Source organism: Muscardinus avellanarius (assembly GCF_963383645.1).
Source record: "Muscardinus avellanarius genome assembly, chromosome: 2".
Taxonomy (NCBI): domain Eukaryota; kingdom Metazoa; phylum Chordata; class Mammalia; order Rodentia; family Gliridae; genus Muscardinus; species Muscardinus avellanarius.
In genome coordinates, this window is record NC_137787.1 from 2,838,125 (window position 1) to 2,907,688 (window position 69,564).

A 69,564-nucleotide genomic window follows, 5' to 3' on the forward strand; every position below is an offset into this window, starting at 1 on the left:
GGGTGCCATTGGGAGCCAGTGCCTGCCTGTGTGCTCACACAGGGTGGTCTAGCCCCCCCCCCCCGTGTGGCCCTGCAGGGGGCTGAGGCTGTTCAGTGGGCAGCGTGTCCGGGAGGACCTCACCTTCCACGGGTTCTCTCTTCTGGTCTTCCCGTCCCCACTGGCATCTTCCCAGGGGCAGCGTGTGCAGTGTGCCCCTGCCCTGAAGGGCACAGGGGTCAGGGGTCAGGATTCACTGGGTGGGGCCGGGGGAGGAGTGAGACCCTGGTGCCTTCTGCCCTCCCCCATCCTGGGCACTACTGCTTCTGAGCGACAACTAGCAGGAAGCAGAGGCCTGTGCTTGGTGGCAAAGGACGGGGCCCTCGGGAAATCTGGGCTGCTGAAAACTGCCCCCCGCTCCTGCAGTTTTCGAATCCTTAGTGATTCACTTGGGTTCTGTCGGGAAGCGAGTGGGAGGAAGCCAGAGTCCTGGAAGAGCCAAGCAAGCACCGTGCAGAGGAGCGTGGCCCCCGCCAGGTCAGGGCCGGCACCGAGACACCCCCAGGTCTCCTTCAGAGTCGCCAGGCTGGGTCCAGCTGTGGCCCAATGCGGCGTGAGCAGCCCAGCAGGCACCGCGAGGCGAGATGACCAGGACGCTGTGTGTGCGCTCCCTTCTGCTTCTGCTCTGCTTCCCTGAGCACAAGGAAGCTCCAGGGACCTTCTGCTCTGGTGACCTCCCCTGGGCGAAGGCACCGCTGCTGCCCGCCACCCAGCCAGAGTCAGCGGACCCCCCACTCCCGGCCACAGGCAGTCTGGGTTCCTCCGACGCCTTCCTCTAGTCTCCTCAGGCAGGAGTGACAGCAGCCCCGCAGCTCACAGTTTTGCTTGTTTCCTTAGATGTGACCCACCCTGCTGGGCCGTGCCCTCCTCAGACCCTCCTCGAGTGCCCTGCCTGAGTGGGCACCGGCTCCCTGCCAGGGTCCTGCAGGGAACATCACCTTCTGTGCCAGTGACAGCTCACAGTCCCATCTGGGAGCTTAGTCGGTCGCCAGGATTCCTGTGGGAGCCTCATTTCTGGTCTGTCCCTAATTTCAGCCCCGTCCACCCACCCACCTCCAGAGCACTGGAGGAGGAGTATCTGTCGTGCACAGCCGTGGGGGCGTGTCAACCTGCAGGCCGGGTCCTGCGGCTCTGGCGCGCAGGTGCTCGAGTGGCCCCTGTGCAGGGAGGCTCAGCACCTCCTCCACACCCACCTTGGTTCTGCATCTGTGCCCCGGCCTCTGGGGCCTTCACCCACCCGCCTCCCCTCTGCCCCAAGCCTCCGCCCTCAGCTGGTCTAGCTTGCCCCACGCTGATGGCCAGGGTGCTCAACCCGGCTGTGCGGTGTCGGCGGGGGAGACCGTAAAATGCAGATTCCCAGGCCCCGCCTCCTCTGGTGCAGCCGCTGTAGCTCTGTTTCCCCCGAGCTCCCTCCATCGGGTGGTGAGTGGGCATCCTTGTCTGCCTTCTGATGAGGCACTGGCACCTGCTCCTGGGGCCCAGGGTGCCCAGGGCCACTGTCTTCCTATTCACAGCAGGCAGAAGCGTGTGGCGGGCGAAGTAGTAGGTGTGTGATTGGCCCTGCCAGCTGCTGCCTCTTTAGTAAGAAAGATTCACGGGGCCGCGCCCCTCCCGGGCCCCTCGCATGCCATTTCTAACATGTGGCAATTTTCTTCCTTGGCAGCTTCGTTCAGGAGCCCAGCATGAGTGGATATGCAGAATTCTCCCCCAGCCTCGGTGACCCCACCAAGGAGCCCGCGGGGCCCCAGCCCAGTCAGGCCTCGCTCCCGGAGGACGTGGACATGAGCAGTGGCTCGAGCGGGAACGAGAACTGCTCCGTGGGGCAGGACTCGCAAGGCAGCGACTGCGATGACCCTGGGAAGGAGCTGGGCATGCTGGTGGAGCCGGCCGCCAGCCACCAGAGGTGGGCTCCCGGCCGCAAGGCGCCCTGCGCCGAGCTGGCTTCCCCGGCAGCATGGCTTCTGCACTTTTAAGCCAGGACTGCCAGGTCTTTCAGGATTTCTGAAAATCATTTGCCAGGGTCCGTCCTTTTTGGTGACAGCGTCACTGCCGTGTGTGTCTGATGCCGATAGGCTCACAGAGCCGGGAGACGGCGGTCCATAGAGCCCACTCGCTCCCTTTGCGGTCCCACCGCCTCGTGCTCAGCTCCCCTGGTGTCTTGTGTGAAGGTCTTATGTCCCCGCTCAATCTTAACCTGGGTTATTTTGGGGAGGGATGGATTACTCACTGGGGATTGAACCCAGGGGCATTCTAACTGCCAGCTATATGCCCCGCCCTCTTTCTTTCTTTCTTTCTTTCTTTCTTTCTTTCTTTCTTTCTTTCTTTCTTTCTTTCTTCTTATGGTACTGAGGGTGGAACCCAGGGGCTTTTCTACCTCTGGGCTATACTCCCAGCCCTATTTTTTTTTTGGTACTAGGGATGGAACCCAGAGGCTTTCTACCTCCGGGCTATACTACCAGCCCTGTTTTTTATATTTCATTTTGAATCAGGGTCTCACTGAGTTGCTGAGAGCCTCACTAAGTAGCTGAGGCTGGCTTCAAACCTGCGTGATCCTCCTGTCTCAGCCTCCCAAGTGCGGGGATTACAAGCGTGCACCACCACACCTGGCTTTTATTTTATTTTATTATTTTTTTTTATTTTATTTTTTTGCGGGTCTGGGGTGGAACCCAGGGGCATTCGACCTCCAAGCTATACCCCCTGCCCTATTTTTTATTCTTTATTTTGAAACCGGGTCTCACTGAGTTGCGGAGGACCTCACTAAGTAGCTGAGGCTGTCCGAGAACCCGGATCCTTCGGTCTCAGCCTCCCGAATGCTGGGATTGCAAGTGTGCGCCACCACGCCCAGCTCCAGCTTTTATTTTTTATTTTGAAACAGGGTCTTGCTAAGTTGCTGAGGCTGGCCTTAAACCTGTTATCTTCCTGTCTCAGCCTCCCAAGTGCTGGGGTTACAGCATGTGACACCCACCTAGCTTTTGTTTTGTTTTGTTTGCTGTGCTGGAGATAGAACCCAGGGCCGCAGGCATGCTAGGCAAGCTCTCTGCCTCTGAGCCACCCCAGCCCAACTTCATTTTTTTTTTTTTTTTTTGGTGGTATTGGGGTTCCTGAAAGCCCTTCTACCTCCGGGTTACACTCCCAAAACTATTTTTTTTAATATATTTTTATTTGGAAACAGGGTCTCCTAAGCCAGCACGGCTGGCTTTGAACCAGCGCAATCCTCCTGTCTCTGCCTCCCAAGCGCGGGGATTACAAGCGTGCCCACCACGCCCATCCAACTTCATATTTTCTTAAAATTCCCTCCCACAGTGTTACTGTCTTCTCCAGCTGGCTGGGGAGCAGGGCTAGAGCACACAGTCATCTAGTTGTGTTCTCCCTCTGTTTCTTACAGTCCCGGTACCTTCAGCCTGATGATGGTGGAGCCCGAACGCAACCTGTCTTCCAGTGGCTGCAGGTGAGGCCTGCTAGTGCTCCTTGCTTACCCTCTTTAGAGGAGCCAGAGAGACTCGTTCATGGAGGCCAGGTTTGGGGAGCGATGTGGCTTCAGCTCTACTCGAGCCTGCTGCTACACCCTGCCACGACGCAGTCCGTTGGAGGCGCCTGGCTGTACAGACACCAACTGCCCCTCCAGCTTTTCAGAGTTCCCAGTGTGTTTCAGCACCCACAGCTCCTCCTAGGTCTAAGCACACCTTGCCTGCACCCTGAGGAAGTGCACCTGAAGCATTCCTCCCCCCTTTGGTATTTGTAACAAACCATCCTTAGGTGCACAGACATTATTGTGTCACCTCTGGAGCCAAACCTACGCTCCATCCTGGGCACACACACAAACACTTTGCCTCACTGCCTTGGGACCTGGTTTCCCTCACTCTCTGCACCCTCTTCCCTAGGAAGGTCCAGCTCCATCGGCAGGTGCCCAGCTGTCCTGTCTTCCTAGCAGCACTGTACTAGTGCTGCCGCTAAGCACCCACAGTGCCCCTCAGAGAAATACCGGACCTTGCTTCTTCAGATGTCCAGCAGGCTAATGTTCACGGGCCCCTCTCTTGAATCCCACAGTAGCGAGCAGTCCGCCAAAGCGGACACGCACAAGGAGCTGATCAGGACGCTGCGGGAGCTGAAGGTCCACCTCCCTGCAGACAAGAAGGCCAAGGGGAAGGCCGGCACGCTGGCCACCCTCAAGTACGCCCTGAGGAGCGTGAAGCAAGTGAGAGGTACGTCTGCCCCACGCCTGCGCAGACCTGCGGAAGTCAGCCCAGACGCCCGACTATGGCGTAGCGCGTGTGACTTTCAAAAGCCATTCCTGAAACACAGAAGGAAATAATACAAATCTGGTGATTGGTAACCCCCGTTCATTGGATTTCTTCTTCTCCTTCTCCTTCTCCTTCTCCTTCTCCTCCTTCTTCTCCTCCTCCTCCTCCTCCTCCTCCTCCTCCTTCTTCTTCTTCTTCTCTCTCTTTCTCTCTCTCTCTCCCTCTCTCTTTACTTATTTATTTGGACTAGGGATTGAATCCAGGGGCACTCAACCTCTGAGCTACACTGCAGCCCTTTTCTATTTTATATTTTGAAACAGGGTCTCGCTAAGTTGCAGAGGCTGACCTTGAACCTGAAATCCTCCTGTCTCAGCCTCCTGAGTACTAGGATTACAGGCATGCGCCACTATGGCTGGCTCGTTGGAAATTTTGTATTGCACCGGACTTTTAGAGGAGAAAAAATACAGATAGAAAACCAGCATACAAAAGATATTTGTGTACCCCGTAATCCTGTTGTGCTCTGGGCTGGGTCAGGTCGTACTCAGGGGGATCCAGCTCTGCGCTCTGACAGGAGACTTGGTGATTGGAACTGTGACCTCAATCCAGAAGGTGGTCACAGCCAGCTCATGAGCCGCAGCGGGTCCGAATGGACTTGAGCAAAGCATGAAGCGAGCCCTAAGTGCGGAGGCCCGCTTTCACATGATGGGCTCTCGAGAGAGGGGCTGCCACTTGGAACTTTCTGAATTGTGAACTCAGGTGCTGCGTTTCCTGTTTATCTAAGCGTGGGTGAATTCCCGCCCTGGTGGTTCCTCAGTCAGGAAGGAAGGAGGCAGGGCCGAGCGCCACGTGGGCAGCCATGGGGCCTTGCCCCATTTACATATGTTTGGACTCATATCAGAAGACAGAATATGAAGCTAGCCAGGGATAAATAACACTAAGACTCGGATGTGAGATCTCGTGCAGAACTGCCCCGAGCTGCAGTGCAGGCTCTGACACAGACGCTGAAGTGCCATCGACTCGTCGTTAAGCTCAGGTGCTTTGCTGGCCGGTGAGATCCGAGCCCCTTAGGCCTCCAGTAGAGCCTTCAGTTGGCCCCACATTGTACCTTCCAACAGGCAAGCGCCCCACTTGCTGGGTCTCAGGCAGCTGCAGGTGCCTCTGCCCAGGACAGGCAGAGAACACTGTGTGCGGAGGAGGCTGGGCGCCTGCTATTGGACCCCAAGCTTCATGGCCAATAGCCTGTCCCTGGTGATCAGGCCCCAGGCTCCTGACTGGTCATCCCGATGGCCAGCTGTAGGTGTCGGTCAGAGAGGCCCGAGTAGCAGTTAGTTTCTTACTGGGAATAGGGCCGTGAGCATCAGGAGTGTGTATTTCACAACCCATGCACCTGGACACTGTCCTTGTCATCACTGTAGAAGGTGCCAGCTCCTGACCACTGACGAGTTCCTCAATGGCATCGGTCTTGGTTACCAGCTGTAGGGACTAGTGCCTCGCTAGGGAGGTTTGGAAGTGAGGGGCAGATGGCACAGCCCCATGGGGGCCTGTGCGAGGGCCAACCTCTCTGCCTTTGTTTATTGTCACCGTGGCTAGGGGCAGAAGGATCTTGTACATTAAAAACAAGCATGAAGCCTAGCAGGATGGCACGTGCCTGTACGCCCTGTACTTGGGAGGCGGAGACAGGAGAATCGCATGTTTGTGGCCAGCCTCAGAAACCTGGGCCCTCCACAACCTAGCGAGATCCTGCTTCAAAATAAGAAGTGAAGCCGGGCATGGTGGCGCACGCTTGTGATTCCCCGTGCTTGGGAGGCGGAGACAGGAGGATCGCGGGTTCGTGGACAGCCTCAGCTACTTAGTGAGGCCTTCTGCAACCTAGTGAGACCTTGTTTCAAAAACAACGAATAAAAAAATAGGGCTGTGGTGGGTGTACCTCGGAGGTAGAATGCCCCTGGGTTTCATCCCCAGTACCGCAAAAAATAGAAGTGAAGAGCTGGGCGTGGTGGAAGACACTTGTAATCCCAGCATTTGGGAGGCTGAGACAGGAGGACCGTGGTTCGTGGACAGCCTCAGCTACTTAGTGAGGCCCTCTGCAACTTAGACCCTGCTTCAAAATAAAGAATAAAAACTAGGGCTGGGGGTGGAGCTCAGAGGTAGAATGCCCCTGGGTCCAACCCCCTAGCACCAGAAAAAAAAAAATCATGAAAAGTATGGTGGTGCACACTTGTAATCCCAGTAATTGGGATGTTGAAACAGAAGGATCTCAAGCTCAAGACCAGCCTGGGCAACTTAGTGAGGCCCTCCGCAACTTAGCGAGACCTTGTTTCAAAATAAAAAATAACAGGGCACAGAGTGTAGCTCAGAGGTAGAAAACAAGCAAACAAACAAAAACAAACGTGAAGGTAGAGAGCTGAGAGCCACGGTGCGGACCGCAGGGTTGCTTCTGCCAGTCGGTGCTAGCAGCGCAGGCGGTCACTAGGTGTGGGGAGGAGCCCCTTCTCAGGCAGTCTGCATGTTGCCAATGGCGGAGAACTCAGTAGTAAGCAGGTCATCGGTGCCGGCCCTGGGGTCCCCAGAGATGGGCGTAGAAGAGTGTCTCTGCTGGTCTGGCTGGCATTCACATTAAGGGTGGCCTTAGCCTGGAGTACCTCTGCGCCTCCCTAAGCCACTGTCCATTTGCTGTGGTTAATGTCAGAACAGAGTGCTGCTGCTGCCGGTCAGTGCCAGGCAGGCCCGAGACACCCCGCGGGAATGCAGTGCTCCTGGGGCCTGGCCCACCACGGAGGGCACAGACAGCGCATGCCTGTGGGGGCTCCTTTCCAAAGGAGCGGCGGGGGAGAGTCCATCTGTGCGGCCAGCTGTTCTGCCCCCGGCGGAGGTGTGGGTTCAGTGTTTCCTTCTTGTCCTCTGCAGTAACTTCAGAACCTGGGACTCTGCCAAATCACAGTTTCCTATGCTTTCCAGCAGTTTATGTCTTGATTTGAGAGCATACTCAGAAATCTCCCCATTCTGAAGGTGCAGGATTAAGCATGAGATAAGATCCAACCGTGGGTCCAGAGGTCCCCCGCTAGGAAGCGCAGACTCAGCGGGATCCAGGGTCCAGCTGCAGAACGCAGCTGGTTGCATCCATCCCAGCCCACTGTCTGGAGTGGGACCTCCAGGGCCATAAACAGTGATGCCCAGAGGCAGGCCCAGTCACCCCACAGCCTGCCGATGAGCCCTGGTGAGGTGCAACTCAGGCTGCATGGCCTGTGTCTTCAGGTCCCATTTGCAAGACTTCTTTCAAATGTAGCTTCTAAGTCAGGCATGGTGGCGCACACTTGTGATCCCAGCATTTGGGAGGCTGAGACAGGAGGATCCTGGTTCCGGGCCAGCCTCCTTTGCAACTCATTGAGACCCTGTTTTAAAGTAAAGAATAAGGCGTGGTGGCGCACGCTTGGGAGGCGGAGACAGGAGGATCACGGAGGCTCAAAGCCAGCCTCACTGGCTTAGGAAACCCTGTTTCCAAATAAAAATATAAAATGGGTCTGGGAGTGTTGCCTGGAAGTAGAAGGGTTTCCAGGAACCCCAGTACCACCAAAAAATAAATAAATAAATAAAAAAAATAAAAAAATAATAATAATAAAGAAATAAAGAATAAGCTGGGCGTGGTGGCGCATACTTGTAATCCCCGTGCTTGGGAGGCAGAGACAGGATGATTGTGCAGGTTCAAAGTCAGCCTCGCTGGCTTAAGAGACCCTGTTTCCAAATTTTAAAAAATACATAAAATAGGCCTGGGAGTGTAGCCCAGAGGCAGAAGGGTTCCATTTCCAGTACCACCAAAAATAATAATAAATAGCTGGACGTGGTGGTGCATGCTTGTAATCCCTGCTCTTGGGAGGCAGAGACAGGAGGATCACGCAGGTTTGAAGCCAGCCTTGCTGGCTTAAGAGATCCTATTTCCAAATTTAAATAGAGCTCAGGGTATAGCTCAGAAGTAGAATGCTGCTGGGTCCATCCCCACTACTGAAAAAGAAAAAAAAAAGTGGCTTCCTGTGCCTGCTCCTTTTTAAAGCGGTGGATTCTGCCTGGGTAGAAGTGTCCAGTGAGGGTACCCAGAGCCTCAAGTGCAGGGCTGCCACCCTGGTCCCATGTAGAAACATCCATGTTGTACCATGCTTTTAAGGCTTTTGCAAAAATAAGTCTGTTTCCCTCTTATTTAAGATAACGTGGCTGGGCACAGTGGTGCATGTATGTAATTTCAGTACTTGAGAGGCTGATGCAGGAAGATTGCAGAGTCCAGGCCAGCATACAGTAACTTAGCAAGACCCTATTTCAAAATAAAAGGGGTAGGGGTGTAGGTCAGAGGTAGAATGCCCCTGGATTCAATCCACAGTAGTGCAAATAAAAAATAAAAAAATAAAATAATGTATTTAACATTTCTAAAATTCTGTAACCAAGCTGGGCATGTTGGCGCATGCTTATAATCCCAGCATTTGGGAGGCTGAAACAGGAAGATTGTGGTTTGCAGACAGCCTCTGCTACTACTTAGTGAGGCCCTTTGCAACTCAGTGAGACCCTGTTTCAAAATAAAGAATAAAAAATAGAGCTGGGGGTGTAGCTCAGAGGTAGAATGCCTCTGGGTTCCATTCCCAGTACCACACACACACAAAAAATAAATAAATATAACCAAAGTCCTGATGTCTCAGGAAAGCACCCAGGTATCTTCTTGCTTGTGAGCTGTGTGTCCAGGAAGACACCGGCTACGCCCCACCTGTTCATTTAAGAAGAGAGGAGCCCTACCTGTGTAGAGCAGGGATGGCGTGCTGTTAGCCCAGGGGTTGGCTGCTGGACATGAACGCTATTTCTCCTGCAGCAAACGAGGAATATTACCAGCTGCTAATGTCCAGCGAGAGCCAGCCCTGCAGTGTGGACGCGCCCTCCTACACCGTGGAACAGGTTGAAAGTGTCACCTCCGAGCACATTGTGAAGAACGCGGTAAGTGCCCTGGAGTCCTTCCTTGGGCGAGCTGGCCGGCCCGCTGCAGCTGGACTCATGGGAGGAGCGTGTGCGGCTTCAGGAAATGAGTTTGTTCCCCTGAAACGGGAAGGTCCAGCCAGTGAGTGTGGCGCCCAGGCTTCTGTTTTTTTTGTTTTTTTTTTTTTTTAGCGGCACTGAGGATGGAACCCAGGAGCATTCTGCCTCCAAGCTACACCCCCAGCCCTAGTTTTTATACTTTATTTTGAAACAGGGTCTCACTGAGTTGCAAAAGGCCTCACTAAGTAGCTGAGGCAGTCCGTGATCCGCGATCCTCCTTTCTCAGCCTCCTAAATGCTGGGATTACAAGCGTGGGCCACCACGCCGGCAGACTTCTGATTCTTTTCTGGGAGGCTCTGCTGGTCCCTGGCCTATTCCATCCCACAGCTCATGTGTATCAGAGGATCCCCGTTGTGACTGACTGGGCCCCAGGTTTTCTTGTTCTCAGCATGGGGAGACAGGCTTGGCGACTGTCCACTTGACCAGGTGGTGGTGGGAGTTGGGATCAGAGACCCCAAAGTCCACGCTTTCCTAAGTGCCCCTGTGTGTGCGGGATCCGGTTGAGCTAACCTCACCTTGGGCTCCCTAGCCATCCCTGTCTTGTTTCTCTAACTTCAGCCCTGGAAACCCCGGATTTGAGCCCAGGGGTCCAGGTGACTCCCTGGGCAGCCCCAGAACCCTACAATAGAGACAGGCAGGCAGAGGCTTGTGTGACAGACCAGGCGAGCAGAGGAGGGGCTGCCCGGTCACCTCCCTAAGCACCCAGCCTAGATGCTGAGAATTCCAGGAAGATGGGGTGACCAGCACCTGCGGGGAGTCGGGACGCCTGCGTGCTTGTTTCCGACGCCATCATGGTGAACCCTCACGGGAGAAGTGCAGGTGTGCTGGTCAGGGCCAGGGGGCCTGTTCACCAGGGCCATGTTCTTCCTTCCAGGATATGTTTGCTGCGGCCGTGTCCCTGGTTACCGGGAAGATCCTGTACATCTCCAACCAGGTGGCATCCATATTTCACTGTAAGAGAGACGCCTTTCATGACGCCAAGTTCGTGGAGTTCCTGGCGCCACACGACGTCAGCGTGTTCCACAGCTTCACCACCCCCTACAAGCTCCCGTCCTGGAGCGTGTGCGGCGGAGTAGGTGAGGGCCTGCGGCTCGGCCCCTCGGCCTGCACGGGGACAGGGAGGGGCTCCTGACCGGGCGAAGGACCAGCATCGGGCTCCCGTCTCGCCTCCCGCAGGGAGCAGCCACGGGGCTCACCTGAAGGGCTGCCAGGCAGCGCTCTCAGAGGCAGAAGGTGAACAGCTTTCAGAACTTCAGAGTAAAATTAGAAAAAGAAATGTAAATTTCCAAGAGAAGATTCCAGCCAGGCACAGTGGCGTACTACCGTAGTCCCGGTATTTGGGAGGCTGAGACAAAAGAGTCATAGGCTCAAGGCAGTAACTTAGTGCAACCCTGTTTCAAAATTAAAAAGGCACGAAGGCAGGCACAGTGGCTTCTCGAGATTACAAGACACTCTTACAATCCAGCATGCGGGAGGCGGAGACCAGAGGATTGTGGTTCGTGGACAGCCTCAGCTACTTAGCAAGGCCCTTCACAACTCAGTGAGACCCTATTTCAGAGCCAAAAAGACTAAGAAATAGGGCTGGAGGTGTAGCTTGGAGGTACAGTGCCCCTGGGTTCCATCCCCAGTACCACACACACAAAAAAAAGTAAATTAAAAAGGCTTGGGGTTTTAGTCAGAGGTAGAATGTACTCGGTTCAGTTCCCAGTATGGCAAGAAAAAAATAGAAGATTTTAGAGAATGTTGAGTGTTTAGAGCTGAAGTGCTACAGAGCTGGAGCGGGGGGGCGGGGAGCGCGCTGTGTCTTGTGGCTGTAGTGGACAGAGCCATGGGCCCCAGGGGCTTCTCGGGGGCTCTCCACCTCGGCTGGAGACAGCTCTGCGAGCACCAGCTGTGAAGCCCTCGGGGCTCAAATCACGGCTCCTAGCACTGCAGACCTAGAACGACCCCCACCCCTGCTGCCCAGTTCATGCCTGTGTCCACTGTGTGACCTGTCCGGGCTCCCGTCCCTGGGGCCAGCTTTGGGCCCGGCCTCAGTCTGCAGACCAGTCTCCTCCAGCCTCGCTCCTTCTCCCCACCTGCTCACTGTTGCAGTCTCGGTTATCTGTCCCCTTCTGGAACTCACCGTGGAATCTGCCACTGGGCCAGGGTTGAGGGGGCCTCCAGAGTGGCCAGGGCACTAAGGAGGGTGAAGGCCTCTCTGGAAGTCAGGTCTGCCTTCTCGGGGCCGTGTTCTGTGACAGAGCACGCCCCCTTGTATTCTGTGTCCTCCACACCTGCCTGCTTGCCCTCTGCTTCCTGGCTGGAGCAGCACCAGCGGCCCTGCTAGCCACCCAGCTGATCCTGGCTCCGGGCTCTCAGACTTGCCAGACTCAGAACCATGAGCCGAAGCAAACCTCTGTTCTTGATCAATGACCCAGTCTCAAGTGCTTTGTTATAGCGACAGGAAACAGACGGAGACAGAAAGTGGGTACCAAGAAGTGGAGTGTTGGTGTAACAGCTCTTGGAAGTGGAGAAGCAGCGTTGAACTGGGAAGCAGGCAGTGGCTGGCCAGGCCGGAGAATAGAGAGCAGGTGTGGTGGGATCTCCAGAGCAGAGAGGATGGGTAGGGGAGGTTGGAGCTCCTTAGAGGTGGCGTCAGTGGTCGTGACTGAATGCCGCTGGAGTGTGCGTGGAGAGGGCCCTTCGGAGGAGGCCTCACGTGAAAATGGGGAGACTCTGACTCGGGCCTGGATAAAAGCCAGCCTTGTTATAAAGCAGCAGAGAACTTGGCGGAATTGTGTTCCTGCCTGTGAATGGAAGAGAGCCAGGTGATTCATCAGCACAACAGAGAGTCCCTAGGTGCTTCAGAGATCTCCCAGGCTGCCCGGCTCCTCGCAGCCTCCAGGTGTCAGGGCACAGGGCTTGCTGCCCAGGCACCTGCTCCTCTGTTCCCTACTTAGTGCTTTTTGCAGCCCCAGGGACCTCCGGGGAGCCTGAGGCGGAGCCCTAGGCTGCAGGGTGCTCACAGGGTGCTCATCTGTAGTGCAGAAGCAAGAGCTGTGGAGGCAGGCCTTCTGGGGATTTCAGAGGACGTTGCAGAAAGCCCTCAGGCTCAGGCAGAACCTTGGCATGACAGAGCCACCACTAAGACAGTGCCTAGCAGGGCTGCCACCCTTGGGACCCAAGGATGGCAGTGCCCCCAGCAGCTGTCAGCACTAGTGTGCCGCCTGGCCCATAGCTGGAGCGTGGACGGAACCCAGCAGAGCCGTGGGCGGGGCTTCCCCGCCCCCAGCGTGTCCAGGAGGTGCGCCTTCACCTGGAGTGGACCGCAGTCCCTCAGCTCCGAGATGTGACACCTGCCCTGGCCTTTGACCTTGCCCGGACGTCACTCACCCCTTTTGGCCTTCAGGACGGGCGTGTCTACCGTATTTTGGACGTAGATGGCTTGCTGTGGCACTTTGGACCTTTGCGTTGGCGCGCTGGGATGAGCTAAGACGTCAGGCTCTGGGACGACCGATTGTAGTTGGCATCGTGAGGAGGGTGTGAGTTTTGGCGGGCCGGGCGCAGGCTTTGGTGTGAGTACGGTGGGGTTTGATGTCGTGGCGGTGCTGGGAGGCAGGCCCTTTAAGGGCCAGTGCCTTCTGCAGGTGTGAGTTTGCTCCCTCGGGGACTGGATCAGTCACCATGGCTGCAGGGGTTGCGGCCCGAGGCTGCCTCCTCCTTCTGTCTCCCACCCACACCTACTCACTTGCCCTCCTGCCTCCTGCTTTTCTGCATGGTGATAATGTGGGGCAGAGCCCTGCCCAGGCGCTGGCCCTGTGCCCAGCCTGAGAGCTGCGAGCCCAAGTCAGCCTCTGTTTTTTCTAGGCCAGCCAGTGCCGAAGGTTCCTTTAAGCAACATAAACAGAGCAGAGGCTAAGTTACGTGGTACTTAGCTCGAGGCTGGGCTGGCCTCTGTCCTGCCTGCCCCCACGGCCACATGGCCAGCCCCTCCCGCCCTCCTGGCTGCAGGGCTCTTGGGCAAGACCCTGAGGGTCTTCAACCTACTTTTCCAAGCGACTGGGAAGATTTTGGGTCTGGAAGGGTTTCCCTGATCTCAGCAACCTGCACATACCTTGCACAGCGGAGGGACTTAGGAGGGGCTAATGGACCAGCAGAGGCCCCAGCAGAGCCCCAGGGGGCAGAGCCCAGCCTCCTCGGCCTTCCTGGCCCCCTCCAGTTCACCAACCGGGGCGGCAGCACAGCCCCTTCTGAAGCCTGTGTCCCTTGGCATCGCCTGCCCGGCCCCACAGACATTGCTCCTCGTGGGATCTGATTGCCCAGAGCTGAAGCCAGGCGATCTTGGGGAGCGGGAGAATGCAAAGGGAACGGACAGGCCAGGGGGTGCCCAAAGGCTTGGCCTCCGAGAGTCTCAGCCTGGCTTTCTCCCACACCATCCGCCGCCCCTCTGTGGCCGGCAGTCAGCCACCTCTGCGCTAAGAGGCTTCTCGCCCTTCCCTCACCTCCTGGACCGCCACCGCCTGCCACTCTCCCCTCCTCCCTGCGCCAGCAAGGCCCTCCCCTCCTCCAGCAAGGGCCAGGGAGCACGCCGCCGTCACGTCCACCAGCCAGGGTCATGCCTCCCCGGACAGCAGCCCGCCTGGGATGGATGAGCCGTTAATCCAGGGTTGCCTCAGAAAGAGGGGGATCGCTTTGGGTTTTAGGTGTAGTGTCGTCTGCTTTCTTGCCCCATGCCATCCTGAAGGCCAACTGTCTGGGTCGACTGTTTAAGCTTGCAGCGGGAGTTACGAGGACCCGGTCAGGTCGGGCTGCGGCCTGGGAGGGAGATCACGCCACGTGCGTGTGGACTTGCAGCCACAGCCACAGCAGGCTGGCGTCGTCTCCCCAGGATGGTGACAACTCAGTTATGGTCTGAATCGAAAAGAAAGCCCGGCGAATTCAGAGGCCCCCTGAGGCCGTCCACTGAGTATTGTTTTCTGTAACTATTAAGAGTCTAATTTTCCTCATTTCTTTGAATAGAGGGACCCTCATATCAAAGTCCAAGGTTACTATTCTTGGCTGATTGCAGTAGTGCACGCCTGTAAACCCAGCACTTGGGAGGCTGAAATAGGATTGCAGGTGTGAGGCCAACCTCAGCAACCTAGAAGACACTATTTCAAAAATACAGTAGGGCAGAGGGTAGTGGTAGAGGTAGAGCACCCCTCAGTTCAAGTCACAGTATCCCTCCCAGATTTTTTTTGGTTTTTTTGCAGTTTTTGTTTTGTTTTGTTTTCTGCGGTGCTGGGGATGGAACCCAGGGGCATTCTACCTCTGAGCTACACCCCCAGCCCTATGTTTTCTTCTTTATTTTGAAACAGGGTCTTTGCATCGAGAGTTGCAGTGAAACCCTGTTTCAAAATAAAGAAGAAAAAATAGAGCCGGGCGTGGTGTCGCACGCTTGTCATCCCAGCATTCGGGAGGCTGAGACAGGAGGATCGCGGTTCGTGGCCAGCCTCAGCTACTTAGTGAGGCCCTTTGCAAATCAGTGAGACCCTATTTCAAAATAAAGAATAAAATATAGGCAGGGGGTGTAGCTCAGAGGTAGAGTACCCCTGGGTTCCATTCCTAGTAACACAATAAATAAATGAATAAATAAATAAATAAATAATAAAGCTAGGCGTGGTGGCACACACTTATAATCCCAGTACTTGGGAGGCTGAGATAGGCGGATCTTAAGTTCGCTGCCAGCCTCAGCAACTTGTGAAGCCCTCCGCAACTTAATGAGACCCTGTTTCAAAATAAAGAATAATCCGGGCGTGGTGGCACACACTTGTAATCCCTGCGCTTGGGAGGCTAAGACAGAAAGATCACACAGGTTCAAAGCCAGCCTCAGCTACTTAGTGAGGCTCTCCGTAAGTTAGTGAGACTCTGTTTCCAAATAAAATATAAAAAAAGAATAGGTCTGGGAGTATAACTTGTAGGTAGAAAGCCTCTGGGTTCCACGCCCAGTACCACCAAAAAAAATTAAAAATAAATAAAATAGGGATGGGGGTATAGCGTGTATCTTGGAGGTAAGTCCTGGGTTCAATCCCCAGAACTACACACACACACACAAAAAAAAAAAGAATAAAGAAAAAATAGACCTGGGGGTGTAACTTGGAGGTAGTATGCCCCATGTTCAATCCCCAGTACCACCTCTCCAAAAATTGCCTTTGCCGGGCGTGGGGTACTTGCATATCACCCCACTACTTGGAGACTGAGATAGGATGATTGTGTGTTTAAGGGCAGCCTCAGCAAGTCGTGAAACTTTCATCCACTTAGCAGGACCCCATTTCAAAATAAAAATAGGGCTTGGAGGTAGAATGCCTCTGGGTTTAATCCCCAGTACCCCCCCACACACACAAACATACACATACATTTCTTTTAACTATTATAGAAATACCCATTCCCTCATTACTGATGAGGTAAAATAATTTTTTTGTGTGTGTGTGTGGATCCCAGGGGCTTTATACCTCCGGGTTACACCCCAGCCATTTTTTCTTTATACTTTATTTGGAAAACGGGGTCTCACTAAGTTGCCAAGAGCCTCACTAAGTAGCCAAGGCTGGCTTTGAACCTGTGAGATCCTGTCTTGGCCTCCCAAGCGCTGGAATTACAAGCGTGTGCCACCATGCCCGGCTTATTTAATTACTTATCCAGGCATGGTGGCATCTGCATGTAATCCCAGTACTTGGGAACAGGATGAGCACAGGATCAAAGCCACCCTTAACAACTTAGTGAGACTGTCAGCAATTTAGCGAGACCCTGCTTCAAAAATAAATAAAAATCAGATCGGAGATGTAACTCAGAAGTAGAATGCCCCTGGGTTCACTCCCCAGCACCACAAAAAAATCAAAATTATTTATTTTAAAAAATTGTTTGCTGGGCATGGTGGCGCATGCTCGTAATCCCCGTGCTTGGGAGGCGGAGACAGGAGGATCGCGCAGGTTCGAAGCCAGCCACGCTGACTTAAGAGACCCTGTTTCCAAATAAAAATAATATAAAATAGGTCTGGGAGTGTAGCCCAGAGGTAGAAGGGCTTCCAGAAATCCCAGTACCACCACCAAAAAAAAAAAAAAATTAATTGTTTAAGATGAATTAATATTTTAAGCTGGGCGTGGTAGCACACACTTCTAATCCCAGCATTTGGGAGGCTGAGACAGGAGCATCATGGTTTGAGGATAGACTCAGCTACTTAGTGAGCCCCTTTGCAACTGAGTGAGACTGTTTCAAAATAAAGAATAAAAAAAAAAACAGGGCTGGAGGTGTAGCTTGGAAGTAGAATGCCCCTGGGTTCCATCCCCAGTACAGCAAAATAAGTAAATAATTAAAAATAAAATAAGTTAATATTTTACAAAGTATTGGTGTAAGATTTCAAATGCCCTGAGTGTTTTCTATAGAACTTAGGATCTCCAGGATACCTGGCTTGAGGTGTTGGGGTTTGTGTAGCTCTCGTGCACAGTCAGCACTCCAGAGCCGAGCGCTCGGTTGGCGGGTCTCTGGCAGCACTGAGTACTTTATTCCCAAGGACTCCCTTGTGCTGGGCAAAGTCTAGTCTTTGCCTCCCGTCTGTTCTGTGGCCCCTCTTCTGTCTATGTGAGATAAAGCATGCTGTCTCCATTTGGGTGTTTAATTGGGCTTATTTCTTGGGGCTTTTTCTTTCAGATTCTTTTACTCAAGAGTGCATGGAGGAGAAATCTTTCTTTTGCCGTGTCGGGTAAGCTTGGTTTCCAGTTTTCCTAGCTGAGTTAGCACAGAGTGCAAACTCTGTCCCCCAGCACCTATGAAGGGCTAAGGGGTGCGTGCAGTTACCCCAGCCCAGCTCCCGTTCAGGGCTTGAGTCCCTCTGAAGGATACTTTGGTAAACCGCATTTAGGTGCACGTAAGGTGCTGAGCGCAGGGCCCACGCTGAGGCTGGGGGCAAGGTAATCTACTCCTCCGAGAAATGGCACCCAGAGGGCTCTGCACGGGCCAGCCATCACCCAGAGCCTGTTGGGGAAGCCGAGACACCAGAAGGCACGTCCCGGGGTCCAAGGCACGTGCCGCCTTTGGTCTGCATATACAGTTTCCTGGTTAGAGCCTCGGTTTCCCCAACAGGCTCTGGGTCCAAAGCAGGATGCCCGATTGAGTGTCCAGGGCATCCTGCTTGGACCAAGCAGGTCCAGGTCATAAGACCAGGACCCCAGAGAGGGGGTGGGGGGTGGAGAGAGGGAGAAGGAGAGGGAGAGGAAGAGAGGGAGAGAGATAGAGGGGAAGGAGGAAGGGAGACAGAGAGACAGAGCGCACAGCTTCCCAGCTCCCCCGCTGTCTGCCTTGCCTGATCCAGTTTCTCTAGAGAAAGCCCAGAAGCCCTCCCTCTGGTCAGGCTGTGGGCGCTGACCCTTCAGTGTGGCAGGCGCGAGGGAGAGGCCCAGGCAGGCACGGCAGGCCCAGGTGCCCACCAGGGGAGTTGGCGAGGCAGTCTGCTCTGCCCCTGGGCCTCTGGTACAACAAAGAGAATTGCTCAAACCTAAGGGGCAGCGGGGCGGGGGCTCCTTGTCACTGCGGGGGCTCCTTGTCACCGGGCCACCTTGACGTTGCTCTCCTCCACAGTGTCGGGAAGAACCACGGGCATGAGGTCCGCTACCAGCCGTTCCGCATGACACCCTACCTGGCCAAGGTGCAGGAGCAGCCGGCCGCGGAGGGCCAGCCGTGCTGCCTGCTGCTGGCGGAGAGGGTGCACTCGGGCTACGAAGGTACGGCCGCGCCCGGCCAGCGCGGGCGTCCGGGGCCATGTGCATGTGACAGCTGTAAACCCGACTCCCTGCCTCGTCGTGCCTGGCTTCTCAGCCCCGGGTAGAGGCTCGTCTTCCCCACCACGCGGCGCACCCCCCCGCGTCATCTGGCCCTCCCCCGAGTTGAAACAAACCCAGAGGAGTCCCGTTTAGGCCGTGTGTTCGCTGCTCACAGTTCTCTCGCAGTGAAGACTTTAACAAAGCACTTTTTTGTTGTTTTTGCAGTACTGGGGAAGGAACCCAGGGGCATCCTACCTCTGAGCTACACCCCAGCCCTATTTTTTATTCTTTATTTTGAACAGGGTCTCACTGAGTTGGAAACAGCCTTGCTAAGGAGCTGAGGCTGTCCTCAAACCATGATCCTTCTGTCTCAGCCTCCCGAATGCTGGGATTACAAGCGTGCACCACCATTCCCGGCTCCTATTTTTCATTCTTTATTTTGAAAAAGGGTCTCACTAAGTTGCAGAGGGCCTCACTAAGCTTGCACCACCATGCCCAGCTCCGTTATTTTTTTAAGCAGAGTCTCAGCTGGGCGCAGTGACGCATGCTTGTAATCCCCGCGCTTGGGAGGCGGAGACAGGAGGATCGCGCAGGTTCGAAGCCAGCCACGCGGGCTGGCTTAGGAGACCCTGTTTCCAAATAAAAATGTAAAAATAGGTCTGGGAGTGTAGCCTAGAGGTAGAAGGGCTTCCAGGAACCCCAGTACCACAAAAACAAAACAAAACAAAACAAAAAAAGCCAGCCTTAGCTACTTAGTGAGGCTCTCCGTAACTTAGTGAGACCCTGTTTCCATATAAAGTATAAAAATAGGTCTGGGAGTGTAGCCCAGAAGTAGAAATGCCCCTGGGTTCCACCCTTAGTACCACACACACACACACACACACACACCCTGAAATTCTCCCATCTCCCCTCCTAAGTAGTGGAATTACAGGCTCACACCGCAGTGCCCGGCTTTGCTGAGAATTCGAATCCAATGTGTAACTTTTTTGTGTGGCACTAGATTCCTAGAATCTGAAATTTGTGCAAACTTTTTCCTTTCAGCCCCTAGAATTCCTCCTGAGAAGAGAATTTTCACAACTACACACACACCAAATTGCTTGTTCCAGGACGTGGATGAGAGGTCAGTGGCATCTCCTGGCCCCTCTGCCTGCGCGCCCTCTGCCCTCATGCGCCGGGGTCCATATTGTATTCTTCATGCCCTCAGATTCCCTCAGCATAGTCAGTGTTCCGTCATCGCGGTGGTCACTTGACAACTAAGGAAACATCAGTGCACTTTCGCCGTGTGTGTGGGGTGTGTGTGTGTGTGTGTGTGTGTGTGTGTGTGTGTGGTACTGGGAATTGAACCCAGGGGCATTCTATCTCCAAGCTACATCCCCAGCCCTATTTTATTTTTTCATTGATCATCTCGCTAAGTAGCTGAGGCTGGTCTCAAACCTGAAATCCTCCTGTCACGGTCTCCCAAGCACTGGGGTTACAGGAGTGCGCTACCACGCCTGGCTGAACTTTCAGGTTTTTGACATTAAAACCATGTAGCTAAAGCTGGGCTGACATGCTAGTTTTGCCTACATGATAATCCCCAAGAAGCGTTTAACTATATACAGTCCCGGGCCGCACCAGGACGTTTCAGCCAGTGACAGACCGCGTGTATGATGGTGGTCCCGGAAGGTTCTTGGCGATTCATATCGCCTAGGGAGGGGCATTGTAGGCTAATGTTCGTGCTTAAGGCCCTACCCAGGGCTGTGGACGCTGGTGTGAACAAACCTACCACGCTGCCCTTGCGCAGAAGTCCAGCACAGGGACCACACTGTGATAAGCAGCTGTGTGACTGGGCGAGGGGTCTGCTGTACTAAGCTGTGTAGTGTTTTTAGAACACACTTTTTGTATGTATGATAAACAAAGTTGACTGTGGAGAGCGCCATGTTCCAGCAGCAGCAGCCTCCGCCTCTCGCGTGTGCTGCCTGTCACTTGCACCAAGTCGTGTGACAAGCGCCAGCCGCGTCCGCCTAGTTTTACACGAGTGCACCTGACGCTGTCTGTGCATGAGGCGCGGCCTCATGATGCAATCCCAGATACGACCCCGTCACTCTGCGATGCGTGACTCCATAGGCAGTGGAAAAATTGTGAAATTATACTAAAGACTTCACACACTACGAAGGGGCTTTCTGGGGAGCTGGCCACTGCTCCGACCAAACCTGTCTGACTCCTCTTGAGTAAATGGTGGAGCAGCAGGGCTGGGTGTGAGGGTGGCACTGGGGGCAGCTGAAGGTGGCGTGACACAGCCCCTACGGAGGCCTGTCTCAGCCCGTGGGCTGGAGAATGCCGCGGGAGCGCCTCTGCTCAGCGCCCGCTTGGGCCTCGTGCCTGGGCTTCCCTGCTGCATGCCGTAGCCACTGCAAACACTTGACTGCCTTCAGGAGGCAGTGCGGAGTGGGCCAGCCACCGCACACAGGCCTTCTCCCAGCTCCTCTACAGATGTGTGAGAACAAAAGAACTCGCCGAGCTGCTGGCAGTGGCTGGGGAGACGCAGGTCACGAAGATGGCGCAGGACTCATACAGAGAGGTACCAGCACCCGCAGCCTCCAGGCATGGACCGGGTCACCGTGCAGACTCTGAGGAGGATCAGCTCCTCCCACTGTGTTCACCTGGCCAGGACACAAGGTCCCCATTGCGAGTGTCAGGCTGCACTGCCCCCAGGAGAAGGTCCCTCCACTGCCAGCCCCTGGTCACCCAGGTGTGTTGCTCAGACCATCTGTGGCAGAATCGCCATGAGTTTCCAGAGTCGCCGGCCTTGCTCTGCCAAACCAGGCTCTCAGGGAGCGTGGCTTGGGAGCTGTGTTTGTGAAGCAACCCCAGAAGATTTTGATTCCTCTGAAGGCCTAACAACTGCCAGCAAACACCCCTGCAGGGGCCACGCAGCGGATGTGGCGCGTAAGCCCGTGGATGCACGTGGTTGTGGACCGGCGCCTACACAGTCCTTAGTGGTCTCAGAGCCCACTGGCCAGGTTGGGGGCTCAGCCCCTTCTCTTCCCTCCCCTCCCCTTCCTTCCCTCTGTTCTTCCTCCTCCTCCTGTTCTGCTCCTCTGGCCAGGCCTCGATCTGGGGAAGTGCCAGGAACATTCTGTACATCCTGTCCAAAGAAAAACAGGAGGCTTGGCGGGTGTTCCCCGGGCTGGGAAGGGCGAGTGGAAGGACTGCACCAGGCCCCCGAGGAGCCCACACCACAGGGAGAGACACGGAGACAGAATGTCCTCCTGCGCGCCCAGGCAGAGGCCGAGGAAACACCTGGGAGAGGCCGAGGGGCGGCCGACTGAGCTGCCCAGGGCGCTGGGCTAGACGGAGCAGAGGGCGGAGGATGCTGGCGCAGTCCCACCCCTTCGGTGAGGACCAGCTCCAAGGAGCGCACCCGGAACGCACGGCGACAGCCGCAGAGGAGACCTGGACAAAGGCCCTGCCAGCCCTGCACCTCCCGGCCATCACTGGAGCCAGCCACCAAAGTAGTAAGAGAAGGAAAATGTCCATGCTGGAAAAGATGCTCGCAGAAAGAATGTTCCAGGAACACCTGAAACACAGAAATCCACACCAGGACACGTGTGCTCAAGCCAGAGTCACAGGGAAGAGGAATACTAAAACATTAGCGTGATTCATTGTTTGAGGACACAAAGCTTAAGCACTTGGGCCATTTCTAAAAGAGCCTGTTACACGTCACAGCCTCACAGAAGCACCGGAAACCTCACTTCCTGCTGAATTGAAAGTCTACGTGGTTGCCAGCTGTGATGGCGCATGCCCATAATCCCAGTACTTAGGAGGCTGAAACAGAAGGATTGCAGATTGAAGGCCAGCCTCAGCAACATAACAAGAGACCCTGTTTCAAAGCAAACAAAAGTTTTAAAAGGGGCTGGGAGGGGCCGGGATGTAGCTCAGTGGCAAAGTGCCTGCTTTGCAGGTGTAGCCCTCTGGGTTTGATTCCCGGTTCCAAAAAGACAAAAAAAAAAAAAAAAAAAAAAAAAGAACTCCTTTAAAAGGGTCTGGGAGTGTGCCCCTGGGTTTAATAGTCTCCAGTACTTGAGCCAGGCATGGTGGCACAGGCTTGTAATCCCAGCATTTGGGAGGCTGAGACAGGAGGATTGTGGTTCATGGCCAGCCTCAGCTACTTAGTGAGGCCCTTTGCAACTCAGTGAGACCCTGTTTCAAAATAAAGGCTAAAAAACAGGACAGGAGTATGCCGGGCATGGTGGCGCACGCTTGTAATCCCCGCGCTTGGGAGGCTGAGACAGGGGGATCGCACAGGTTCGAAGCCAGCCTCAGCTACTTAGTGAGGCTCTCAGCAACTTAGTGAGACCCTGTTTCCAAATAAAATATAAAAAAGGTCTGGGAGCATAGCCTGGAGGTAGAAAGCCTCTGGGTTGCACCCCCAGTACCACCAAAAAAAAAAGGGCAGGAGGGTATAGCTCAGAGGTAGAATGCCCCTGGGTTCTATCCCCAGTATTGAATAATTAATAATAATCTCCAGTGCTACCAAAAAAAAAAAAAGAAGAAGAAGAAAGTAAGAAAGTCTAGTCTAGCTGGTGCTGTTAGCCCAGCTCCCAGACGTCAGTCTTGGGGAGATCAGTCTGTCCCTCTTCCCTGGAGCTGGGCTGCTCCGCTGCCTGCCGGCCAGAGCCGATGTGTCCGCTTGCTTGCAGGGCTGTCCCTCTCCTGGGCTACCTACCTCAAGACCTGATCGAGACGCCTGTGCTCCTGAAGCTTCACCCCAGCGACAGGCCCCTGATGCTGGCCATCCACAAAAAGAGTGAGTCCCGTTCCTGGCGCACCGTGGGCTTCTCTCCAGGACCCGCGCGGCTCCGATGGCCAGGCTGGTGGCGGATGCCCTGCCTCCCTGCCCCCCGGCCCACGTGCTAGCGTCCGCCTAGGTGGGGTCACCGCAGAAGGTGCCCCTGGGGTCCTTGTGACCAGCGGCCTGAGGCCTTGACATCTGTTCTTAGGGCTGGCTCCGGCGGCAGAGGGACGGGGGAGATGGTTCAGGGGGAGTTGGGAGCCCAGCCTCCCAGACAGGTGACCTGTAGCAGAGACCCATGTCCTGAGAGTGCTGTGGAGCCGGTCCGCAGAAGCCACGCGCCTGGGGGCGGTGTCTACGGCCCTCTGGCTGGCCAGCAACCCCAGGCGGGCGTCTGTTTTCTGCCCCCGCTCCCATTGCTTTTCTTCCTGCCCTGAGTTCGGTTCCCCCTCCCCAGTCCTGCAGTCCGGCGGGCAGCCTTTCGACTACTCTCCCATTCGGTTCCGTGCCCGGAACGGGGAGTACATCACACTGGACACCAGCTGGTCCAGCTTCGTCAACCCGTGGAGCAGGAGGATGTCCTTCATCATCGGCAGGCACAAAGTCAGGGTGTGAGTGCTCCCAGGGCTTGCCACGCGGACTGGGGCCGGCCAGCAGGTGGCGCCACGCGTGCTAGAGCACCGCGGCCAAACACCTGCAAGGGAGACTGGGCCAGGTGGGGTGAACTGGGCCTGGTGGCAGGAAGAGTATGGAGCAGGAGGGGGCGCCCGGGGCTTAAGGAAGCTGAGGACCCCGTTCCAGCCAGCAACACTCACCCCCTGAGGTTCTAACAGGACACCTTAAAACCACAGCGGCCCTTTGAATGAGGACGTGTTTGCAGCGCCCCCGTGTGCTGAGGAGAAGGCACCGCACCCTGGCATTCAGGAGCTGGCAGAGCAGATCCACAGGCTGCTGCTGCAGGTAAGTGGGCTGAGGCCCTCTGCAGCCCAGAGCTGCCCGCCCTGGTCCCTGCACGCTGAGGCCCTCTGCAGCCCAGAGCTGCCTGCCCTGGTCCCTGCACGTCCGCTCAGACGGCTCCATCAGCCATTCCCTAAGCGTCCCCAAGGGACCAGACTTAGCTTAGTCCGTGCCAGCCCAAGGTGCCACCCCAGGCCCTTGGCATTTGGTGACTGGGTACAAGCCAGGAACCCAGGGAGCAGCTAAAGAGCGCCATTCCCAGACTTCACGCCCAACCTGGGCCACGCAGGCCCCATGTGACCTCCGTGGAGTGGGCCTTGCCGTAACGTAGGTCACTGGGCGCCGGCACTCAGGGACATAGGAACATCATCCTCAAAAACATCAATGTAAGCCGGGCGTGGTGGCGCACGTTTATAATCCCAGCACTCGGGAGGCTGAGACCGGAGGATCGCGGTTCGCGGACAGCCTCAGCTACTTAGTGAGGCCCTCCGCAACTCAGTGAGACCCGGTTTCAAAATAAAGAATAAAAAATAAGGCAGGGGGTGTAGCTTGGAGGTCTAATGCCCCTGGATTCCATTCCCAGACCCGCAAAAAAAATAAATAAATAACATCAATGTAACCGTGGTGAACCCCACAACCAAGTGTGTTTCTGCTTCTCATGGAGCTCAGCTGTAATTGTGTCGATTTTTACTTTTAAAACCCTTAAATAAGCTGGTATGGTGGCGCATGCCTGTAATTCCAGTACTTAGGAGGCTGAGACAGGAGGATCACAGGTTCGTAGCCTGCCTCAGCTACTTATGAGGTCCTCTGCAACTTAGTGAGATCCTGTTTCAAAATGAATTAAAAAAAAAAAAAAAGCCGGGTGTGGTGGTGCACGCTTGTAATCCCCATGCTTGGGAGGCAGAGACAGGAGGATTATGCAGGTTCGAAGCCAGCCTCGCTGGCTTAAGAGTCCCTGTTTCCAAATAAAAAAATATAAAATAGGTCTGGGAGTGTAGCCCGGAGAAGGGTTCTATCCCCAGTACCACCAAAAAAAAAGAAAAAGAAAAAAAGAAAAAAATAGGCCTGGGGGTACTGGGGGTATAGTTCAGAGGTAGAACACCCCTGGGTTCCATCCCCAGTTCCACAAAAAAATAAAATAAAGCCCATAAATAAGTCCAGGCATGGACTTGTAATCCCAAAACTTGGGAGGCTGAAACATGAAGATCGGAGGTTCAAAGCCAGTCTAAGCAACTCAGTGAGGCTCTCAGCAACTTAGCAAGGCCCTGTTTCCAAATAAAAAAAATAATCCCAGTATTCAGGAAGCTGAGACAGGAGGATCGTAGTTCGTAGCCCGCCTCAGCTACTTAGTGAGATTCTTTGCAACTCAGTGAGACCCTACTTCAAAATAAAGAATAAAAATATAGGGCTGAGAGTGTAGCTCGTAGGTAGAATGCCCCTGAGTTCCATCCCCAGTACCACAATAAATAAATAAATAAATAAATAAGTAAAATATGTCTGGGGTGTAGCCCAGAAGTAGAATGCCCCTGGGTTTCATTTCCAATAGAGGAAAAAAAATTTTTTTTAAAAAAAAAACCTTTATAAGCCGGGCGTGGTGGCGCACGCCCGTAATCCCCGCGCTTGGGAGGCAGAGACAGGAGGATCGTGCAGGTTCGAAGCCAGCCGCGTGCGCTGGCTTAGGAGACCCTGTTTCCAAATAAAAATGTAAAAATAGGTCTGGGAGTGTAGCCCGGAGGTAGAAGGGCTTCCAGTACCACCAAAAAAACAAACAAACAAAAACCTTTATAGTCCAGACATGATGGTACATGCTTGTAATCCCAGCTACCTGGGAGGCTCAAGATCCTGTCTCAAAGAATTAAAAATACAAAAAAAGAAAGAAAGAAAAAGTACCAAAAGAAAAAGCCCCCTCTGGGACTGTTGGTAGCCACGGTCAGGGCCGATGGGCAGGTTGAGCAGATCCCCTCTGGATGGTGTCTCCCAGTGACCACACTTCTGCAGGTGGGGGCTGCTGTGCTTGTCCCCAGCCCAGTCCCGGCCATGCCCCTCCCCATCCTCCTGTGTGACCTTGGTCATGCAGCCCCCCCCTGTGAAGCAGTGTGTTGGGGAGGGCCAGTTCGGCCAGCAGCGGCCTCCCTGCACCTCCTGGCGACCATAGCGCTGTCTCCTCTTCCCCAGCCCGTCCCCCACAGTGGCTCCAGCGGCTACGGGAGTCTGGGCAGCAACGGGTCGCACGAGCACCTCATGAGCCAGACCTCCTCCAGCGACAGCAACGGCCACGAGGAGTCTCGCCGGAGCAGAGCCGTACGTCCCCTCTGTTCTTCTCTCGAGAAAATAGGTGTCGATGCACACTGAGAGTTAGCACGTTAGAAGCCAGGCATGAGCTGGGCGTGGTGGGCACGCTTGTCATCCCAGCATTCGGGAGGCTGAGAACGGAGGATCGCGGTTCACGGACAGCCTCAGCTACTTAGTGAGGCCCTCTGCAACTCAGTGAGATCCGGTTTCAAAATAAAGAATAAAAAATAAGGCAGGGGGTATAGCTCGGAGATAGAATGCCCCTGGGTTCCATCCCCAGACCTGCAAAAATAAAAAAGAAGAGGAGGAGGAGGAGGAGGAGGAGGAGGAGGAGGAGGAGGAGGAGGAGAAGCCAGGCATGGTGGCACACATTTGGGAGGAGGAGGAGGAGGAGGAGGAGGAGGAGGAGGAGAAGCCAGGCATGGTGGCACACATTTGGGAGGAGGAGGAGGAGGAGGAGGAGGAGGAGGAGGAGGAGAAGGAGCCAGGCGTGGTGGCACACACTTGTAATCCCAGTACTTGGTAGGCTGAGACCAGAGGATCACAGTTCATGGACAGCCTCAGCTACTTAGTGAGGCCCTCTGCAACTCAGTGCGACCCAGTTTCAAAATAAAGAATAAAAAATAGGGCAGGGGGTGTAGCTTGGAAGTAGAATGCCCCTGGGTTCCATCCCCAGACCCACAAAAACATTAAAATTAAAAATAGGCCTGGGGATGTACCTTAGAGGTAGAATGCCCTTGGGTTCAATCCCCAGCACCACACACACAAAAAAGAAAGAAACCTGCGCGTGGTGGGCACGCTTGTAATCCCAGCATTTGGGAGGCTGAGACAGGAGGATCTGGGTTTGCGTAAAGCCTCAGCTACTCAGTAAGACCCTTTGCAACTCAGTGAGACCCTGTTTCAAAATATAGAATAAAAAATAGGGCTGGGGGTCTAGCTGAAAGGTAGAATGCCCCTGGGTTCCGTCCCCAGTACTGCAAAAAAAAGAAAAGAGCTGTTGAGTTCTCAGCTGATTCTTACTCTGGGCTTGGTTTCCTGAGGTTGTAGTTTTCAGTCTCTTTAGCCTGGCGTGGTGGCCCATGCCTGTAATCCCACCACTTGGGAGGCTGAGACAGGAGGATCACAGGCTCAAGACCAGACTCAGCAGCTTAGAAGACTCTTAGCAACCTAGTGAGACCATGTTTCAAAATAAAAAGTAAGCTGGGCATGATGCTGCACACTTGGAATCCCAGTACCTGGGAGGCTGAGACAGGAGGGTTGCGGTTCCCAGCCAGCCTTAGCAATTTAGTGAGGCTCTCTGCAACTCAGCGAGACCCTGTTTCAATATAAAAGAATAAAATCAGGCTGGGGAAGAAGCTTGGAGGTAGAATGCCCTTGGGTTCCAAACCCAATACCACAATAAATAAATAAGTAAATAAATAGGCCTGGGGGTGTAGCTAGGTGGTAAAATGTCCCTGAGTTCAATATCACTCAGTACCATAAAAATATAAGCCAGACATGGTACATGCCTGTGATCCCAGTACTTGGGAGGCTGAGACAGGAGGATCACAGGTTTGAGAACAGCCTTATCAACTTAGCGAGACTGTTTCAAATTTAAAAACAAACCAGGCATTGTGGCACATTCTTGTAATACCAGGAACCCCAGTACCACAAATAAATAAATAAATAAATAAATAAATAAATAAGCCAGGCATGGTGGCGAACGCTTGTAATCCCCGCGCTTGGGAGGCGGAGACAGGAGGATCGCGCAGGTTTGGAGCCAGCTGCGCTTAAGAGACCCTGTTTCCAAATTTTTTTTTAAAAGTATAAAATAGGTCTGGGAGTGTAGCCCGGAGATAGAAGGGCTTCAAGGAACCCCAGTACCACCAAAAATAAATAAATAAATAAATAAATAAATAAATAAATAAGTAAATATTTAAAAAATGAAATAGGTCTGGGGATGTAGCTCGGAAGTAGAATGCCCTGGGTTCAATCTTCAGTACCAATAAATAAGCAAATAAATACAAACAGTACAATAGGCCTGGGGGTGTAGCTCAGAAATAAAATGCCTCTGGGTTCAGTCCCCAGTACCACACACACAAAAATGTAAAAGTTAAAAATGCATATAATCTCTTTGGGGTTGAAGCAGCTGAACCCAGTAGTTCAGCCACTGGAGGGCAGTTGCTGCAGGCAGGCCGGCAGGCGGAAGCGAAGCTTACCTGCAGGATGGACACAAGCCTGTGCCTCGCTGCTGCCCCAGCCTTCAGGACCTCTAGGCGAGCCGCTTCGGCTCCCCCTCCTCGAGTTTCGCATGTGGCTGAGTTTCCCTGCGTGGCCGGGATTACCTCCCCGTTCTCAGCTCTCTCTAGGTGCAGATGGCAGGAGGTCTCCCAGAGTGAATAACGTGTTCATTTTGTTTTTCTTCAAGGAAATTTGTAAAAATAACAAGACCAAAACCAACAGTCACTTTTCTCATGAATCTGGAGAAAAGAAGAAATCTAATACAGGTAAAAAAAAAAAAAAATCAAATTTAAAGACCCATTCCCTTAAATGGCCAGGGCTCTGGGTCCAGTGCCCGCTCCTCAGTGTGTACTGAGCCCTCTTCCTTGTTCAGCGAGGGACAAGAGAGGCCCAAGCCATATCCATTTCTCAGGAACAGATATCAGCCGGGCGTAGTGGTGCACGCTTGGAATCCCAGCATTCGGGAGGCTGAGACTGGAGGATCACGGTTCGCAGACAGCCTCAGCTACTTAGTGAGGCCGTCTGCAACTTAGTGAGACCCTGTTTCAGAATAAAGAATAAAAAATAGAGCAGGGGGTGTAGCTCGGAGGTCGGATGCCCCTGGGTTCTATCCCTAGACCCGCAAAAATAAATAAATAAATAAAATAAAATAAAGAATAAAAAATAGGGCTGGGGTTGTAGATCAAGGTAGAATGCCCCTGGGTTCCATCCCCAGTACCACACACACACACAAAGATACCAGTGTCCTAGCAAGCACCTGTCACCGCAGGCCTGTTGCGGTGTGGCTTCTGCCCCCCATACCTGCTGGGCGATAAGACCTGGGCTTGGCTGGTCTCCTCACCCTGGAGAGAGACCATGCGGCCATGTGCTGACACTTAACACGTGCGCGCACACAGCGGCTTCAGGAGACTGCCCAGGACCCGAGCTCTCAAATCCAGCCCCGTCTGCAGTGGACAGCGCTGTGCCACAGGGTGTTAGGCACGCATCAGTGGGCAGGAGGCCCGTTTGCACCTCCTTTGCACTAGGGCTCTGAGGGCGGCCCCTGAGGTGAGGACAAGAGTACGACCCATAGCGTGCAGCACAGAGGCCTGCTGGGTGCGCGTCACTGCCACAGGTCACATTTGCAAACACTGCCCTGCCCCAAGAAGCACAGTGCACCTGGGATCTCACTGTCCCCAGAGTCCAGGAGTCCAGGCAAGGCCAGCCCCCAGGGACAGCCTGGATCCGGTGCCTGAGCCGCAGGAGAGGCAGGCCCTCACCACAGAGATGGCCTTTGGAGCCCTGCAGTGCATCCGTGTCAGGCCATCATGCGGTTTCTAGAACTGTCGGGCATATTCTGAGTCCCTGGCCCTATCTCTGCACAGAATTAAAATGGATCAGAAGCCGAGTGTGGGGCGCACGCTTGTAATACCAGCTTTCGGGAGGCTGAAACGGGAGGATTGGAGTTCGCAGACAGCCTCAGCTCCTCAGTGAGGGCCTACGCAACTTAACGAGACCCTGTTTCAAAATAAAAAATAAAAAACAGGGCAGGGGGTGTGGCTCGGAGGTCAAATGCCCCTAGGTTCCATCCCTAGACCTGCAAAAAAAAAAAAGAAAGAAAGAAAGAAAGGATAATAAATATACTCTTTGTGGAGAGAAGTATGATATGAAGAACAATTTCGTTCTTTGTTTATTTGTTTGTTTGTTTGTTTGTTTGTTTCCAGAAATGCAAAGCAGTCCCCTGGCTCAGGCAAAAGCTGTTCCTGTCACAGACAGGGGCAGCTCAGGGGCCACTTTCCCCAAGGCCAGCTTCCCCGAGGAGCTGGCTTGTAAGGACCAGCCCACCTGCTCCTACCAGCAGATCAGCTGCCTGGACGGCGTCATCAGGTATGGGCAGCCCCTGCGGCGCCCCCGCCCCCGCTGGCCCTCGCCCCCGCCCACCTGGGGTCCTCCCCGACTCTGCGCAGGTACCTGGAGAGCTGCAGCGAAGCTGCCACCCTGAAGAGGAAGTGCGAGTTCCCAGCAAACATCCCGTCACGGAAGGCCTCGGTCAGCCCCGGACTGCAGCCCGGAGGTCGGTACCCAGCCCGCCTGCCGTGGGGTCACGTGCTGTTTTAAGCCCTTACGGTTCCTCCTCTCCTCCTGTGTTAATTCAGAGTGGCTTCGTGGGTGTTGTGTGTGGCTACAGCTAGCCTAAGGCTGTCGGCTGTTTGGTCAAAGTAGCACGACACATTTAAGTCAAGGTGATCCTGATCTTAGATCGCTGGGCTTTGAGAACAAGAATCCGCTAGAGCCGGGGCAGACCTGGCAGTCCCTGCACGCCGCGCCTCCAGCTCCTCAGCTGCGCGGGTCTCCTTTCTGGGGCTAGGGCAGTCCCCCTTCTGGTGTGTCCGCGGGAGTCCCCGTGAACGGTAGCGCCCCAGCCGGTCAGAGGGAAGTTCATTGCTACTGACGGTCACTACCAGGACAGGAGGCACAGTGGCCCTGGGGGCAAAGCCTGGAGACGCACCGTCATGCAAAGAGTAACCTCCTGCAGACACCGCCAGGTCGCTGCCACCTCTGGCCTGGCGGAGAGCCCCTCCCTGCAGACCCCGCGGCACCCGGCTGCCGTGCCCCTCCCCGGGCACTTGGGTCTCAGTGTGAAGCTGCTCCACTGCAGAATGCCCTCTTTGCCTTTCCGCTGTGGAGGAAGATCAGGGACCAGTCGGCGGGGCCTGGGAGCCCGCGGGTGGGGCGCAGTCACTCACGCTGCCGTTCCTCAGCAGGGGACTTAGCCTCAACTTTGCGACCATCTTCTCTAGAGGCGGCGCCGCCCCCAGGGGTGAACAGCCACGCGGAGGTTGGCGCGCACTTGAGCTCCCTGGCGCTGCCTGGCAAGGCCGAGAGCGTGGTGTCCCTCACCAGCCAGTGCAGCTACAGCAGCACCATCGTCCACGTCGGGGACAAGAAGCCACAGCCTGAGTCAGGTACACGAGGGCCCGAGGACACTGAGGGCGGTCTGATCTCAAAGTAAGAAGGAGAAAAGCCAGGCGTGGTGGCGCACGCTTGTAATCCCAGCATTCGGGAGGCTGAGACAGGAGGATGCGGTTCGCGGACATCCTCGGCTATTTAGTGAGGCCCTCTGCAACTCAGTGAGACCCTGTTTCAAAATAAAGAATAAAAAATAGGGCTGGGGATGTAGCTTGGAGATAGAATGCCCCTGGGTCCCATCCCCAGTACCGCAAATACATACATACATGCATACATACATGCATACCAAGCTGGGGGTGTAGCTCAGAGGTAGAGTGCCCCTGGGTTGGATCCCTAGGGCCACACAAGAAACCCAGAGGGCACATGAGGATCTGAGGCCTGATTCTGGTTGCAGAAATGGTGGAAGACACGGCCAGTGGGCCTGAGTCCCTGGATTGCCTGCCCAGCGGCCTGAGCCAGGAGAAGGAGCCCCTGGAGAAGTTGGGCCTCACCAAAGAGGTGCTGGCTGCGCACACCCAGAGGGAGGAGCAGAGCTTCCTGCAGAGGTTCCGAGGAGCACGGAGACTCGGGCTCCTCCAGGCCCACTGCCACTACCCGCAGGACAAAGCCAGGGTGCCGTCTCGGGAGCGCAGTGAGTGGGGGACCTGAATTACACGGGGCTCCTCCAACCCCATTCACATGGTCCGGGGCTGTGGTGCTGTGTGTAAGGTAGCCCCTGGAGCTTTGCTGGCAAAGCTGTTTGTAGATCTTTGTAGTCTGGAGACACTCTCGAGGATGTAGCCTCCTGTTCCCAAGGAAATCAAGCTATAAATAGTGGCACCATCCCAGATGGGTCCCTGTGGGACGGAGAGGCAGGGCTGTTGCTGTGCTATGGTGTCAGGCATCTGTTGTCAGGGTAACCGGGGGTCAAGGAGCCACCCCACCTGTCCATCCAGATGGACCCTGGGAGGATAAGCAAATCCAACCAAGAATGAGCTGGGGAGCCCTGGGTGGTGGGCGCCTCGGTAGCAGGGCCGTGAGCTGCCCTCTTCTCCCAGAAGGCAAGCCCTCCTTTCCAGGCTGACCTCAGGGCTGTGCTGGGGACCACAAGGTGGGCAGAGCCCAGGGTGTATGAAGCTGTTCTTTAGGCCCAAAGCCTCTGGGTGCTTGAAGTTCGTGATGGAATAAATGGGTCTGCTTCCTCACCCCCTCTTCTGGTCCTGGAGCCCAGCCCTGGTTCCTAGCCACCTCCCTAGACCCCATGGACAGCGTCTGGACCAACTAGAAATGCCACCTCTTCCCTGGGCTCCAGGGCTTTGGCACAGGGCTCAGAGCCAGTGAGCGAGCCCAGAAGACACCAGGACCCAGCTTCCTGGGACTCTGAGCAGACACCGGAGATGGTTGAGAATCTTAGAAAAGCTGCAGCCTCCCTAAGGATCCTTCCTCCCTTCCTTCCTCTTTTTTGGTGCTGGAGATGGAGCCCAGGGCTTCCAACAAGCTGAACACGTGCTCTGCTGCTTAGCTACAGCCCAGCCAGGATTATGTCTTTTCCCGCTTTTTTCTCACCTTCATGGCCAGACTCAGGTTGCTGCCAGCCCACGGGGAGCCTCCCCAGTCTGGGCAGATCCCCCCTGTGGGCCCAGCTTAGCTCAGGGTCCCAGCTCCCACCAGCCCCCTAGTCCTAGCACGTGGTACAGTGCACAGACTACACACAGCCTGCCCGGAAGTCCTGCAGCACCTGGATGTTTTATCCTAAGGTGTCCACTCACACCACAGTGGCTTGGGCTGGCTTGTCTGCCTGCAGCCTGTGACACCCGTGGAACTCCTTGGCACGGCCAACAGGAGAGGCCCCCACACCTGCCTCCAGCCCCCCGAGTCATGCTGCGTGAAATAGGAAAGCAGGTTCCTGGTGCCCCACAATGGATCACACCCAGCGCCCCTCTGTTATAGCCGAGTCTCGTCTTCCTGAAGAAAGCCTTACCCCTGCAGCACTGTCCTCAGAGAGGAAGAACATGGTTCCCAAGACAGACATGACGCTGTCAGTCAGCTCTCTGTGAAGAAAGCCTTACCCCTGCAGCACTGTCCTCAGAGAGAAAGAACATGGTTCCCAAGACAGACATGACGCTGTCAGTCAGCTCTCTGTGAAGAAAGCCTTACCCCTGCAGCACTGTCCTCAGAGAGAAAGAACATGGTTCCCAAGACAGACATGACGCTGTCAGTCAGCTCTCTGGCTGTGACAAATACCCTTGATGAGAAAAGGTGGTGAGGAGTAAAGGTTGACTTCAGCAGGCACCCGTGACCGCAGTGAGGAGGCAGAGAGAGGTGGGCAGGTCCCAAGTCCTTCAAGGGCATGACCCCTTGACCTTACCCTCCCGCCAGGCCACGCCCCCTCCAGACCACGCCTCCTTTAGATAGCCCCATAAGCTGGCAGCCAAACCATCAGTGCCTGGCTTTGGGGGACACTCAAGACTTAAATCATTGTGGTCCCTCTGATCTTTTGACTTCCGCACTGGCTTTGACAGGTGAGACAGGAATCATCTTTTTCAGGAGCAGCAGGTATAAAGCTTAAAAAGTTGAGAAATGAGCTTAGATGAGGTCATGGTTCTACTGTCCATTCTTTTTTGGGTTTGTTGTTGATTTTTCCAAATAGGAGGAGTTGCAGAGATTTGCCGACATCTCTTTTTTATTTTATTTTACTTTAGACAAGTAGAAGCTTTTTCATACCATATACCATAAAAGAATAGGCAGTAATACCAGAAAAAATGAAATAATAGGATCTTGCAGTTAAGGATGACCCTTCAAACGATGGGGTTTATTTTTATGACAAACTGCCATTTTGCCTTGGTTTTTCTCACTTCACCATGGATCAGGGAAGCTGTAGGGTGGAGGCAAAGGGCTGGCGTTTGAGAACACGAGGTGTTGAGTCAGGAGCTGCGCTCGAGCTCCTGAAATTCTACACGTATCAAAGCTGACACACCGGGAACCACACACATTTTAAAATCTTAACTCGGCTTCTCCCTGTTTCAGCTGCCCCTGGAGTAAGAAATGTGCCTGGAATAGATTCACCTTGGAAGAAAACTGGAAAGAACAGAAAACTAAAGTCCAAACGGACCAAGCCTCAGGACTCCTCCGAGAGCACGGGGTCCGGGGGGCCGGAGCCCCAGCGGCGCCCCCTCCTGGGCCTAAACACGACAGCCTGGTCACCCTCGGACACCTCCCACTCCAGCTGCCCTGCTGTGCCCTTCCCTGCCCCGGTGCCCACGTACTCCCTGCCCATGTTCCCAGCCCCAGGGACCGTGGTGGCGCCCCCCGTGGCCCCCCACACCAGCTTCGCGGTGCCCGCCCTGCCCATGGACGCCCAGCACGAGTTTGCAGTCCAGTCGCTGCCTCTCGCCGCCCCTGTGGCCCCAGTCATGGCATTTGTACTCCCCAGCTATCCCTTCCCACCGGCCAGCCCGCACCTGCCCCAGGCCTTCTACCCTGGCCAGCCGACGCACGCCCCCGAGGCCACCGCTGCCTCGCAGCCTGAGTTCCCCGGTCAGAACTCGCTCCCAGCTCAGCCCTGTACTTGCCCAGCCACGCCGCCGTCAGCCACAGTGGCCACAGGCCGAGCCTCCCCGCCCCTCTTCCAGTCCCGAGGCAGCTCGCCCCTGCAGCTCAACCTGCTGCAGATGGAGGAGGCACCCGAGGGCAGCGCGGGGACCTCGGGGGCCCTGGGGACAGCCGCCGCGGGGCCTGACTGCACGCCCAGCGCTCCTCGGGACCAGCAGCCCAAGGCACCCCCAGCAGTAAGCGTTCTCCGCCACCTTCCCCAAGCAGGCAGCGGCCGCACAGCCGGCCCTTGTCTTGGGTGCCAGGTTCCTACCTAGCGACCCGGGTTTTGGTGTAGCCGGCGGGGCGGGGAGTCCGTGTTCCTTAGGTGTGCAGTCCTGCCACAGAGGACATTATTCGAATAAGCACAGTGTGAAGTAGTATCCGCTGGAGAACAGTCCACTGTGCTCGGACTGTCTCGGGTCCTGCCTTCGAGGGGCGGGCCCGTGTGCAGAAGGGCTCCTTAACACATTGGTTCTCCCAGGAAATCCTCCACTTTCCCTGTTCCCTGTTTCCGGGGTCCTGGGCCTACTGCGTGGGTTTCCAAGGACCCTGGGCCAGACACGCTCTCCACACAATCGCCTTCCTCATCCCCAAGGCAGCCCTACCCACGGGCAGCGCCTCGGCCACTGTGCGGAGAGACCCTGGGGTGCGGACGGCCTTTCCTCGCTCCGTGAAGTGTCCCCGGGCGTCCTCTGGACCTAGGCCCTGCATTCTGGTTTGACTCCTGAAATCATGTTTAATTAGAAGACACTCATAGAACACCAGCAGAGTTCCCAGCCTGCCCTGGTAACGTGTGCAGGAAGGGCTCGTGTTTCCCGGAGGGCCTCTCGTAGCCCCAGCAGCTCCCCGTGTATGCCGGGTCGTGGCCACACCCCACAAACAGCAGCCGTTTTCTCTCTATCCCTAAAGCACACCGAGCCCCCAGATGCCCAGAACAGCGATGCCCTCTCCACGTCCAGTGACCTGCTCAACCTGCTGCTCGGCGAGGAGCTGTGCTCGGCCACGGGCTCGGCCCTGTCTGGGAGCGGAGCCTCCGCCACCTCGGATTCTCTGGGCTCCAGCTTACTGGGCTGTGATTTGTCCCGAAGCGGGGCAGGTATGTTGACCCTGTAGGTGTGGGGTGCGCCCAGAAGATGCTCACGCGATGGTGTACGCCGGGGTTGTAGGTTCAGGGCCAGCGCCACTCTGTCACTCCCTGGGTGGCCCTCAGAACCCCAGGGGCTCACAGGCCCCAGAGACGTGTCTACTGCCTGCTCTGGCTCTTCCAGCCTGGCAACGCACCAAGCCCGAGCAGTCAGAATTCTGTATCCTAAGCCAGACGTGGTGACGCACGCTTGTAATCTCAGCATTTGGGAGGCTGAGACAGGAGGATGGCAGTTCCCAGACAGCTTAGTGAGGCCCTTTGCAACTCGGTGAGACCCTGTTTCAAAATAAAGAATAAAAGATAGGGAAGGTGGTGTAGCTTGGAGAGGTAGCGTGTCCCTGGGTCCCATCCCAAGTACCAAAAAAAAAAAAAAAAAAAGGAATTCCATATCTTATCTGCCTGTTGAGTTCCAACATCAGAGTCAAAGGTGTGCCAGCCACACCCTGGTCAGGCTTGGGCTTGGCCTTGTTCCTCGGGCTCCCCGGTAGCGGTTCTTACTCCCAAGTTAGTCACCCTGGAGGAGCGAGAGTGTGCCAAGCTGCAAGTCTTCACTGACCAGGACCAAGGGAGTGTGGCTAAAGCCACGGTGCCTAGTGCAAGGCCTGCTCCCTCCTCCTGTCGACACCGCCCTTCTCTGCAAGTTTGCAGAGCCAACAGATTGCGTGAACCTGGAAAGAAGGTCCAGGTTGTATGGCGTGGCCCACCGGGCTCAGGGCCTCCCCTGCCAGGAGAGCCCCGTGTTCTCATCGCCCACATATTCAGGAGCCGAAGTCAGGGGGAGTCGCCCGCCTAGGCCATGGTTACCTGACAAGCTCCAGAGAGTCGTGAGGTTACGCGGCTCCTGGGGAAGGGCCGACTTCTTCAGCGCTCTGGGTCTTGACCCGCCTCGTGTTGTGTTTTTAAAGGCAGTAGCGACACAAGTCGCACCAGCAAGTATTTTGGGAGCATTGACTCTTCAGAGAATAATCACAAGGCCAAATCAAGCAGGGCCGCGGAGCAGAGCGAACACTTCATGAAGTGCGTGCTGCAGGACCCCGTCTGGCTGCTGATGGCGGACACCGACGACAGCGTCATGCTGACCTACCAGCTGCCTGCCCGGTAACCACCTGCCTTCCCAGGAGCCCGGGGAGGGCGGGGGCAGGCGGCTCACACGACAGGGCCTTCCCGACTGCTGGCTGGCCGGGGAAGGCCCTGTCCTAGCCCAGCAAGTGCCCTCGAGAGAAACCAGGCTCTCTCTCGAGGCCCCTGGGCCAGTGGGACTTGGGAGGCCTCCCCCCAGTGCCACCCGCAGCTTCTCTGACACCGACAATGCTGCCTCTTGTGCACTGGTACCCGGTCAGCCTGTGGGGTAAACGGTACCTGACTGTCTATTTGAGAGTTGAAACCAAGGGTCAAGGCAGGCCGCTGGCTGCTCTGTAATGACCCTGTGGACCTGTCCGTAAACAGCACACCCTGCTAAGGGAGGCAGGGTGAGCCAGATGAGGACAGCGGGGCCCTGGTCAGTCAGGGAGCCTGGGGCTGTATTTCCAGGGCAGCCGCGATCCAGACCAGCATTGGCCAGGGCCAGGGGCCATGCTGCCCACAGTGTGGACTATAAGAGTCTCCCAGACTAACCGCCTGCACAGAGCCACGCCTGGGGCCTGTTTGCTCCTGCAGAAGCCTGCCTCCCTCACCTAACTGAAAGTAAAGCTGGAATCTGGACCCCAGTTATCTTTTTCTGTGTGTGTGTGGTACTGGAAATTGAACCCAGAGGCATCTACCTCCTAGCTATTCCTGCAGCCGCAGCCCTTTTTCTTTTTTAAACAGGCTTTCACTAAGTTGCCCAGGGTCTTGCTGAGCTCCTGAGACTGTCCTTGAATGTGCAGTGCTCCTGCCCCGGCCTCCTGAGTACAGAGGTTAAAGGCAGGCACCACCGTGCTCCAGAGGTTAAAGGCAGGCACCACCGTGCTCCACTACAATTAGTATTTTATTTTATTTATTTTAGTTTTTTACAGTACTAGAGATTGAACCCAGGGGCATTCTACCTCCAAGCTACACCCACAGCCTTATTTTTTTTTTTTTTTTTTTTACTTATTTACTTATTTATTTACTTTTTTTTTTTTGTAGTACTGGGGATTGAACTCGGAGGTATTGTACTTCTGAGCTATTACCCCAGGCCTATTTTTAATTCTTTTTATTTATTCATTTATTTATTTATGTGTGTGTGTGTGTGTGTGTGTGGTATTGGGTTTCTGGAAACCCTTCTACCTCTGAGCTACACTCCCAGACCAATTTTTATACTTTTTTTTAATTTGTTTTATTTTGGTTTTTTTTGGGGGGTGGTACTGGGGATGAACCCCGAGGCTTTCTACCTCCGGGCTATACTCCCAGACCTATTTTATATTTTATTTGGAAACAGGGTCTCATTAAGTTGCCAAGAGCCTCACTAAGTAGCTGAGGCTGGCTTTGAACCTGTGCGATCCTCCTGTCTCAGCCTCCCAAGTGCGGCGATTACAAGCGTGCGCCACCACGCCCGGCTTACTTTTTTTTATTTGGAAGCAGAGTCTCTTTAAGCCGGCACGGCTGGCTTCGAACCTGCGCAATCCTCCTGTCTCTGCCTCCCAAGCGCAGGGATTACAAGCGTGCGCCACCACGCCCGGTTAATTCTTTATTTTTAAACAGGGTCTCACTAAGTTGCAGAGAATCTCACTAAATAGCTAAGACTGGCCGTGAACCTGTGATCTTCCTGTCTCAGCCTCAAGTGAACACCACCAGGCCTGGCTCAAAAACTACAGACTATTTGGTATTAAATAAAATGAAATTTGAGCAGGGTGTGGTGGCACACGCTTGCAATCCCAGCATTCGGGAGGCTTAGACAGGAGGATCGTGGTTCGTGGACAGCCTCAGCTACTTAGTGAGGCTCTTTGCAACTCAGTGAGACCTGGTTTCAAAATAAAGAATAAAAAAAATAAGGCAGGGGGTGTAGCTTGGAGGTCGAATGCCCCTGGGTTCCATCCCCAGACCCACACACACACAAAAAAAATTAATTAAATAAATAAATAAAATGAAATTTGTATTAAACAAAATCATGTAAAGCGACATTATTAATACTGAAAAAGTCAGTAAAAGTAAGTGTCTTTTTTTTGTGTGTGTGTATGTGTGTAAGTATGGTACTCAGGGATTGAACCCAGAACATTCTACCTTTGAACTATACTCCCATCCTTTTTTAGGTTTTTTTTTTTTTTTTTTTTTTTCAGTATTGGGAATGGAACCCAGGGACATCTACCTCTGAGCTACACCCCAGCCCTATTTTATTTTTTCTTCTTTATTTTGAAACAGGTCTCACTGAGTTGCAAAAGACCTAAGTAGCTGAAGCTATCCATGAACTGCAATCCTCCTGGTCTCAGCCTCCTGAATGCTAGGATTACAAGCGTGCACCACCACACCCAGCCCTGGGTTTTGGTTTTGAAACAGGGTCTCACTAGGTTGTAGAGAGTCTCATTAAATTGCTGAAGCTGATCTTGAGCCTGTGATCTTCCCGTTCCAGCCTCCCAAGTACTGGGGTCACGGGCGTATGTCACCGTGCCCAGCTTGGTGTATTCTTTTTGTGTGTGTTAGTACTGGGGATTGGACCCAGGAGCATTCTACTCCAAACTCTTCCCCCAGCCGTATTTTTAATTCTTTATTTTTAAATTTTTATTCATTTTCTTTTTGTGTACGTGGTACTAGGAACTGAACTCGGTGCCATTCTACCTCTGAACTGCATCCCCAGCCCTGTGTTTTATTCTTTACTTTTATTTATTTATTTTATTTATTTATTTATTTACTTTTTGCAGTACTGGGGATGGAACCCAGGGGCATTCGACCTCCAAGCTACAGCCCCTGCCCTATTTTTTTATTCTTTATTTTTAAACAGAGTCTCACTGAATTGCAGAGGACCTCACTAAGTAGCTAAGGCTGGCCATGAAACCATAATCCTCCTGTCTCAACCTCCCAAGTACTGGGATTGCACACGTGCGCCACCATGCCTGCCCCCACCAGTGTATTTTTTTTCTTTCAATACTGGGGATAGAACCCGGGGGCAGTCTGCCTCCAAGCTATACCCCCAGCCCTACTTTTATTCTTTATTTGGAAACAGGGTCTCACTAAGTTGCAGAGGGCCGCACTCAGTAGCTGAGGCTGTGAACCGCGACCCTCCCATCTCACCCTCCTGTATTTTAACAACAAAACCCCGAAACCATATGAAGCTTACTTGTGTCTAAATTTTCATAAAGGGATCTTGACTCAGTCTTGAAGGAAGACAGAGAGAAGCTGAAGCTGCTGCAGCGGTCCCAGCCCCGGTTCACGGAAGGCCAGAGACGGGAGCTGTGTGAGGTCCACCCGTGGGTGCAGACAGGTGGCCTGCCCGCGGCCATTGACGTGGCGGTAAGTCACGGAGCCGCCTTCTCACACAGCACGATGACTGAGGGGCACTCCGTACTATCTCTATAATTTTCATGTAAATTTAGAATGTTAAAGCTTAAAGTTTATCTTACGTTATTCTATCTTAGTGTGTTGTGATACTGGGGATTGAACCCAGGGGCATACTACCTCCAAGCTACATCCCCAGGCCTATTTTACTTTTTATTTGGAAACAGGGTCTCACTAAGTTGCTGAGGCTGGCCTTGAACCTACAATCCTCCTGTCTCAGACTCCCAAGTACTGGAATTACAGGTGTGCATCACTGCACTCAGCTTTAAAGTTTATTTTTAAAAAAGGAAAAGGTTCTAAGTCAGCTGGGTGTGGTGGCACACATTTGTAATCCCAGCATTTGGGAGGCTGAGACCGGAGGATCGCAGTTCACGGACAGCCTCAACTACTTAGCGAGGCCCTTCGCAACTCAGTGAGACCCGTTTCAAAAATAAAAAAGACTAGCCGGGCGTGGTGGCGCACGCTTGTAATCCCAGCATTCGGGAGACTGAGACCTGAGGATCACAGTTCCTAGACAGCCTCAGCTACTTAGTGAGCCCCTCTGCAACTCAGTGAGACCCGGTTTCAAAATAAAGAATAAAAAATAGGGCAGGGGGTGTAGCTCGGAGGTCGAATGCCCCTGGATTCCATCCCCAGACCCGCAAAAAAATAAAAAATAAAAAAGACTAGCCAGCATGGTGGCGCACGCTTGTAATCCCCGCGCTTGGGAGGCTGAGACAGGAGGATCGCACAGGTTCGAAGCCAGCCTCAGCTATTTAGTGAGGCTCTCAGCAACTTAGTGAGACCCTGTTTCCAAATAAAATATAAAAAAGGTCTGGGAGTATAGCCCGGAGGTAGAAACCCTCTGGGTTCCACCCCCAGTACCACCAAAAAAATAAAATAAAATTAAAATTAAAAATACTAAAAAAAAAAAAAAAAAAGCCAGGCGTGGTGGCACACACCCTGTTTCAAAATAAAGAATAAAAAATAGAGCTGAGGCCCGGCGCCATACGCTTGTAATCCCCGCGCTTGGGAGGCGGAGACAGGAGGATCGTGCAGGTTCGAAGCCAGCCGTGCAGGCTTAGGAGACCCTGTTTCCAAATAAAAAATATAAAAAGTAGGTCTGGGAGTGTTGCCCGGAAGCAGAAGGGTTTCCAGGAACCCGAGTACCACCCAAAATATATATATATATATATAGCTTGGGTGTAGCTTGGAGGTCGAATGCCCCTGGGTTCCATCTCAGACCTGAAAAAAAAAAAAAAAAAGACTAAAAAAATAGGGCTGGGGGCTGTGGCTCAGAGGTACAATGCCCCTGGGTTCCATCCCCACTACCACAAAAAAAAAAAAGAAAGAAAAGGTTCTAAGTTCGTTTCACAGCATGCTCTTCCAGTGGCTTCTCAGGATGGTTGCCAGAAGGCCTAAGTTACCTAATCTCAATCATTTGCTGAAATTTGAGAACTTTTCCCTTTCTTCAGTTCTGCCTTTTTTTTTTTTTTTTTTTTTTTTTTTTTTTTTTGGTGGTACTGGGGATGGAACCCTTCTACCTCCAGGCTCCAGGCTATACTCCCAGACCTATTTTATATTTTATTTGGAAATGGTCTCTTAAGCCAGCAAGGCTGGCTTCGAACCTGTGCAATCCCCCTGTCTCCTCCACCTCCCAAGCACGGGGATTACAAGTGTGTGCCACCACGCCCTGCAGTTCTGCTTTTTACTTAACAAAGCAAAAGATCTCTCCTGTCATAAGCCCTCAGCTTCCCCTGCCCATAGCCCCTGGTCCCAAGCGTGTGTGCGCTCTGGCCTTTTCCCTCTTTCCTGGCCCTCCTGGCAGCTTCGTGCACACCGTCCTGGGTGGCAGCAGGATTGGGCCCTCTGCCTAAGGCTGTGAGCGGCATGGCAGTTCCCTCTCCTGCAGCACCAGGTGTCTCCTTTGGCCACCTGGGCTCCTCACCCTCCAGGAATGTGTCTGCGCCCGTCTTCCTGGGAGGTTCCCTCCCTCCAGGATTACCTCCTCCTGCGTGTGTGCAGGCAGACGCGTGCTACCTCCAGTCCAGCCCTCCAGGAACTTGCTGAGAAACCGGCTCACCCACTCCCTTCCTCGCCCGAGATGGACCCATCCTTCCATCGCTGAGGTTCTTGGGCTCCCGGGCTCAGCTTTTGAGGCAGACAGAAGCCAGCCACTTCTAACCACCTGCAGCGTCCCTCCCAGATGGCAGTCTTTACCTGCGTGGCAGTCACCTCCCAGCTGTGCCCTCTCCTGTACCCCAAGGTCAAATCATGTCACCGCTCGGCTCAAATCCTGTCCAGCTGTGCCCCGTCCCAGCCAGAATGCAAAGCTGCACAGCCACACTAGCCCGCCCAGCCCGTGTCTCATCCCTCTGCTGAACCCTCTCCAGCTGACCTGGCCTCTTGGCTCTTCCCTGCGGTCAGCGGGCAGGCACCGGCCGCAGACTCTTTGCACCTGCCCAGCCATCTGCTGGGCATCCTCTTTCCTCCTGTGGACCCCAGCTTTCTCTGAGTCTTCACATGCTTCTCTGTTGCCCACCTGTCGAGCTGCATCTTGTGCTGGGGCCTGAGGCCAGGAGCCTGGGAGCAGCCTGGCGGCTGGTTCCTGCTCAGAGGCTCATGACGTTACAGGCAGGCTCTGGCTGGGGCACCTGTCACCTGAAGGCCGGGGCACCTGCCTCCCAGGAGGCTTGACTGGGGCTGCTCAGGCGCCCTCGGGCAGATCTGTAGCTGTCTTCCCCAAGACATGAGGAAGCCACCACGCCTTGTGTGGCCTGGTCTTAAGTCACACACACTTTCTATGTCCAGCCCATGCTTAAGGGAAGAGGACGGATGTAGCTCTGCCCAGAGGAAGGAATGTGTCTTAAAAGCCCCTCGGTCACCTTTTCTGCGGCTTTTTCTGATTTCTGTTGTTGTTGTTTTTGTTTTGTGGTGCTGGGGATGGAACCCAGGGGCATTCTAACTCCGAGCTACACCCCCAGCCCTATTTTTTTATTCTTTATTTTGAAAAGGGTCTCACTGAGTTGCAGAGGGCCTCACTAAGTAGCTGAGGTTGTCCGTGAACCGCGATCTTCCTGTCTCAGCCTCCCAAATGCTGGGATTACAAGCGTGCGCCAACACCACACCTGGCTATAAATGTGTGTGTGTGCGCGCGCGCGTGTGTGCGTGTGTGCGTGTGTGTGTGTGTGTGTGTGTGTGTGTGTGTGTGTGTGGTGCTGGAGATTAAACCCAAGGGCATTCTATCTCCGAGCTACTGCCCCAGCCTGATTTTTTATTCTTTATTTTGAAACAGGGTCTCACTAGGTTGCCAGTGGCCTCACTAAGTAGCTGAGGCTGTTTGTAAACCCAGATCCTCCTGTCTCCACCTCCCAAGTACTGGGATTACAAGTGTGCGCCACCATGCCCAGCTTAATGTCCAATTTAAGCATGCATTTTAGCCCGGCATAGTAGCCCACACCTCCAATGCCAGTACTTGGGAGGCTGAGACAGGAAGATTGCAGGTTCCAGGATAGCCTCAGCAAATAGTGGGATTCTCCGCAATCTAGTGAGGCCGTGTTTCCAAATGAAAATAAAATAGGATTGAGAATGTAGCTCAGAGGTAGAATGTCCCTGAGCTCAATCCCCAGTGCCACACACAAACATGCATTTTATGTATTTATGTGTTTTATTTTATTTCACTTTATTTACTTATTCATTTATTTGCTTTGGTTCTGGGGATAGAACCCAGGGGCATTCTAAAGCTGAGCTATACCCCCAACCCCATTTTATTTTTTATTTGGAAATAAGTCTCACTAAATTGCAGAGGGTCTTGCTAAGTTGTCCAGGCTGACCGTGAAGGTGTGATCCTCCTGTCTCCGCCTCTCGAGTACTAGGATTGGAGGTGTGCACCACCATACCCGGCCTGAAAGTCCAATCTAAAGCCACAGGTGTCCACAACACCTGCCGAGTGACTGTCCTGCTTCAGAGCTGTGCTTTTTATCCTTTTTTGTTACAGGGGATTGAACCCAGGGGCACTCTACCTCCAAGCTATACCCCCAGCCCTTTTTATTTTGAAACAGGGTCTAAGTTGCCGAGGCTGGCCTTGAACCTGCCACCTTCCTGTCTCCGCCTCCCAAGTACGGGGATTACAGGCCTGGCCACTGCGCCCAGCCGCGTTTCATCTTCAGTGTTCTACAGAGCACTGGTTTGGTTTACTGTCACTTCCTGCCCGGTGCCCAGCTCCCGAGGGCAGGGATTGGCTCTGTCGCCAGCAGCCTCGCGGTGACAGCTGCCCAGTCTCCCGCACCCCATTCAGTTGGGACGACTGCAGGGAAGATGCCAGATCTCAGGCTTCTTGCTGATGTGGCCTCTTTTCTGTTAAGGAATGTGTTTACTGTGAGAGCGAGGAGAAAGGCAACATCTGCGCGCCGTCCGAGGACGACGCCCCTTCCCTGGGCCTCAGCGGTGCATCAGACACCAAAGAAGAAGAAAAGGGACAAGCTCCAAGTCGTGAGAGGGCGGAGCAGACGTAACCCCAGCCCGCCCGCCGGGGACTGGTCGGCGCTAGATGGTGCTTGGAAGAGTCAGAAGGTCTTCACGTTTGTTTCTGATGAAATGGACATATATACTTACGTTGCTTTTTTTTGTTTTAGAAAAAAAGTTTTCCAAAGGAGTGAAGAGGGTGGAGGGGATTCAGGAAGAAATACGTTTTTGTATTTTAATTATGTGGAGTTTGGGGAGGTGGGGCAGAAATTGGGGTGGTTGTTGAACAGAGGAGCACTGAGACCCTCTCTGTGAAGTGTCAGATGTCTTGGTGCCCTCGGGGTTCTTCCAACCACACGACCTCTGTCCAGGGCACCAGCACCTGCAGGCCCCGGGGGTTGTCCTAGATATCACATCAGGCTGTGATGTCGCCACGTGTGGCTCGGAGCTGAGGGCTCCAGCTTTCCAGAACTTTCCTAGAGTGTGTTTAGATGGGTCAAATTCTGTCCTTTCCTGGGGAATGCTTTTTATGAGTTGTTGGTGGTCTGACTAGATGTTTGCTCACAAACCACGTGGAGACAAAGCCTTTCCTAGTTCTCTGTGTGGTGTAAGGTGTAACTGACGGCTTCTGCTTCTGTTACTGTAGTGGTAAACGTTTTGGTCCCACGTGGCTTTTGGTGGTGGTGACAAAGTTGAAATGCGCTGGTCTGATAGCCTTGTGGTTTCTGTGACCAGCTCCACCAGATGGACGCCCACCCAGACCCTCTGTATATTTCCACATCGTTCTTATATCCTCTGTAGACCACCGTGGTCAATACGCAGAGACAGTATGTCGCCAGTCCCATCATCATATCTTCATGGCGGCCTTCCTCTGCACCCTGGCTTTGACTGCCACAGAGGGGACACAGTTGTGCCTGTCAGCTCTAGCCCAGTGAAGCCAACACCTGCCCCTGGCGGGGACCAGCACATGGCCACTGGGGGCCGGTGCCCCCAGCTTCTGGCCCCCTCTGTTCCAGGGGTCCGTGAGCTCCCTCTCCCGCACGCCCTGGGCCGGCTGCCTGGCCCTCTTTCTCTCCTGAGCCTGATCTTGCGGGGTGCAGCTTCGAGCCTCTGTCACAGCATCTGCCCGCACTTCCAGATCATGTGAACACTTGGGGAACGCTGAGGCCAGTCTGCCCAACCCAGCTTTATGAGCCCTCATGTCATGCCAGGTATCCCAAAGATTGCTTGTAAAAGCTTAATGTTGGTCCCTGGCATGAATGAGAAGTTACGAGTGATCCGTTGACTTAAAATTGGGCCACGTGGATGAAGTTTTAAAAGGAAGCAGAGTTTTCCTTGTTCTTTGACAAAGTGACTGACTATAAGATGGGCGGACTCTCCTTGTACTGTGGTTGGTTTTCTTGTAAAACCATTTTATGCCTGAATATTAACCCTATGTTTCATAAACATAAGAATACTTCTTTTTTTTTATTTACAAAGCAGCATCACCTGCAGATGTCCCGGATACAGTGGTAGCCTGCGTGTCTATGGAAATCAAATGTTACGGGTCAGATCCTAAGGAATAGATGGAAGTCCGGGGTTACACAACATTCTCTCTGCTGTTACGAATGTTTACCAGCCGCATTATTTTATTTAATATGCGCTTAATGATTGTTAACCGCTAAGAGGCTGACTTACTAGGATACTTCTGTGACTTGTTTACATGAAGCCCTGCACCGAGTCCTGTTTCTGTAGTACGTGTGCTGACACGGGTGTCATAAAACTTCTCCTCTATTTTAAACTGAGCCTTTTTAATATATTTCTGAGAAGATGTGTAAATAAGCTCTCAGACTTTATGTAATGATTTGTTGAGCCCTGCCGGACAACTGGTTTGTTCACGTGCAAACCAAACTTTCTTCACCCAGTGCAATATATTTGTGTGACCGCTTGTGTCTTTTTATGACGTTTTTGCCTTTTAGAAAATTGGTAAATAAAGCAAGTATATTTTTATTTTCAGTCGTATGTTTAATTCGTTTGTTTTGTGGTGCCAGGGAGCAAATGCGGGGCCTCGTACATGCTAAGTACATGCACAACCACTGAGCTACACCCTGGCCTGTATGTATTTCAGTTCAGCATGGACAAAACACGGGAAAGGCGAAAGAAACAAAAATGCCTGTTTTGTTTTGTTTTGTTTTGTTTTACAAAGAGCTCCACAAACGCCTCATTAGAGAATCCTGGATCCCAAAGGCTGCTCCCCTCGGACAGTCCACTTCCGGCCAGTCCCCTTAGCCTCTGTGTGTCTCTCTCCCCCAGTCACCCTCCCCTGCCCGATTCCCAGCAGGCCATGCAATAAACCTATAATCCGAATGAGTCCTTCCTGCAATCCACGCCTCCCTCTCACATTCTTTATTGCCAATGGAGGACGTGCCATAGACTCGCCTCCCCCCTTCTCTCTTCTCTGCCTTGACCCCAGGCACCCACTCTGTCCTCTTCCACCCCACCCTCTGGGCTTGGTCGCCTGCGCTCTGGCAACAGGGCTAACAGCAGAAAGTCAGAGGGTGCCGTGCTAGGACAACTTCATGTTCATATAACCCCAAGGACACCCCCTCGCCTTTATTTCCAAACCAAAAGGAGATTCTCCGAGCTTCCTGGGCAGATTGCCCACAAGGGGCCTGGCCATCTGCAGGCTGACCGCTGCCTTTGTTCCCCGGGGATTTATAGCTGGTCTGCCTGTGGCCACCAGGGCCCTGCCCAGCCTCTGCTGCGCTCTGATCCTGGCTCTGCAGAGATCAAAGGGCCCAAATGCTCAGGAAGTCTGTGCTCATGCAAGCTTTGAAGGCAAAATCAGTCCCAGGGACAAATGGCAGGAAGTGGGTCTGCTAGGGGAGATGGGGAATGGAGGGAGAGAGGGCTTGGTGGCCTCACCATGAGGCAGCCAGGCTTCTGGAACAGTCCAAGCCGACTGACCAGTGGGCCCACTAAAGGAAACTGAAGGCGACGGCACAGGAGACTTTAGCCAACTGAGTCCAGCCAAGGCCTTGGCCGACACATACAGGTGCCCTGCTCTGTCCTCCGGCCTCCTCTCAATGGTCCCGTGTCACACGGAGACAACACCAGTGCCTAACCTCTCTCAACTCCAGACAACCAGCCTCCTTCAGCCTCGCCCTCGGCCTGCCCCTTGTGCCAGACAAGGCTCCCAAGGTCCCTGGTTCTGCCTTGCACAAAATCCTCTCTCCCACCTCCTGTTACCTGTTTTGGGGTTTTTATAGTCAACTTGATTTTTAGTACTATCATTACTTATTTTTTGGTACAGAGGATGAAATCCAGGGGTGTCCTACCTCCAAGCTACACCTCCAGCCCTTCTTATTTTTTGTTTTGAAACAGTCTCAAGGTTGCTGAGAGTTTCGCTACTTGCTGAAACTGTCTTGGACCTGTCTTGGCTCCCAAGTACTGGGATCCAGGTATGCGCCGCCGCACCCAGCTAAAGTCAACTGTGTATCACATCCTCTAACCTTAAATAAGACTTTCTGTCTTCTTTATAGATGGACGTTAAATCTGGAAACGCCATGAACGGTTCTGTGAAAGAACTGTGGGCTCCGGAGCCAAGTTGTACTGAGGTCAAACTTCTTCCTGGGGCAGCCTTTTGTTTTTCCTGTAGTTTCTAATTGCGCGCGCGCGCGCGTGTGTGTGTGTGTGTGTGTGTGTGTGTGGTACTGGGGATGGAACCCAGGGGCCTTCTACCTCCGGGCTACACTCCCAGACCTATTTTATTTGGAAACAGGGCTAAGTTGCTGAGAGCCTCACTAAATAGCTGAGGTTGGCTTTAAACCTGTGCAGTCCTACCATCTCGGCCTCCAAGGACTGGGATTATAAGTGTGCGCCACCACGCCCGGCTTTGCCTTTCATTTTTTACTTGTACCATTTCTCTTTATCACATCCTCCTCTGCCCCCTCATCTAACTCCCCAGTCAGGCATTCCAGTGGTCCTTTCCTTCCCCATCAGTCAGGTGTTCCATGGTCTTCTCCTTTCCCCATCAGTCAGGTGTCCCAGTGGTCTTTTTCTTTCCCCAATCATCAGTCAGGTGTTCCAGTGGTCTCTTCCTTTCCCCATCAGTCAGGTGTCCCAGTGGTCCTTTCCTTTCCCCATCAGTCAGGTGTCCCAGTGGTCCTTTCCTTTCCCCATCAGTCAGGTGTCCCAGTGGTCTTCTCCTTTCCTCATCAGTCAGGCATCCCAGTGGTCTTTTCCTTTCCCCATCAGTCAGGTGTCCCAGTGGTCTTCTCCTTTCCCCATTAGTCAGGCATCCCAGTGGTCTTTTCCTTTCCCCATCAGTCAGGTGTCCCAGTGGTCTTTTTCTTTCCCCATCAGTCAGGTGTCCCAGTGGTCTTCTCCTTTCCCCATCAGTCAGGTGTCCCAGTGGTCTTCTCCTTTCCTCATCAGTCAGGCATCCCAGTGGTCTTTTCCTTTCCCCATCAGTCAGGTGTCCCAGTGGTCTTTTTCTTTCCCCATCAGTCAGGTGTTCCAGTGGTCCTTTCCTTTCCCCATCAGTCAGGTGTCCCAGTGGTCTTCTCCTTTCCTCATCAGTCAGGCATCCCAGTGGTCTTTTCCTTTCCCCATCAGTCAGGTGTCCCAGTGGTCTTTTTCTTTCCCCATCAGTCAGGCATCCCAGTGGTCCTTTCCTTTCCCCATCAGTCAGGTGTCCCAGTGGTCCTTTCCTTTCCCCATCAGTCAGGTGTTCTAGTGGTCCTTTCCTTTCCCCATCAGTCAGGTGTCCCAGTGGTCTTCTCCTTTCCCCATCAGTCAGGTGTCCCAGTGGTCTTCTCCTTTCCCCATCAGTCAGGTGTCCCAGTGGTCCTTTCCTTTCCCCATCAGTCAGGTGTTCTAGTGGTCCTTTCCTTTCCCCATCAGTCAGGTGTCCCAGTGGTCTTCTCCTTTCCTCATCAGTCAGGCATCCCAGTGGTCTTTTCCTTTCCCCATCAGTCAGGTGTCCCAGTGGTCCTTTCCTTTCCCCATCAGTCAGGTGTTCTAGTGGTCCTTTCCTTTCCCCATCAGTCAGGTGTCCCAGTGGTCCTTTCCTTTCCCCATCAGTCAGGTGTCCCAGTGGTCTTTTCCTTTCCCCATCAGTCAGGTGTCCCAGTGGTCTTCTCCTTTCCCCATCAGTCAGGTGTCCCAGTGGTCCTTTCCTTTCCCCAGCAGTCAGGTGTCCCAGTGGTCTTTTCCTTTCCTCATCAGTCAGGTGTTCCAGTGGTCCTTTCCTTTCCCCATCAGTCAGGCGTCCCAGTGGTCTTCTCCTTTCCCCATCAGTCAGGCGTTCCAGTGGTCTTTTCCTAGGAGCCTCCCTGGATCCCTGACCATGCTGTTCCCGTGTGAACTTTTTCATGGAGAGCATTCTAAAACCTGTTTGGTCATAGTTTTGGGATAATGAGAAGAGTATGAAACAGTTTGCAAACCCGTGAGTGCAAGAAATATTACTGAGTTTATTTTCCCTTTTTCTCAAAAGAGTGGAAATTTAACTGTTGTCACCTGCGAGTCTCTTTACCTGGGAAAAGGCGTTCTCTCTCTGAGTAATAATGAAACGTAAAGTCCCTCTCCTGCAGGCTCCACTGGGGTCCACCACTACGGCCCCGCCCGTCAGCCTCAGCACCAGGGGGAGGGAGAAGACGGTCTCTGAGCAGCTGGGGAGGCGATGGAAGAGCCAAGCCTTTGAGCTTGATGGTGCGGTTGGCAGTGAAGTAAAGGGAAGGAGCCAGGCAGGGTGGCACAACCTGTAATCCCAGGGCTCGGAGGCTGGAACAGGAGGGCTGCAGGGTTCCAGATAAGTGCGCAGTAACTTAGACCCCGTTTCAAAATAAAAATTAAAAGGGCTGAGGATGTAGCTCAGTAGTAGAGCACCCTTGCCCCATTTCAATGGGAAGAGGAAAAAGGGAAGCAAGGAAGGAAGGAAGGAAGGAAGGAAGGAAGGAAGGAAGGAAGGAAGAAAAAAAGAAAGAAAGAAAGAAAGAAAGAAAGAAAGAAAGAAAGAAAGAAAGAAGCTTCACATTCCAGTGGCTGCTGATGAAACGGGAAGTCCCAGAGCCCTGGACACAGGACTAACCCAGGCAGAGCAGGGACGGTGGGAGTGAGCAGCAGGGCTCTCAGGGGGTCAGACTGGTCAGTGGGCCAGGGAGGTGACCGGGAACCTCCAAGCCTTTCACGTGCCTGAAGTGTCTGGGGGTCCCTCTGGTGTGCAGCCACAGGTGTGCCAGACCGTTTGCAGGTTGGGAGACCTTCCACCCGTCTTGCCACCTGCCCAGCTGGGCAGTCTCCAGGGCTTCATTCCCCAGGGACCTTCCAGCCAGCCTGGGAACACCTCCTTATCCCCCACCCACCCAGCACTTGGGAGGGCGCAGGTAATGTGCTAGGGGTGCTGAGAGGCCGTGAGGAGCTCCAGATCAGACCGAGCCCTTTAACAGGGCCCCTCCTAACCTGGAGGGGCTCAGAGCAGACCCCGACAATCCCAGCATTGGACAGTACTGTGGGACCGGGTTAAGATGGGTGCTGCTGCGGGCAGGGGCCAGAGCCAGGCTGGAGGGGCGGGTGCGCTAGAGAGATGAGACCTGAAGTCAGGAGGGAGCCTCCGAAGGGGGTCCAGGCTGAAGGCCGGGGTGTGCAAAGGCCTGGTGCCGCGGAGGCCCGGGCAGTGCGGGCCGGGCCAGGGTCCCGGGACGCTGCCCCGACGTCCACGCACCCGCGGCGCGGCGGGCAGGCAGATGGGCGGCCGCGGGGGGGGGCGTCGCGGGCGTCTGGGCGACACAAGCTCGACCGCCGCCGGGCGGGACAAAGCGGGCGAGACAAAGGCGCGGCCAACACCTGTCGCTCTTGGCGCGGCCGCCGCTTTTCTCCGCCGAGGCGGCTGCAGCTGCCAACTGTCACGGGCATCAAGTTACGGGGGCCAGACGGCGGCCCGGGCGCCGGGCGGGAGGATGCGGGGCGGGCGGCCGGCGGGCCGGGGCGGGGGGGGGGGGGCTGAAAGGACTGGGGGAGGGGCGGGCGGGGAGGCCTCAGCGGCCGAAGGGGAAGCGGAGATGGACAGGCGCCGAGCTCGGGGCGGACGGGGTGGGGGCCAGCCGGGGGCGCGTGGGGGAGGGGAGGGCTGCGTGGTGACCCCGCCAAGAGGACCGGGGAAGGGCGGCCCGGGCGGGAGAGGCCGCAGACCCCGGCCCGCTAGGATTCTATGCGAAGCCAAGAGCTAGGGCGCCCCGCGAGGCAGCCCAACCCCTCCTGTCCAGGTGTCCTCCATGTTCCCGGGGCCGCAGCCCCCTCCCCGGGTCCGGAGTCACCCTTTGGCTGGTTCTGCCCCCCAGGGCCGGGCCTGGGGCTGGGCGGCTCCTCTCGGGGGCACCTTTAGTGAACCGAGGGAGGAGCGCAGACCAGAGGGCGGGTGGAGCCCTGCTCGCACACTCGGCCGGCCCGGGGTCCGGAGCGGCGGAGGGGGCGCGAGCGCACTCTCGGCCGCAGCGCCGGGGTCACCGCCCCGGCCGCCCCCGCGGGGGGCGCAGAAGGCCGGCTGGGGGCTCCGCCCCGCCAGCTGCCAGCCGGCGACGGGACCTCGAGGCCGGACAAAGCGCGCTGCTCCCATTGGCCACGGCGCGCCTCGCGGCTGGCAGCTCCGGGGCCGCACGGCCAATCGGCACATTGAGATGCAAATAAGGTGCTATAAAAGGGGCGGGGCCGCCGCGGGCCGGAAGACGCGGCGGAGCGGGCGCCGGCGGAGCGCCCTCCTCTCGGCTGCGCGGCATGGCTCCGCCCCTGGTGCCGGGCCGGGACCGCGGGGGCCGCGAGGACGGAGACGGCCGGGAGGCCCGGGGGGACCGCAAGGTGCGGGCCGGGGCGGCGGGGGGCGCGCGCGCGGGAGGCCGCGGGGGCCGGGGCTCAGCGGCCCGCTTCCCGCAGGCCCGGAAGCCCCTGGTGGAGAAGAGGCGGCGCGCGCGGATCAACGAGAGCCTGCAGGAGCTGCGGCTGCTGCTGGCGGGCGCCGAGGTGCAGGCCAAGCTGGAAAACGCCGAAGTGCTGGAGCTGACCGTGCGGCGCGTGCAGGGTGCGCTGCGGGGCCGGGCGCGCGGTGAGTGGCGGCGGGGCGCGGGGCGCGTTCCCCAGGCTGCCCCTCCTGGCGCCCGGGTCCGGCCGGCGGCGAGGGCCCCCCGGGAGCAGGGCGCGCACCCGCGTCTCCTGGGTGAGCCTAAACCCTGGGTCTGGCTGTCGCGGCTCACCGAGCCCGGCGCCGCTCTCTCCCCACCCTCGGTGCAGAGCGCGAACAGCTGCAGGCCGAAGCGAGCGAGCGCTTTGCTGCCGGCTACATCCAGTGCATGCATGAGGTGCACACGTTCGTGTCCACGTGCCAGGCCATCGATGCCACCGTCGCAGCCGAGCTCCTGAACCACCTGCTGGAGTCCATGCCGCTGCGTGAGGGCAGCAGCTTCCGGGATCTGCTGGGAGACGCCCTGGCCGGGCAGTCTGGAGCCCCTTGGGGAAATGGCTGGCCCGCGGGAGGAGCCCCGGGGTCCCCACTGCCCAGCCCCTCGGGCACTGTGGACGACCCGTGCTCCGACCTAGAGGAGGTCCCGGAGGCTGAACTGAGTCGGGCGCCTGCCGAGGGGCGGGACTTGATGCCCCCGGCCCTGAGCAGCCTGACCAGCCTGACCGTGGCTGGAATATCCCAGAGCGTCTGGAGGCCGTGGTGACCAGCACTCACTAGCCAGGGGTCTGCGGGAGGGCTTCCCACTCCCCTTACCCGGGGTTCAGATGTGTGGAGTAGGGGCCAGGATGTCAGGATGTCTCCCAGCTCTGCCCTTCCCTTCAAGCGACTGCTTCCAGAGCAGCCCTGATTACCAGCCCAGGCAGGCCCCTGGCCCTGTTTTTTAAGGAAGTTACTTCCATGGATTCTCTGGGGGTGGGGAGGTCTACCCGCCCCAGCCTTCTCAGGCACTCTGGGGTCTGGGGGGAGGCTGAGCCTCTCTTCAGGGCTGGGGGCTAGCACCCTGGACAGGGAAACAGGCCTGGCAACCCCGCCTGAATAGAAACCCGAGCCTGCCAGCTCAGCCAGGACCCTGGGGGAGGCAGCGCGCTGCGGTGGCTCAGAGCGACTCTGCACGCCTGTAGCTCACTGGAGTTGTTGGTGTATTTGGTGGCCATCAGATATTCCAGCTGAATTTTAATAAAGTGTGTTGGAGTTAGCTATCCTGGAAGCCTCACTGATGTGGTGTCATTAATGTGTCAGAGGCGTAAGGACTAAACTAAGCACATTTTCCCCCTGCATCTAACGCTAGTGAATGTCTCTTACAACCTCCCGTTGTCAGCAAAGTGAGTTACTGTGCTAGAGACCTCCGTGTGGCTGGACAGCTCCTCGGGCCTGGCCCGCTCCCGCGAGGACTGTGCGGGTCCTGGAGAAGGGTTCCGCTGGCACGCGGCTTGTCTCCAGGATAACTCAGCTGTTCTCTACTCTTGGTCGTGAGTTTTCAGGAACAATTCCACTGGTCCTAGTTGCTAGCCATTTGGCTGTGTCTGGAAGAGCTGAATGAGGAGGCGTGGCCGTGACGCATGGCAGTCTCCTCCTGTTAGGCTGTCACTTCTTGACTGGAGAGGGAGCCTGCCCCTGGTGCCACTGAGTTCAAGAACAAGGAGCCCCACCTGAAGTGCCATGGCCCCAGGCCCCTGCACCTGAGTTCAACCCCTTCGAGATGGGCAGCTGCGGCATGGAGTCCTGCCCTCAAGCTGAAAGGCCTGAAGATGGCACGGGTCGGCTGCCCGTCACTGCCTCAGTTGGCCCAGCCCGTGCCAGCTCTAGGACCCCAAAGCCTCTTGCATTCACTTAGGACTGGCAGCGCTTCACCTGGGGCTGAGGCCTGAGGGTTTGGGATTGACATCTGATAGTCTGTGCCTTTAAGAGGACCTTTCCCAAGGCCGAGCTTTGTGGTTTGTAATCCCAGAGCTTGGGAGGCGGAGACAGGAGGATTGAGCAGGTTTGAAGCCAGCCACACTGGCTTAGGAGACCCTGTTTCCAAATAAAAATATAAAAAAATAGGTCTGGGAGCGTAGCCCGGAGGTAGAAGGGCTTCCAGGAACTCCAGTACCACAAAAAATTAAATAAAAAAGAGCACCTTTCCAAAAGCCCCTTTGCAGAAGTTCCCCAGCACGTCTTGGCCACCAGGGTTCACCCTGACTTCCCTGCAGTTCAATCTCAGACTTCTGCCACTGTTGCATGGCTGTGATCCCAGTACTTGGGAGGCTGAGACAGGATGATCACAGGTTTGAGGACAGCCTTAGCAACCTAATGAGACACTCAGCAACCTAGGGAGACTGTTTCAAAACAAAAAATAAACTTAAAAATAAGTGTAACTTGAAGCCAAGCATGGTGGTGCACGCTTGTAATCCCAGTACTTGAGAGGCTGAGACAGGAGGATCTGTGTTTGCAGCCAGCCTCATCTTCTTAGACCCTCTTTCTTTTCCCTTTCTTTCTTTTTTTTTTTTTTTATTCTTTTTTTCCCAGTACTCTGGATAGAACCCAGGGACATTCTACCTCTGAGCTACACCCCAGCCCTATTTTTTATTCTTTATTTTGAAACAGGGTCTCACTGAGTAGCTGAGGCTGTCTTCGAACCTGGATCCTCCCGTCTCAGCCTCCCGAATGCTGGGATTACAAGCGTGCGCCACCAGGCCCGGCTCTGACCCTCTTCTTTTGCCTCCTTCCTCCCACTGACTGCACAAGGCCCACCCACATAATTCAGGCTAATCTTCCCACTAAGAAGGCCTTGAGCCTCAGTGACTTTGATGCGACCGGTGGGTCTCTGCCTTCCATCGCATGGCGCTGGGGCCGGCTTCCTCGTGGACACGAGGTCCAGGCCTCTTCCCGGCTCAGCGCAGCTCTCTACTGCATCATCAGGCCGCATCATCAGGCCCTCCTCCCTTCCAGACCATTCTCAGCCTACAGACCAGCACCGAGGCTTCACCCAGGAGGGAGGCAGCTCCAGGTCTGTGTGCCCTGGTGGCCTGGCTCACCCTGGGACCCCAGCCCGGACTGTCTGCTCCTGTCTCAGCCCTTTGTGTGCTCCTCTCTGCTGGCCTCTGCAGGCGGGCATGGCGATTGCAGGCCTCTCCCTGGGGCTGCCTCTCCAGCCAGCGGCTCCCACATCCTGCTGACCCGAGTGGCCCCCCTGTTAGATGCTATCCCAATCAACACTGCTGGTCCTTAAGCCCAAGGCACTGGGCTTCCTGGCACCCCGATGATTAGGCTGAGTCCCGAGGCCCTCCTCTGTTTATCTGTGGGGTAGTAGGGATGGAGCCCAGGGGTGTTCTATGGCAGAGCTGTTCCCCAGCCCTTTGTGTTGTTCTTATTTTGAAACAAAGTCTCACTAAATTGCAGATGGCCTCACCAAGTAGCTGAGGCTGTCCTTGAGCCCGTGATCCTCCTGTCTTAGGTCTCCCAAATGCTGCAATTATAAGCGTGTGCCGCCATGCCCAGCTCTTATTTAATTTATTTACTTAGCAGCTCTGGGAATGGGACCCAGGAACATCCTACTTCCTAACAACACCCCAGGTCTCCTCAGGTTGTCGGGAGTCTCGCTAGGTTGCTGAGGTTATCTGTCCTTAAACCTGCAATCTTCCTGTCTCAGCCTCTCACGGACTAAGATTACAGGTGTGTGCCACCCCAACCCTGTCACCCCACATCAACTCAATCCAGCTCAGAAGCACTACTTCTACTGGGCGTGGGGTGAGGATCCTGGGGATCGAACCCAAGAGCATTGTACCTCTGCGGTACACTCCCCTTCCCTATTTTATATTTTATTTTGAAACAGGGTTTAAGTTGCAGAAGACTCAGTAAGTTGCCGACCATTCTCCTGGCTCAGTCTCCCCAAAGCATGCACCCCCCTGCCTAGCTCATTGTTTTATTTTGAAACAGGGTCTCTAAATTCCTGAGGCTGGCCTCCAATCTGCAATCGTGTCGCAGCCTCCCAAGTACTGGGATTACAGGCGTGCATCACCACTGGTACGTCCCTAGCCCTACTTTTTATTCTTCATTTTGAGAAAGGGTCTCGCTGAGTTGCAAAGGTCCTTACTAAGTAGAAGCTGAGGCTGTCTTCGAACCACGATCCTCCTGTCCCAGGATCCTCCTGTCTAGGCTCCCAAACGCTGGGATTACAAGCATTAGCCACCACGACCGGCTTTTCCCGCGCTCCTTATAAATCCTACCTCCAGGCTCTTCTGGCTAAACTGGAGGCCCCAGCAGCAGGGGCCTTGGCCCCTCCCCGCCAGTCCTCAGGCCCCGCCCACTCCCAGAGGCCTCCGGGCGTCGGGGTCTGGGTGCCCGCGGTGCCAGGCCTGCGTCCTCGGGCCAGCCAGAGCCCGCGGAGGAGGACAGGCCGCCCAGGTCCTAGCAGATGGCCACGGCCAGAACCTGGAGGAAGGTGCGCTGTGACGCCGGTTCGGTGCCCGATGCCCGCAGGCCGTCCTCGACCAACCCCTTAAGGCCCTGCCCCACCCGAACCTCTGAAAGCCCGACGGGGGACCATGGAGCCCCTCACCCTCACTGTTGAGCGGAAAACCTAGAGCCCCCACCTCTACCTCTACCTCACACCCCCAGGCAAGTTTATTGTGCGTGGGAGGCGGGGTCGAAGCCAGGGGTGTCCTTCCCATCTCCGAGCTACACCCCAACCCATATAGTTTTCCTTTTGAGTCTTGCTAGGTTGCCGAGGCCGGTCTGGAACCTGTGATCCTCCTGTCTCAACCTCCCAAGCGCTGGGATTATAGGTGTGCGCCGATGCCCGGCTCAGGTGAGTTCTTGGGAGCAGTCTTCATTCTAATGTCTGCACTGCTTACCTCCCGTGCTCTTCACAAGATCCCGGAATGGCCACCCTTCTGACTGCTGCGGCAGAGCCTCCAGGGAGCTCCTGATTACTGAGCAGGCTCTAGAGTTCTCTTACCTTGTGCCTCTTAAAAACGCTGTGCTCTAGCGGAGCGTGGTGGCACAGGCTTGCCATCCCAGGCAGCCTCCGCTACTTAGGCCCTCCGCAACTCAGTGAGACCCTATTTCAAAATAAAGAGTAAAAAATAGGGCTGGGGGTTGCCGGGCGTGGTGGGGAGAGGCTGAGACCAGAGGATCGTGGCTTAAGGACAGCCTCAACTACTTAGGCCCTTTGCAACTCAGTGAGACCTGTTTCAAAATAAAGAATAAAAAAATAGGGCTGGGGTGTAGTTCGGAGGTAGAATGCCCCTGGGTCCCATCCCAGTATTGAAAAAAAGAGGTGGGGGGCTTGGGTATAGCTTAGAGGTAGAATGCCCCTGGATTCAATCCCCTGCACTGAAAAAAAAAAAAAAATGCTGTACTCTGATTTTCCCTAAGGACTCGGTCTCAGTCTCGGGCGGGCCGGGCTCAGCTGCTGGCCTAAGGACTCGGTCTCAGTCTCGGGCCGGCCGGGCTCCGCTGCTGGGTGTGAAGTGTTGACCGTAAGCGGCACTGCCGCACGCGTCTTTCCTTGGCCAGCTGATCTCTGGCCACAGCTGTGGTCTCCATAGCTTCACCTGCTGCTTCAAGGTCTGCAGAAGCCTGCAGCTGTCTTTCAGTTTCCCAGATGCCCCTGCTGTTGCTTCTCAAGCATCCCACAGATGCTTCAAACCAGTTTAGGCTAGGGCTGTGTACTGCTCGTGTTCTGTAGAGCCATGAGGCTATGCTTGCTTGCTTCTTTCTTTCTTTCTTTCCTTCCTTCCTCCCTTCCTTCCTTCTCTCTTTCTTTCTTTCTTTGCAGTACTGGAGGTGGAACCCAGGAGCATTCCACCTCCAAGCTACACCCCCTGCCCAATCTTTTATTCCTTATTTTGAAACCGGGTCTCACTGAGTTGCAGAGGGCCTCACTAAGTAGCTGAGGCTGTCCGCGAACCACGATCCTCCGGTCTCAGCCTCCCGAATGCTGGGACTCCAAGCGTGCCCACCACGCCCGGCTTATTTTATTTTGAAACATGGTCTCACTAGGTTGCTGACAGTCTCACTACTTGCCCTTGAGCCTGTCTCAGCTCCCAGGTTTCCCAAGTACTGGGATTGTAGGCGTGTACCACCACTTCTGGCTTTGCTTTTTGTTTTTGTTGCCCTGGGGACTGAACTCAGGGACATTCTACCTCCAAGCTACACTCCCAGGCCCATTTTTAGTCTTTACTAAATTGCAGAGGGCCTCAATAAGTAACTGAGGCTGGCCCCAAACCTGCGGTCCTCCTGTCTCAGGCTTCCAAGTACTGGAATTACAAGCATGCATCACTCTGCCCAGCTCCGGCTTTGTGATTTTGAAACAGGGTCTCACTCTTTATGAGGCTGGCTGTGAACCTGCTATTGTATGCCCCGACACATTAAAAAAAAAAAAAAAAAAAAAAAAAACACTCTTTATTCAAGAATATAGACCAGACCAGGCCGGGCGGGGTGGTGCATGCTTGTAATCCCAGCACTGGAAGGACAGCAGTTTGCAGTCAGTCTCAGCTACATAGTGAGCCCCTTTGCAACTTAGTGAGACTCTGTTTCAGAATAAAAAACAAAATAGGAATGGAGGTATAGCTTGTAAATAGAATGCTCCAGTGCTGAAAAAAAAAGGGCTGAGGTGTAGCTCAGAGATAGAATGCCCCTGGGATCCATCCCCAGTATCGAGAGAAAGGATGAAAGAAAGAAAGAAAGAAAGAAAGAAAGAAAGAAAGAAAGAAAGAAGAAATACAAACCAGATCTGGGCATGGTGGTGCACACTTGTAATCCCAGCATTTGGGAGGCCAACACCAGAGGATTGTGGTTCGTGGCCAGCCTCAGCTACTTACTGAGGCCCTTTGCACCTCAGTAAGACCCTGTTTCAAAATAAAGAATAAAAAATAGGGCTGAAGGTGTATCTCGGAGGTAGAATGCCCCTGGATTCCATCCCCAGTACTGAAAAAAAAAAAAAAGAATAAAAATAGGGCCTAGGGCATAGCTCAGAGGTAAAATGCCCTGGCTTCAACCCCCAGTAGCACAAATAATAATAAATGATATAGACCAGTCTTCTGCCATGTACCAAGCACTTTCTGGGCACTGTGGATACAGTGGTGAGGAGACAGAGCCACTGGCTTCGGGACTCGCCCGGCCTTGCCTCTGCCGTACACACCAGTCCTCCTCTTCACTCTAATCCGTGGGCGTCCCACTGCGTGGCGCCACTCCCTCCTGACATGGGGCTTCCAGGGTTCTGCGTGAACATGCTTCTGCGCTTTGCAACTATTCCATATAAGTCTGGAATTAGAGTTTCTGGGCCCTGTGGCTAGGCCTCATACACCAAGAGCCAGAGTGGCTGGGCAGAGGCGCACTGTGGAAGAGTGTGTACGTACTGTCAGGCGTCAGATCGCTGCCCTCAGAGCAGCATCGCTTTGTCCAGCGTGGGGTGCACACCTGGAATCCGGGAGTCGGGAGACAGGAGGATCGCAGGTTCCAAGTCAACAACCTCAGCAACTTAGCAAGACCCTAAGAAAAATAAAAAGGGGTGGGGCTTAGCTCCAAGGTAGAACACCGCTGGGCTCAATTCCCAGTGCAAAAACAAAACAAGCCGGGCATGGGCATATGCTCGTAATCCCAGTATTCAGGAGGCTGAGATAGGAAGATGGTGGCTCGGGACAGCCACAGCTACTTAAGCCCTTGGCAATTTAGTAAGACCCTGTTTCAAGATAAAGAATAAAAAATAGGGCTGAGGTGTAGCTCAGAGGTAGAATGCCCCTGGGTTTCATTACCAGTACTGCAAAAAAAAAAAAAAAAAATCAAAACAAAACAAAACAAAACAAAAAAGAATAAAAAACCGGGCTGGGAGTGTAGCTCAGAGGTAGAAGGCCCCTGGGTTCCATCTCCACTACTGCAAAAAAACCCAAAAAAACAAAAACCAGCAGTAACAATTCAGCATGACTTTCTACCCCCTCTCAGCAGCAGCCTGCGTTCTTACTGAACTGATTATTTATTAAAATGTTTTTAGCTTCCGCCATGGTGGCGCATGCTTGTAATCCCCCTGGGAGGTGGAGACAGGATCACGCAGGTTCGAACCCATTCCGGAGGCTGAGACCAGAGGATCATGGTTCACGGACAGCCTCAGCTACTTAGTGAGACTGCGAAATTCAGTGAGACCCTGTTTCAAAAAATAAAAAAAGGCTTAAAAAATAGGGCTGGGGGTGTAGCTCGGAGGTAGAGTTCCCCTGGGTTCCATCCCTGGTATGGCAAAAATAAATAAATAATAAATAATAGGGCTTGGGTGTAGCTTGGAGGTAGAATGCCCCTGGGTTCCATTCCCAGTACTGGAAAAAAATATTTTTTTTTTAAGAAAGGATGTTGAACACTGGGCGTGGTGGCGCACGCTTGTAATCCCTGCGCGTGGGAGGCGGAGACAGGAGGATTGCGCAGGTTCGAAGCCAGCCGCGCTGGCTTAAGAGACCCTGTTTCCAAAAATTAAAAAGTAGGTCTGGGAGTGTAGCCCGGAGGTAGACGGGTTTCCAGGAACCCCAGTACCACCAAAAAAAAGAAAAAAAAAGAAAGAAAGGATGTTGAATTGGGGAGGGGGTTCGCTTTGGCATGTTTTGAGAAAATTCCATGTGTTTTTATGTTTGCACTTCAATCTATCGATTTGGGATATCTTGTGACTGGACTCACCAATATTGAGCTGTGCATGCGTTTTTGTCATGAACCCAGCTGGAAATGGTGATTCTGGGTCCTGCCAAATTTGATTTGTGTCTGATTTTGCACAGGGTTTTTTTTTTGTTTGTTTTTTTTTTTTTTTTTTTTTTGCGGTACTGGGGATGGAACCCAGGAGCATTCTACCTCTGAGGTACACCCCCAGCCCTATTTTTTATTCTCTATTGTGAAACAGGGTCTCAGTGAGTTGCAAAGGGCCTCACTAAGGAGCTGAGGCTGTCCATGAACCGCGATCCTCCTGAATCAGCCTCCCGAATGCTGGGGTTACAATTGTGTGCCACCACTCTGGCTCTCACTGATCTTTTTAATGTCTGAAGAGTCTTACCATTTCCAGAATATTATGTAGGATTTTTTTGCATCAGAATTAGTTTCTTTCTTTTTTTTTTTTTTTTTTTTTTTTGCTGTACTGAGGATGGAACCCAGGGGCATTTGACCTCCAAGCTACACCCCCTGCCCTATTTTTGTATGTGTGTGTATGTGTTACTGGGGATGGAACCCAGGGGCCTTCTCCGGGCTACACTCCCAGACCTATTTTTTATATTTTTATTTGGAAACAGGGTCTCTTAAGCCAGCAAGGCTGGCTTTGAACCTGCACGATCCTCCTGTCTCTGCCTTCCAAGCACGAGGATTACAAGCGTGCGCCACCACATCCGGCTCCCTGCCCTATTTTTTATTTTTTTACCTTATTTATTATTTATTTATTTATTTATTGGTGGTACTGGGGTTCCTGGAAGCCCTTCTACCTCCGGGCTACACTCCCAGACCTATTTTATACTTTGCATTTGGAAACAGGGTCTCTCAAGTGCCGGAGCCTGCCGGCAAAAGTACGGGTTCCGAAGAGAGGAATGAGGATGAAAAGAATTCAATTCTAAGAATTTTATTCAAAGAATACTTAGTTCTATCATGAAAGGATCCCTAGTCCACTCCCGGGTCGATATCTCTACTGACCGATCCTGGGTTTATCGCTCTGGTCCTATTTCTACAGCTCCAGGTCAATCAACCCTCGTGACGTCACCACCTGTGCGCGTAACGTCAAACCAATCAACCCTTTTGCCATCACCACCTGTGCGCATAACGGTCAAGTCAATCAATCCCACCTCAGCTTCTCTCAGACCTTGAACTTTCCATGACTCCAAACCTTATTGGCTCTGGGCAAAGGACAGTCAGAAATATTCTTAAAGGGGAAAACCTTAATGGCTCCCCACAGTTCCCCCTTTCTTTATATTCAGAAGAAGACTGTGCCTGTCTTAGGTTGTTTCCTTCAGGTATCCAGGATTACCCGTCTCTGGACAATACAGAGCTAAGCTGTCTATCCTGTCTTAGGTTTCCTTGTCCCAAGGAAATCTTACCCGTCATTGACTACCAGCCTCTTAAATGGAGGTACTTTTTAGATGTAGATCATGTACTTCTGCTGAATAAAAATGTTCTCACTTTGTCCAAGGACACACTTGGTCCTGAGTCTCTAATAAACAAGGTATTGGGAATATCATGAAAATTTGGTATTTCAGTAAGACATTTCTTCCAATTAACACTAGGATTTCTACATGTTAAATCAGTTTAACATGTAGTAAATAAGTTATTGGTGGACTAACTTTTTTTTTTTTTGGTGGTACTGGGGTTCCTGGAAGCCCTTTTACCTTAGAGCTACATTCCCAGACCTATTTTATATTGTTTTTATTTGGAAAAGGGTCTCTTAAGCCAGCACAGCTGGCTTCAAACCTGCGTGATCCTCCTGTCTCCTCCTCCCAAGCGCGGGGATTACAAGTGTGCAGCACCATGTCCGGCCTGGTGGGCTAACATTTTTATCTTCTTTCCCTGTGTAACCAGGGCCCCACAAGACCACACCTTTAACAGCACAGTTACTATCAGTCTTTGTACTTGTCTGCAATACCACTGGCATCAACTGCAGGCATCCCACCTTTTTGACATTTTTAGAAAAACATAAGAGAGTATCAATTCTTTGTCCAAAATAATTAAAAGTTTCTGTAATGGGCATAAAGTTCAAAGCAAGAAGTCCCAGCAGTTGTGAGTTGTCACTGAAGACAGTGATCTCCTGTTGTTCCCAAACAGCTGGATGAAGTATGGGAGGATCTGGAACGTACGCCCATGTTTCATTCATCAGTGGAGCTGGGAGCGTCGTCAGCATTAATCCAAGGGTCTTCCATTTTTACTTGATCCATGTCACACGAGTCGCTCAGGTATCCACCGTGCATTATCTTCATCCTGTGAGAAAACACAAACATGCCCTCTTCCCCATATTGTACGGGTCGGGACCTTCCCAAATCACTCTGCAAGGATCTTTCCATTTCACTAGGGCAAAACTGTTTTTGGAGGATGGATGCCAATATCTCTCTGCTGCTGTGCGACCGGTTTTGTCAGTGTTCAAGAAATTAAGAATGAAAAGAGCTGATTTAAAGAGTCCTGCGGCGAGCGGGGATGTAACTCCCCCTTTTTATTTATTTTCAAAAGTGTTGTTTTTAAAGAATTGTGGGCACGTTCTACAATACCCTGCCCTTGAGGATTATAGGGTATACCTGTAATATGCTAAATATTGCATGTATTGCAAAATTGTTTAGAGGCCATACTAATATATCCTGAACCATTATCAGTTTTAATGTAGGTAGGAAGGCCTGAGAAGGCAAAACATTTCAAACAATGGGAAATCACATGCTTAGCGGCCTCCCCAGTTTGGGCTGTAGCCATAATCCCGAAAAAGTGTCAATAGACACATGAACATACTTTTGTTTACCAAAGGCAGAAATGTGCGTAACATCCATTTGCCATAGATTATTGGGGACCAATCCCCGTGGATTTACACCTAAATGAGGAACAGGCAAATACTCTGGACATACAGGACATTGTTTAACAATTTGTCGTGCTGCTTCTCGAGTAATTTGAAACTGTTGACACAGACCAGCACTGTTTTGATGATGTAAAGAATGTGATGGTCGAGCTTGTTCTGAGAGGGGCAGACAAATTTTGTAGCCTCATCAGCAATTTGATTACCTTCTGCCAAAGGACCAGGTAGGGCAGAATGTGCTCTTATGTGCCCAATAAAACAAGGATGTTGGTGTGATAAGATCTGAGTTTGAACTTGAAGAAATAAATTGCCTATCAATTTATTATATGTGTCAATATATGGTACAGTTTCCAATGCTTAAAGGGCATTAGCTATATATAAACTATCAGTATATAAATTAAAAGGTGTATCAGATGTTGAAAAACAGCCACTACTGCATGCAATTCTACAACTTGAGCAGACGTAAAAGATGTTTGAATTACAGTACTATGTTTATTAATTACATAAGATGCCTTACCATTTGAAGAGCCATCAGTAAATACCAAGACCGCCTGCGATATGGGAGTGGTGTGAATTATTTTAGGAAATGTAAGAGCATGTTTTTGTTTTTGTTTTTATTTTTGGTGGTACTGGGGGTGGAACCCAGAGGCTTCCTACCTCCGGGCTATACTCCCAGACCTTTTTTTTATATTTTATTTGGAAACAGGGTTTCACTAAGTTGCTGAGAGCCTCACTAGGTAGCTGAGGCTGGCTTCGAACCTGTGCAATCCTCCTGTCTCAGCCTCCCAAGCGCGGGGATTACAAGCGTGCCCACCACGCCCGGCTAAGAGCATGTTTATTAATAAACTGCAATAATTTATCATGAGGTAAATGATTGTCAATTTCTCAAAAAAAGGATGCAAAAGCAATAGCCCATGAATCAGCATTCTGAAAAAGCCATTGTACTTGCTGTTTAGTAGAAGGAACACTAATAAGTGAAGGCTCTTTACCAAAATATTTTATGGATTCTGATCTGACAGAACACACCTAGCAGGCAACTAATTCCCAATATGGCCTTCCTCGTCTCTCACAGGTTTCCCTTGTAATGCTGTGCCAATCCCTGTGCATATGCTGGTCCTATATCAGAACATAGCCAAATATAATCAGACAGATTTCCTTTCTTTCTAAAAGGGCATAAGGCTGCTTGACAAACAGTATTAGCATTCTCAAAGGCTAATTGCTTTACGAACAACAGCCTTCCTTCACTGTCACCTATCAATCGACTAGCAGTTTGTAATAACCTGGCTACAAAATCCTGAAATGGCTCATCTGGTCTTTGTCTTATTTTTGAAAGATCTTCAGTTTGATTTCCTGAAGAGGGCAACTTGTTCCATGCTCGACGTGCAGCGGCACTGGTCTGAGCATAAGAAGCTAGACTAAATTCCAATTGATGAGCAGTTTCCCTAAACTGTCCTTCTCCTGCTAACATATCAAAATTTATGGGTATTCCCTGAACTACGTTCAAATCTGCTGTGGATTGGCATTGTTCTGCAAATTCAGACTTTCATAATAAAAAATCACCCCTTGATAAACAGGCTCCAGCTATCTGTTTCCAATCAGAAGGACACAGAGCCTCCATAGAGAGATTCTAACATGGCTTGAGTAAAAGCTGCCATTGGCCCATACTGAGCACAAGCTGTTTTTAATTCTTTTAATTGTTTGAAAGGAAAGGGTCTATGTCCTCTAATCACACCTCCTTGACCATCAGGGTCTTCAGTAACCGGGAAAACTCTGAATCCTCTAGTGTCTTCTCCGTTTTCTGCAGCCCGATTTATATCCGCTTGAAGCGGGGATATTAAAGATGGAGGTCGGTGTTTTTCAGTGCTTTGTTTAGCAAATGCTACAGTGGGAGGATTTTGAAGGTTCGTATTGGTGATAATAGGAGAATATTGTTGAGGTCCTTCTTTTTCACTATTTGAAGGAGCTATCTGATCTAAACGTTTAGTTAAAGTCTCTACGGCTACTTGTAATTGTTTTATACAAAAATTGGGCTCCGGAGTTTCTGGAATATCAGGATAAGCCCCTAACTCATTCCTATGGAACCGAGCAGCAGTTTCCTCAAGCCGCTCCTCTTCTTCAGTATCTAAAGTATCCTCATTTTCTTTAGGAAGTGAAGGCAAAGCGCCTTTGTGTTCTATCTTAGTTTTCCTAACACCAAGCATATGTCTTAACATCTGTACAAAAAAACAAAAGACTAATTTTTTGACCCATTGTATATTACAACTTCCACGTTACTCACCGCCACCACAAGTCTTCGAGCACACTCCTTTTCTATTCAGCGATGTCCTTCACTGGATCCTCAGTTTCAGAATCTCCCCGTATGGGCCACCACCTGCCGGAGCCTGCTGGCAAAAGTATGGGTTCTAAAGAGTGGAGTGAGGATGAAAATAATTCAACTCAATGAATTTGATTCAAAGAATATTTAATTCTATCATGGAAGGATCGCCAGTACATTCCCGGGTCGATATCTCTACTGACCAATCCCGGGTTTATCACTCTCGTCCTATTTCTACAGCTCCAGGTCAATCAACCCTTTGCCGTCACCACCTGTGCGTGTAACAGTCAAACCAATCAGTCCCACCTGAGCTTCTCTCAGACCTTGAACTTTCCATGACCCCAAACCTTATTGGCTCTGGGCAAAGGACAGTCAGAAGTATTCTTAAAGGGGAAAACCTTAATGGCTCCCCACACTTAAGCCAGTGCAGCTGGCTTCAAACCTGCGCGATCCTCCTATCTCTGCCTCCCAAGTGCGGGGATTACAATCGTGCGCCACCACGCCCAGCTTATTCTTTATTTTGAAACAGGGTCTCACTGAGTTGCAGAGGACCTCGCTAAGTAGCTGAGACTGTCTGGTCTCAGCCTCCCGAATGCTGGGATTACAAGCGGGGCCACCACACTGGGCTGGCATCAGAATTTCTAAGTAAGCTGGGCATGGTGGTATGTGCCTGTAATCTCAGTCCTCGGGAGGCTGAAAAGGGAGGATCACAGATTTACAGCCAGCCTCAACAACTTAGTGAGACCCTCCACAGCAAGATACCCTGTTTTAGAATTAAAAAAACAAAACAAAACAAAAAAAAAAAACAGGGCCAGTGTAGCTAAGTGGTAGGATGCCCCTGGGCTTAATTCCCAGTAACACACACACACACACACACACACACACACACACACACACACACCCCTCTCTGTCCCTCTCCTTCCCCCACCCCCACCTCTTTGAGGAATATTGTTGTGTAGTTGTGTGTGCTGCTTTAGGCTTGGTGCCTGTGTTTTGCTGCTTTGTGAGAGATTGAAAACCTGGCTTTCTATTCTCTGTGTCCAGAATGGTCTAAATAGCGGGTCCCTAGTACTTGGGAGGCTGAGATAGGATCACAAGTTTCAGAGCCAGCCTCAGCAACTTAGCAAGGCCCTCCACAACTTAGTGAGAGTCTGTTTCAAAATAATAAAATAGAGCCGGGTGTGGTGGCACAGGCTTGTAATCCCATACTTGGGAGGCTAAAACAGGAGAATTGCAGGTTTGGGCCAGCCTCAGCTACTTGTGAGACACTCCACAACTTAGTGAGACCCTGTTTCAAAATAAAGAATAAAAATATAGGGCTGGGGGTGTAGCTCGGAGGTAGAATACCCCTGGGTTCAATTCCCGGTACTGGGGGAAAAAAAGATAAATTAGGGCTGGGGTATAGCTTGAAAGTATAAATAATAGCAAGTCCTTACAGTTCAGGCCAAGCCCACCTAGAGTCACCTGTCGCTGCTGCCTCGTTTCTGTCCCACCTCCTCCATCGCATTCTTTCCTGCTTCCCCTCCATCCTCTCCTGGGCTCTCCATTCTCTTCTCCTTGGTCCCCTTGGCCTGGCCCTGCCCTGTCCTTCACTCCACCTTCCTCGGGGTCTCCCGCCTCCCTCTGCCCCAGCCTGCTCCCATGGCTCTGCCCTGGCCCCCAGGTGGGGCAGGAAGGGGGCGTGGAGGCCTGGCAGCCCCTGTGTACAGGACAGGTGACCTCCTCTCTCTTGTCACCTCAGGCTCTCAGCTCCTGTGTCCTGGGCAGAACCTTGGCCGCTGTGTTGCTATGCTGGAAGAGGCTTGCAGAAAGTCCAGGGAAATGTGGTGAGCGCTCTGGGGGGCAGGCCGCAGCTGGAGAAGACCCGGGCTGGGGGCCTGTGCTGCGCTCCCCCACGTCAGCCCCTGTGGGGCCACACAGCCGAGAACCAGAGCCAGGCAGGCACTTTAGTGGGGCTGAGACTTCGTTAAAGGACTGCAGGTATGTTGGCGTGCTAGGAGAGATGGCACTGCCCACCGCAATGGGGCAGCGAGGGGGCTAGCTAGAGACTCCAGCCTTCTAGCTGAGGTCTCCTGGAGGGCCCGACCCTGAGACTCACAGAGGAGCCGGCTGTCTTCGGCCCTCCCTTAGGTAGGAGGGGGCATACACTGCTCCAGGCCACTAAAATCTGGGCAGCCCGGGGCCCATAGCCAGGAGGGGCATCAGTAGATTTCGCCACCCCGGGCAGCAGGGTCTCTACTCTCGGGATGTGGTTTCAGAGGGTCCCACACTGCTCACTGGTGTGAAACATATAGGCCAGGACAGAAGGCCAACCCGCAGGCCCTGCAAAGGTATCCTCTTAGAGGCAGGCCAGCTCTGTCGGCTGGCGGGCTGGGGCACCCTGGAGCTTGCCATGCCCCCATTTAGTCTTGGGAGCTTCCTGTGGAAACCTCTTGTCCCTGAAATAAGTACTCCAGTCCACCAAACACGAAGGGTAACCGGGGGCGCCAAGGGTTGGTCCAGGTGAAGCTCAGGGTCAGCCCCAGAGGGAAGCCACCTCTGGGCTCCGCCACGTCCCCTCTCCTGTCTCTTCCCTTGGACACAGAGCCCGGCCTGTGACTCAGAATCGCACTCCTCGCCTGGCAATTAGAACCCGAAGGTGGATGAGACTCCAACCAGCTGTCTACACTCTCTCCCCAGCTTGAGCTGGAACCGCCAGAGCAGGGAGGACGGCGTGGCACCTGCGTACCCACAAGGTGCCACAGCCCGCGGAGCTGGCTCACAGGCACTGACAGGCCAGGCTCCCAACCCTGTAGGAGCAGACAGACAACAAGAGCGTCATCTATTGCTGTGTAACAAGCTACCCCA

The 69,564-nt window shown here is 53.6% G+C and overlaps 2 protein-coding genes across 4 annotated transcripts; both read left to right on the forward strand.

Moving 5' to 3' along the window:
* Window positions 1-1,721: 1,721 nt before the first annotated feature.
* On the forward strand, window positions 1,722-44,975 carry PER2 (period circadian regulator 2; the record flags this gene model as incomplete). The annotated part of the gene is made up of 22 exons (XM_080720082.1): window positions 1,722-1,942; window positions 3,425-3,487; window positions 4,087-4,241; window positions 9,130-9,251; window positions 10,225-10,426; window positions 17,016-17,067; window positions 17,943-18,085; window positions 19,166-19,244; window positions 22,807-22,913; window positions 23,356-23,509; window positions 23,750-23,858; window positions 26,031-26,156; window positions 28,555-28,633; window positions 30,071-30,233; window positions 30,314-30,420; window positions 31,148-31,312; window positions 31,711-31,947; window positions 34,323-35,083; window positions 35,799-35,989; window positions 36,943-37,131; window positions 40,287-40,437; window positions 44,826-44,975. 22 exons carry the CDS (start codon window positions 1,722-1,724, stop codon window positions 44,973-44,975), a joined length of 3,726 nt encoding a protein of 1,241 aa, XP_080576208.1.
* Window positions 44,976-52,677: 7,702 nt separating this feature from the next.
* Window positions 52,678-53,621, forward strand: HES6 (hes family bHLH transcription factor 6; the record flags this gene model as incomplete). 3 transcript variants are annotated; one of them, XM_080689933.1, is made up of 3 exons in its annotated part: window positions 52,678-52,758; window positions 52,834-53,113; window positions 53,188-53,621. In XM_080689933.1, 3 exons carry the CDS (start codon window positions 52,678-52,680, stop codon window positions 53,619-53,621), a joined length of 795 nt encoding a protein of 264 aa, XP_080546059.1. The 3 variants fall into 3 exon arrangements, with proteins under 3 accessions (XP_080546059.1, XP_080546060.1, XP_080546061.1); XM_080689934.1 differs by having other exon boundaries at window positions 52,834-53,002; XM_080689935.1 differs by having other exon boundaries at window positions 52,834-52,962; window positions 53,188-53,316.
* Window positions 53,622-69,564: the final 15,943 nt, after the last annotated feature.